Raw genomic sequence first — 72,089 nt, forward strand, 5'->3', positions numbered from 1 at the left:
ATTATATTGCAATATAGTTTAAATACACAGAGTAATACAAATATAAATATACATTTGACCTGTAGAATAATACATATACACCGTCAGTAGAACAAGATAAAAATGATATAATGTAGCACTGAAACTTGTTGACATGTTGTGAGTGACTTTATTACTGACTCAAAAGGCAAATGTCAGAGTCAAACATACAAATAGTGGATAAGGAGGATGAGGAGAGAAATGGAGGGGAGAATGAAAAATAAGTATTTGTTAGAGGTGATAAATGGAGTAGATATAGGTGATGAGAAATAAAGAGTAAAAACAAGATTAAGAGTAAGGGGAAATAATAGTAAAAGTAAGAGAAATAAAACAAGGAAAAGGGGAAAACAAGGAGACGATGTGATGCACCATGAGGTTACTGCAGTGGGTACTCTGGGTCCAGTAGTTACAGATATTAGACCTTATTTCACTCCAAGTTTAGATTGCCAAAACATGCAAGTGGTTTCTTTGGTTGTGTTGGATGGAGCTCAGGAATCTTACCAAAGAGGAAGTATTTCAGTTATCTGTTCCTGCAAAAGCCGTCACCATGGGTGTCTCTGTCCTAGAGTGGGGGTGCTATTACAATTAACAGACTGTTCATTGTGTCAGGATCTTCTCCATATCCACCCTACATATACATATGCTGGAGATGAGAGCTGTTTTCTTTACCCTCTTAGACTTTAAGACTATCTTCCATATGACAAGATTGACATCTGCTTTGACAACATTGCTGTGGTTATATCAATAAACTAGCTAGTACACGGACTTACTCCTTGTGTCAAGAAGCCATAAGGGTACAGAAATCAGTTTTCTGGTGGCAAATCACATTCCAGGGGTGGACAGTTCTTTAATGGACAGGGTCAGCCTTTATTCGCTGATGCCTCATGAGAGACCCCTCACTCCCTAAGTGGCCCTGAAGTTTCTGAATATGTGACAAGCTTGGTTGTGATCATTTTGCATCCCTGATCAATACCAAGTGCAAAAGCTTCTTCTCCTTCTCCTACTGTTTAAGGAAATGACCCAGGGATGCTCAGGTCAAGAGATGGTTCCCTGAATTCTTTTATACTTTCCCTCATTTTCTCTGATGACGAGATTCATCCAGAAAGCCAAGTCACATAAGACCAAAATCATTTTCATAGCCGTTTAATGGACTTGATACATTTGCTTCCTGCTGCTGCTACTTCATCGTCTGGTGAAAACGCTGAGACTGCATGCTTCCAAAATGCTGCTATCTCATCTGCCAGGCAAACAACACTCAGACATCTCCACATGACTTCTGCAGCTCCTAGTAACCAATAAACCCTCTTTCTTCTCTCAGATGTTTCAAATTATTTTTGCATCTCAGAAAATGAGTGCTCAAAAGACACAAAGAGACAAATGAACTTGCCATTCTATGTAAGTCACAGCTGACGGGCATGGTCCTTAGCCCCTGTCTTTTCTATCTTGAATGATCTTTCTGAGATTTTTCATTACAGGCTGAATTCTCCCTTCTTCAAAGCACTAGCAGCCATTTCTAATTTCAGTGTTGGCATGAACTCTTCTTTACTGGCATCCCTTAAGGTATTCAAAGCCTTCTTAAAGGGCACTTTTGTTATTAGACCTCCTTCATGGTACCGAGAGCTGACAGGGGGTTCATACTTTATGCTGGAGAAGTTGACTTTACTCCACTTTGAACCTGCAGCTTCAGCTGATTTGAAATGCATTTCTTAGAGAAACTTATTTTTTATGCGAGACACTTCTGGATAATTTCAGAAGTGCATGTATTTTCTGTCAGTACCCTGTATATGTTATTTCATAAGGACAGGGTCATTTTCTGTGTTAAACCCTCCTTTATAGGGACTGACTTGAATAGTTAGTTCATCTTCCATTGTTCTTCCTATAGTATACTAATCAGAAAGAACAATGGAAGATGAACTAACTATTCATGTTAATATATGCCTCCTTTACAGCTTTGTATATACAATAACAGTAACAATGCTAACACTGAACATGAACATCAGCAGTTCTGAATGCCTAAAGTAACAATGGCTAGCTATAAATATATAAAAAATAGGCATACATATAGTTATTGGAAGACAGACAGTAAATGTAAACACATGATCATACTTAGTTACTCTGGGAAATCTGAAAAAAGAAAAGCAAAGAAAATACTAAAGTATACTTCCCTCCACTCATCAACTCACATGTCTACTTGTTGCCATCCTTAGGTACCAATCTCAACAAAAGTGGAAAGAAGCTTAGTATATACATTAGGTCTGACATTTCTTAGAGAGATTTGGTATTTAATTTTATTACCTGCCACAGAGTTGGTTCTCAGTTCTTAGTTTCATAGTTTCATAGTAGTGTACTAGGCTATCTGCCCTGGGGCACTTACAAGCCTAGCCAACAATGATGTGGCTTACGCCACCCCGTATTATACAGTTGCACCTCTCTAGTAGTGACACATGTGGGACCCCATTATTTAGTAAACTATACCTCTGTCTAGTAGTGACACTGAGGTGACTCCCGGGGTAAACTTACGATCTCCCATCCATGCATCGAGATTTTTCTTGAACAGTGCCAATGAAGGGCTCTGTCTCACATGAACTGGGATTTTGTTCCAGAGTATGGGTAACCTCTGTGTTATGAATCTATCCCTCCAGCATGTTTTATTCATATTTGTGCAGAGGTTGAAATCTTTAGCTCGCGTGGTTCTGGTGGATCTGGATTTTTGAGATGGAGCATGTCCATCAGTTCTTGGTTGGACATGGCCCTATATGTTAGGCACAAATCACCTCTGAGCAGGCGGTATGCTACTGAATAGAGCTGGAGTTTCTTTAATCTAGCTGGATAAGGCACATGTTTGAGACCCATGATCCTCTTGGTGAGGTACTTCTGGGGTCTTTCCAGTTGTTGCATGTGCGGGTGAGATACATCCCAAATGGAGCATTATATTCAATCATGGGCCTGACAAGGGAGGAATATAGAGGTACAATGACCTCCTTTGATCTGGATGAGAATCCCTTCATGATGAGATGGGCAAGGTAGAATGTCTTTCTGACCACTTTGGCAACATGGTTGTCAAAGGAGAGGTCACTATCGACTTGAGTCCCCAGGTCTCTGATTACTTCTTCCGTACTCAGTGGGTTATTGTCTATGTGATAATTTGTGGGTACTTTGTTTTTCCCAAAGGGATGACTATACATTTTTTGGCGTTAAGTTTGAGGCCATGATTCCGGCACCAGTTGTCCGTTTCAGTGAGACCTTTCTGTAGGATGTGTGTGTCAGCAGGTGAATCGACTATGGCACCCAGTTTGCAGTCATCTGCAAACTTTGTCAGCCATAATCCTCCCATATTTGCTTTCACATCCGAGAAGTAAATGCTGAATAAGAGTGGTCCCAAGACTGAGCCCTGTGGGACACCACTCGTGACTGGTTTTGAATCTGACATGGCTCCAGCAATTTTGACCTTATGGGTTCTGTTTTTTAGCCAGTTTGCTACCCATCTTGTGACATATGGATTTACATTTAGGCTGCTGAGCTTGTCTATGATGCCAGAGTGTGGTATCGTGTCAAAGGCTTTAGCCAAGTCCAAGTAGGCAGTGTGGACAGCCTTGCCCTCGTCGATGGCACTAGTGACTGTCTCGAAGAAGTCAACCAAGTTTAAGAGGCAGGATCTGCCTTTTACAAAACCGAACTGGGTGGGATCAAGGGTCTGCAGATCTCCAATATCGCCATTTATGAGTTCCATGATGATTCTTTCCATAGCCTTGCAGACCAGGCTGGTCAGACTTATGGGGCGGTAGTTACCAGGGTCAGTAGAATTTCCCTTTGTGGAGTGGGACCACTGTTGCTGTGCGCCAGTGTTCAGGTACATATCCTGTAGTGAGGCTAAGACTGAATAGCGTTTTTAGGTGCGGGTTGAGTTCATCTTGAAGTTCACGTAACACGCAACCGGGGATACCATCGGGTCCCATAGATGCTGTGTTTTTTGCTTTGTTGAGTGCTGATTTCACCTGTATGTCTGAGATGACAGGTAGGTTACATTCAGCAGGGATAATTACTACATCTTTAGGGTGTGAGGGAGGGGAGAAATTTGCACTGAACCTATCTGCCAGAATATTGGCAATGTCGGTAGGGTCAGTGAATTTTTTGTCGTTGTGTACCAACTCAGAGCATATCTGAGAATTTCCTCCCAAGGTTCTGACATAATTGAAGAAGGCCTTGTGATTGTCTTTGGTATCCTTGGCAATCTTTCTCTCAAAGTTGGCTTTAGATGTTTTATGAGAGAACGTAGTTTTTACTTGTGCTGATCAGGAAGCCTTTCCCTTGTGGGATTTGGCTTTGTCCTGCAGTAGCTTCCTTCTTTTGTTGTACAGTTTGTTTATAGCTGGGGTCCACCAAACCGGGCGTTTTCCTTGGTGGAGAGGGTCTTGGTTTTAGTTGGGATTGCTTGATCCATGCATTCTTGGAGATGTCCGTAGAAGGCTGTTGTGTAGGATTCAGCATTTTGGGATGTGGTTTCCATTAACCCAGTAGGCTTAAAGGATATCATTTCTGACTTAAGGAGTGTAAAGTCAGCTTTTGAAAAATTTTTCACTGTAGTCTTTTGTTCTGGGGTGGGGTGGGATATGTACATCCAACGTGATCAGTTTATGGTCAGATCTTACTAGTGAGGGGTTTATATCCGGTGCGGAGCATTTGGACCCCATGTTTGTGATAATCAGGTCAAGTATATTATCTCTCCTCGTAGGAGAAGTGACCAGTTGCTCCATAGCATTTGAGTTAATGAATTCCAGGAATCTTTGGGCTAGGGTGTTAGGGCTAGAATAGTGGGCCCAGTCTATGTTGGGGTAGTTGAAGTCACCCAATATGATGGTGTTTGGTGTGACATTCATATCCTCCAGTGTTTTCAGGAATGCTTGATGGGATTCCTGGGATTGGGAGGGTGTTCTATAACATGCGACCAGTTGTATGGCAGTTTTGCCTATGGTGAGTAAAACTTGTATGGTTTCTGATGCTTCATGGGTAGCCACCAATCGAGAGGTGTAGGTGTCCTTTATGAAAATGGACACTCCCTCCCTTTGTGGTTCGGCCTGGAACTTGAGGCCGAAAAGCATGATATGAGGTATAGCCTGGTAGCGCTGGAGTGCTCTCAGGAGCCTTGAACCAGGTTTCAGTTACTGCACAGACATCGATGTTCTCCATACTGAGAAGTGCTTCGAGTGCCTGCATCTTGAGATTTAGACTTCTGGCGTTGAGCAGCATTACCCTTAATTTTTTCCATTTTTGTTTTTACGGAGGTTGATTTGTCTTTTGAGCATTGCCTAAAAAGGCACTATGGGGTGGCAAGAGCCTTGGCCAGTATCCGGAAGCCCAGTGGTGACAGGTGCAAGCCATCCCTTGAAGCAACGCGGCTTGTCCAGCATGTCATCCCAGGCTGACAGACATTGGATCCCCTAGAATGACACCAGTGATTAAGCCAATTGTTAAAACTGATCATTTTGTCTTTGTACTGAGGCATCATTCTTGGTGAAGGCAGGATGCTGCTCAGGGTCAGGGTCATACCAGTCTGGGCTACATAATCGGAGAGCTCCTCAATGTCTCTTTTCATGTAGTCCAGGGAGGTGCGATCTCAGGTCATTCACACCAGCATGGACAATGACTGCATCATACTTGTACTTGCTTTGGAGTGACCTGAGTGCGTGTGTAATGTGGCGGATCCTAGCTCCCGATAGGCAGCTCACCGTTACCCTCTCCTTATTCAGCCTGGTAAGTGGAGCGTCGGTGTGTCTGACTATAGAGTCACCTATTACTAATGTCTCTGGCATAGTGTTTTGCCTTAGGGGCTGTGATTGTGTGACACACCTGTTGTTTGAGGTATGTGTTGTAGGTGTTACGTTTTGTGGGGTGTATTTCTGGGTGTCTGCTTTGGAGGCCTCTGTTGTTTTGGTAAGTTTTTCATAAGAGCCTCCGAGTATGTCTTTGTGTTCTTATGTGTTTGGTTTGTAGTGGTGGTGGTTTTATGTGTGACCGGTTTTGCTTGGTGTGGGTACCTTCTCCTCCTGTCTGGTCTTGCCAGTCCTGAGTTGAGAGAGTTCAGCCTCCAGTCTGGCTATATAGTTGCATCTCTCACAAGTATTTGTGTTAGTAGGAAGGAGGAGAGGGTTGTCTGTGTACATGAGACAATTGTAACATTGTCTTAAGATTCCCAGGTTAACCAGCTGAACAAGAGGGGATGCTAGTGGTCTACCACTCGACATACTAGAATATTATAAGGAGTGCTGTGCCTTTAAGGGAAGTGGGTATTCACAGGGGGTAGTGGATGGCTGTAGTGCTTACTTTAGTATAAGATTGCTTACTTTATTATAAGAGTGCTTGCTAAGACTAGAAGTCCCAAAAACAAGTGCTAATATATACAGCTAAATAGACTGAGTAGAGCTTTCTAAGTGAAAAATTGAAGAGCAGACTTGGCGGACCCAGAAATAGTTTAAACCTGTATAACCGCTGCTGCGCTATGCGCCCAACCGCGCAAAAATGCCATGAGGCGGATTTTTATACAGGGAACATGAAAAGAGCTAGAAATGGTCCAAAGCAACCAATAATTTACAGCTCAAGTGCTGAGGTCACTTCCCCCAGGGACAGATAGTCCGCTCAAGGCTCCCCACTCCCACTGGTGAGCTCAGAAACTGCCCATAATTGGCGGGGGCTTAACGAATATTGTACAATTAAACCCATTCTCATGAAGAATCATATTAAGGGTAAGCCTTAATATAGCTTAACATACTTTCAAGTTAATTATTTTAAAACATTTTTAAAATAATTTTGAATTACTTATAAAATAATTTCATCATTAGGAAATGGAACATATATAATGTGCATTTCTTATACAGTTAATAATAATAAGTTTAAAATAACAAATTGAGTAATGTATAGATATTCAGGAGAAACTAAAAGACTGATAATTATAGGGGTATAAGTCATTCCATTAGATATGTACATATGCTTAGTAACGAATAATGTTCATTCAACTAAAACAGTGTGCATATAATTAGGGTGGTGTTTGATATAGATATACATGTACATTGAGGAGAAACAATAACAGATTTTTACACATTGCATCATTATATATTACATATTATATTATACACATACAATTATTTGTATACACCTTTTTAATGTTTTTAACACATTCTATATTAGATTAGCAGTATATTATTCAGTATTTATCATTTGTAATGCATTTCTTATGTTTGTGTCATTATTAATTTTTTATTATTTTTTATTTTTATTTATCATCATTATTATCATTATTACATTTCATCAATTTTCATGTGATAATTTGTGTCATTTTTCACTAATTCATTTATTCATATTTTAGTTATATGTTATATATATAGTGAATTTTTAAGAACTGCATGAGTTTATAGCTTATTTGTCTATCCATGGCTGTTTATATATTTTAATTCTTTCTTTTTGATATAAGTAACACACTTAATTATTAATAATTAAACAATTGGGTAGATTTGTATATATAAGGGAAGCAGCAATTAGTTTAATTATTCTGATGAAGTTCGTCTTGGCGGACGAAACCCGGGTAAATCATTGGATTGTGTTGCTGCATTGACGTTGTGTTGGCTGTATCTGTTTTGTACCTGTTTTACAAGAATAAACATCCATTATTGCTGTAAGAACCTGGAGGAAATTCTTCAGCGTGGAATTATTGGTGAAAAGTAACAACAGTGGACATTTATATACAAGGAGGTACGTGCATTAGCTGTGGTTTACCCTGACCGTGGAACCTCTTGGTCGTTTATTACTAGTTTGTGCTCACATTTGGTTTTCTGAGCTCAGAAACTTCCTTCTATCCAAGTAAGGCAATGGCCAACACAGGAACTACACACAGCCCAGAATACAGCAAAGCCTGTATACTGGTCCAAACTAGTCGAGCAAAGGCGGGAAAACAAGGAGTATTTTTTTTTGTTTTTTGTTTTTTCAGGAAAGCACACAGAAATGCAATTAAGCAAACAGTAAAATCGATTTACACAGGCTAGCACACTTTAGTGGGCAGCCTCAGCAGTTAAATTAACAAAAAAACAGTATTAATCGACCAGAGTCGACCAAAATGCTACTTTTAAGTGCAGATACTTCAGAAATCAGCAGATAGACACAAAAACAGTTATAGCTAGTTAAATGAAAGCCAGAGAGGACAATGCAGATAAAAAAGCCAAAAAATACTTGTTGGAGGAATTGTCTGCTTCCATGTTTTGAGTAGCAGAGTTAGTCCATAGTACGATAATACATTCCCCCTTGGGGACAACATCCCTTTACTAGAAAACATCCTCTACTGGCTTACACAACACACACCTAATGAGACTACTCTCATGGGAAACATAAACATCAATTGGCTATTCCTGTCCTCCAGCAATCCTAGTGCACATATTAGTCTTCATGGCTTCACCCTGTTAATCTCCACCCCTACTCACAGGAGCAAACCCACTAACACTTCTTCCCTCCTTGACTGGATACTTGTCTCTAATCCTCAAAAATATCACTGCCACATAACCTTTCCTGACTCACTAAGTGATCACTGTCCTGTCAAGGTTCTCAGATTCTCTCCATACTTCATTCAATCCCATAGGGACATAGAGTGTCGCAAGCTAACCAGCTTTCACCCAGACCTCTTAAACAACCATCTCTCATTTGCAAAATTGGTCATTCCTTAAATATTCAACTCTAGATGAAGCTGTCCTGCAATTCAACTTGATATTCCTTGATATTCTCAACTCCCTTGCCCCCCTTTGCACAGTCACAGTTAAATCGTTCATATCCCCCTGGCTTTCCCAAGCCACCCGCACCCTAATGCAGCAAAGTGATAAAGCTAGGAAGGTCTGGTCTAAAGCAAAACTCCCTTCCCATCTCCAGCACTATAAAGAACTATGCAACTTCACAAAGACACACATCATTAGTGATAAAACAAACATCTACAACAATCCTCCATCCTCACTCTCAACCAACCCAAAGAAATCCATCAACCAAATCCTGCACCCAGGTAACCCTTCTGCCCCAATCCTTGCCCCAACAACTCTTCTCAAGAAACAGCATCTAACTTTAACACTACTTCATTGAAACCATCAGCGAACTGTCTGCCCAATCCAACTCTACTACCAATGTTAATAATACCTCTGACCCACCTATATCCCACTATTCCACCCAGGCCTTCTCACTTAAAACTGTCTTAACCTGCTACATCAAATCATTGTTCAGAAAACTAAAACCCTGCTCTCCCTCGGTGAATAATCTCCCACCATTCTTTTGGATCACAGTAAACTCAATTGCCTATTCCATCTCCATTCTAATCAACCATTCCATAGCCAAATCCAAAGCCCCCTCAATCTGGAAAAAATTCTACACAATAGCCATTTATAAGGGAAGCAACTCCACAGAACTTACCAACTTCAGGCCTATCGCTATTTTACCTCCTTTTTCCAAAATCTTAAAGAAATGCACCTACAAACAATTCTTTCTCTACCTTATTCAGAATAACTTGTTCATGCTCACTCAACACAGCTTTTGCCCAAAACACAGCACCTCCACTGCCCTTCTATCCTTCCTGAATACTATTTCACTAGTCCGTAACAGTAACATACTCATCTCTTCCCTATTCCTTGACTTATCTAAAGCTTTTGACACTGTATCCCACCTTCTCCTGCTTGCTAAACTCTTAGAACTCAACCTCTCTACATCTACAATTTTCTGGTTTACTAGCTACCTTTCAGATCGACTTCAGTCTGTCAAATGGCTCTCTACTACATCTCCTTACTTCCCCATCAAGATGGGAGTACATCAGGGATCTATTCTTGGCCCTCTTCTATTTAACATATTTACCAACCAATTACACACATCCTGCCCACTATTGTCTCTTCTGCAATATGCAGATGACTCCACAGTCATCATCATTGCCGACTCCCCTCTCCGACCTAAATACTCTCACTCAAGAATCCTTCTTGTCAATTGAAAACTGGCTCACCAATAATCACTTGAGTCTAAACCCCCAAAAAGCTAAACTCCTGCTTTTCATCCCCAAAACTATGAACCATCTTAAAATTTCCTTGTCTATATCACCACAACCAACAATATACTAATCTCTGTTGAGTCTCACACTAAGCTGCTAGAAGTTATCATAGACGACTAACTTAAATTTGATCTGCATGTCTCCAACATTAAGAAAACCCACCGAAAATTAGGACTTCTGTATCACAACAAAAATTTTCTAACCACCAAATCCAAAATCTCCCTATCCCATGCTTACCTACTTCCAAGCCTACTGTATGGGTCTCAAATTCTCACCAATGTTCATACCTCCCTCCTACTGAAACTCGAATCAACATATAACAAAACTGCCAAATTTGCCACAGGTCAACCCCACAACTCCCAGCACTGTCTTGCCCTCAAAAGACTTAACTGGCTAGAATTCCGTCACCAACTATTCCTAACCCAACTTCAAATCATGCATACCTTACTCTACCAGCCCACCTCCTGCCCAGATATTGCTTATATCATCTCCATGTGTACCCCAAGGTCTTTCCATAGCTCTGACCAGAACCTCCTCCAGCTGTACAACCCCAAAAACAAAATGGGGCAACAACTGTACAGCTACTTTCCTGCTCTAGCTTGGAACAAACGTCCTTTAAAACTCAAGAATATTATCTACCCACAAAAATTCAAGGTTGCTATCAAAAACTATCTGAACAGTTCTTGGATCTGTCACTGTAACCACTCTCTAAAATTGCCTCCTTAGTCCCATACCCTCCTTTGGAGCTAACTCAATTACTAGCCTCCTAGTGTGTTCCTTACCACTCATAACCGTCTCACACCCAAACCCTCTTTTTCTCTCTTGTCTACTCCCAAGCTAAATCTCAACTCCTCACCACTTCACAACCAACTAGTAATTTCCACCCACCTCCTCCCTAAGTTCCTATGTAACTACCCCCTATTCCTTCAGTCCTGTCTCTGTCACAGCTCCTCTCCCACTCTTACCCCATCCCACACCTACAGGGGTTGTGCCACTCGATTTCAGTTGTATATGAAATCAGTCATGTAAATATTCTGTATACCTACTAGAGTGTTCTTTCTGCATGTCTGTAATTTACTGCATAACAGAGTAGATCTTTTTTAGATTATTCTTTTTGTGCCATTGTACTTTTCTGATTTTCTGCATCTTTGTACTTACTTTACTACTTGTTTGTAATCACTTGTGGAGTTTTTTTCCCTGCGAATCTTCTGAAAAAGGGTTTGCCACCCAGTTGGACTAACTCGTTCTACAAATGTCAAATAAAATAAATAAATAAAAATAATGACACTTAACTCTGAGGTTCTGATGTAGTTCAGGCATATAAATGCTAAATAAGTAAGAGTTTGTACATTTTTTAAATCATGTGATATCTATCTGGTGAGCTGCAAATTCCTTCTGGAAGTTTTAGCTCTTGTCCCTTTCCATCTTCAATTGGATCAAATTTGTGTCAAAGAATATTTATTTAATTTCTATTAACTGGGTATGTTCCTACTGAGCTTAGACCTCCTTTACAGGGCATCCTGAGGAGAAGTACTCCACAAAACAAACTTAGAAACTGCTTTAAAGTACCTTATCCCCTTTAAAAGGGGAAAGAAACTGAAGTATTTGCAGAAAGCTCATTTGGTCACAAGGAGAATGTATAGTATATATGCACAGACAACATTTGGAGGCCTGGGTCAAACCCAAGACCTTGAAACTGAGATGTAGCAACATGAACTACGGTGTTTTGTTACTTGGAGTCTGTCATCTCAAGGGTATTTGTAGTTCTTAAGAGCTCTGAAACTGCAGCTGGATGACCTTGCAGAATGTCCTCTCACTTCTGCAAGGATCATTCCTCCAAGCAGCCCTGACCTTCCCTTAAAGCAAAAGTGGTGGTTTCCCTAGTTTCCATTATGGAAATCACACCAACACTGTGTGCCCTTGAGTGTTTACAACCCTGCCACTCTCCCTGGGAAGTGCAAATGGGGCACAACCTGTCATTCCTCTCCATCTTTGCCTGTCTCTTCCAGCGCCAAGGCTGATAAATGAATCCCCATCTCCTGGACCACAGTCAATTTTTCATTCCTTTGTGCCACAGAGCCAGGCTTTATTGCTGCATATAGATATTTAAGGAAAGAATTTCATACCTCAAACTGACGTCATCGTGGAGTAGAAGACTTCTGGGATTATGTGAAGAATGGGAAACCTAACTTTTAAAATAGGACCTTTCTATGGAGTGTACTACATCTCTTTCTTTCCAGCAAAAATAGTTTGACTGATGATTCCTAAAGAGAAAGATAACTGCATGAATATACTGCAAATTTTTATTTCAGGTCATAAACAGTATGGCTAGCTTGGTATACATTATGTAATACAGCATCAGGGAATATGTATGGCACAATTGTTATAACATATTCAAAGAAGCTGTGAGATGTGAACTTAAAGGAAAATAAAGACCATGCATCCCCCTGGATGTGGATCGCTTCTGTACCTTGTATGATTACTCATGCTATCCTGCTGTTATCAAATATCAACAATATTTTATGAATTTCCAAGTTTAAGCATGTTGATAATATGAAATATATTGTCTTCTACTTCATTTTAAAATATTTTATTGAAATTTTATATACAGAAACAAACACATTCACATAATAAACAAACAACTTTTCACCCAAGTGTCTACATCAGTTCTTACTATGTATATCACTAAGATTCTGTAAACAGCTAAATAGTATAAACTGATCATAAATTAATATTTCTCCCTTAATAAGTTCAGTTTTATCCAGTAATTATTTTTTTTATCTCTTGATGTAAATGTTTTTTTACAATACTTAAGAATACTTTTGTTGTACTAGAAGTGTTTTTTAGGTTCTGCTGGTGACTATTGATGATTTCATGACGTTATCAACATAAATTGTTTTTTTTTAGCAGCTTTATGTTAGATTTCCAGAAAATGTAAAAATTACAAAGCATTTTAGTGAAACTGAATGTGTCAGATTTCCAGAAAATGTAAAAATTACAAAGTATTTTAGTGAAATTGAATGTATCATTGTATCCTTGGCAATATTTAGTTTGGGACTCAGACTTAATAGATTATAGGATTATCAATGTACAGTTCCAGAACTGATTTCACAGTTACCATGTTGCAGTTTCATATTTGCTCTAGAAAATAATATTTCACAATAGAATCTTGTAATCACAAATAGTTCATTACGTGAGGCTCCACAGATGGAATCCTAAAAATATGTGCCAAAATTTAAGTCATGCGGAAATATTTACAACTCATAACTTTAGCAGTTGCCAGGAATTTTAGACTATAGTTTCTGAATGTTTGCATAGTTTCTGAATGCTCATATTTGCCACATACATCGAGGTATATGAAATTACTAGTTATTAGATATATGTTACATTAATGTAGATGTTGCTATTAAGATTAGTGTCTTATGTGACCTTGTATTCTAAGTCAGACTGAAGTAAAGTTCCTTGGTGCACACATTTTTGTCTGCTGTCTCTTGCTCACTCATCTTATGTTATTCTTATGTTATGTAAATTGCAAACCATGATTTATGTAGGTAATTTAACAAATTACGCAGTTATGACCAGTTTGGTTTATTTACTGTTATAATCATCCATATATCTTTTACTACACATTGTGTATATTGATGATTTTACTGATTATGTTTTCATTTGTACAGAAGTGTCTTCTAGAGTGCAAACAGTGGTCTTCTCTCCTGAGTACTAGCAGGGTTTTTCCATTGCTACATAATGTGTTCTTACCTGTATGCATATTTTGTGTATGTTGCCTAGTTGTTATTTTAGGTCTTGGATCTGATAGAAGCTAATGCTGTGGATATGCGGTATTCTCTGACATATGTTACTGAGTTTAGAATATTGGTTTGAGCTCTGATTGTTATTCTGAGCTGGTTATATTATTTACTGTTTTTGCCTCCATGTCTGCCAACCACCAAGCCTCCCTGACAGGCACACCAATTTGTTTCATTTACCCAGAGATTTCTCCCAGTATCAGGGCAACAGCTGACCAGGGGGCATTATTCTGGCAGACATAAGCATACACTGTGCCTTTGTTGACATCCTCACAGTGAAGATGTATGTTGTAGCTTATGACAATCTTCTTCATGTTGGAAATAGGATATCTGCATAACCATGGAGGCTTACAATGTTTTTCCCATGTGGCTGCATTTTCCCACCATCCACTATGAGGGGTGCTACTCATCAGTGGTTTGATGAGCATAATGTCCAACCCCAGGCCATGTATTTGCATACCCACCTGTCCTTCCTTCAAGTGGACCAATGAAGCACACAACCAGCTCCATCCAACCCTTTCCCTGAGGATAAGCATAACCCATGCTCCCATGCTAGAGCTGCTAATTGAACTCAAATTGTCTTGTCCATAGTCAGGGCGTTATCCCTCTACTCCACCTTTGCTGGTTTGAGCTGTGTCACTCGTCTATTTAGGATGAAGTACATGAACACTGTGGGTTCCATTCAAGCAGCTTTATTATATACAGACATAAACATATATACAAACTAGTTGTCTCATGCATAGATGTTCACACTCTGGCTGTACTCACAAAATGGCACTGAAGATAGCATGTACCTGCTATTTATATATGTACCTTCAGGTCTTAGAAATGCTTCTTAAAGGTACAACACATATGTTATTCTACATCCTCCCTCTTTGAGAAATACCACTGAAAGCATTTACTGACATGCTATAAGTGCAAAGTAATTTTCCATTATGCAATTATACAAAACTCTCTCTTTCTCTCTCTCTTGCTCTCTCTCTCTCTCTCTCTCTGTATATATATATATATATATATAGTTTCACTTCATAATCTCAAAATGCTGAAATCTCGAATTTCAGCATTTTGAAACCATGAAGCCGAAACCATCACAACACAGACACTTACAAAGCTGAAACCAAAACACCGAACACACAGCACACACCATACCACACACAAACCACAACACCCACACCACAAAACAAATAAACACACAAAACACCACACAAGCACATGCCATCGACTGAGCCCTCCACACCCCCCTACTTATATATACCAACTCCGAGATCGCAAATAATGAAAAAAAAAATCACACCTTGGCATTATACACTCGCGCACACCTACACACATACACACACACACACACACACACACACACACACACACACACACACACACACACACACACACACACACACACACACACACACACACATCACACATACACAAACATCAATACATCCAACACTCACACTCACACTTACACCTCCCTACCGTTACCCACGCATACAATGTACAAAAACATACATATACACTCACTCACCTTCAATTCCAGACACCATCCCAGCCAAACACTTCACGTACCATACTGGAAATGCATAAGCATGGATTCAAGATATTCAAATTCGTACTTATGCACTTTCAGTATTCTGAATTTTCGCCTTTATGGTCTCAGAATACTGAAATTCGAGATTTCAGTATTTCGAGATTATAAAGGGGAACCACATACATGTATATATATATATATATATATATATATATATATATATATATATATATATATATATATGGGTTCTGTGCAGATGTTTGAAGTTTCACTTCTTCGAACCCAATTCACTGAGTCCACTTGTTCGAAGTAGTGAAACTTTGAACATTGACTTCGGCAGTCACACTACAGCGCAGAATGGGAATATTCCCTTTTCCCCTCTGTAGTGCGATCTTGGAGTTGGTATATTTAAGTAGGGGGGACTGCAGGGAGGCTTGCCTCCCTGCAAAACCATGTTTTAGTGTTTTGTTTTTTTTTTTGGGTCGCCCAGGGAACTTGACTTCAGCGAAAGTGCACTTTCGTTGAAGTGAGCTTTCACTGAAGTGTGGCTCTCCTGCTTTATTTTGAAGAAGTGTTCTTTCGATGTAAAGCAGTAGACCCACACACACACATACACACACACAGACAGACACACACACACACACACACACACACACACACACACACACACATATATATATATATATATATATATATATATATATATATATACACACACATACATACATATGTACCGGAAATTCATAAGCATGGATCCAAGATATTCGAATTTGTGCTTATGCACTTTCGGTATTCTGAATTTTTGCCCTTATGGTCTCAGAATACTGAAATTTGACATTTCAGTATTTCAAGATTATAAAGGGGAACCACATATATATATATATATATATATATATATATATATATATATATATATATATATATAGATATATATATATATATCTATCTATATGGGTTTTGTGCAGATGTTTGAAGTTTCACTTCTTCGAACCCACTTAACCAAGTCCACTTGGTCGAAGTAGTGAAACTTCGAACGTTGACTTCAGCAGTCACACTACAACACAGAATGGGAATAGTCCCTTTCCCCCACTGTAGTGCAATCTCGGAGTTGGTATATTTAAGTAGGGGGGTGTGGGGGGTGCAGGGGGGAAGTGCACTTTCTTTGAAGTGAGCTTTCACTGAAGTGTGGGTCTCCTGCTTTATTTTGAAGAAGTGTTCTTTTTATGTAAAGCAGTAGACCCACACACACACACACACACACACATATATATATATATATATATATATATATATATACACACACACACATACATGCAGAACTACATTCAAGTCACTGAGTATCTCACACTGGGCTTGGAAATGTGAGCAAATCATGTGACATATAAACTGAAATTGGATTTAGCAGCTGGGATTGTCTCTGCCAAATGTTCAGCCTTAGGGACGTTATGAACATTATCAGAAACTGTAGTGGGAATCAAAACACGTTCTGGAACAGGAACATTGTCTGATTCACTCTGAGATTTAGAGTCTATATCATAGAAACATTGCTATGATAATGGTTCTGATACAGGAAGTAGATTTATCCTGTACTCCGCACCCTTGGATTTTACTAGATAGGATCTCGATTCTTCACTTATATTTGTTACTTGACCAGTCTGGTCAAAGCCTTTCACTGTTTGTATCCTCACTGTCTCTCCTTCTTTCAATGGACGAAGAAATCTGCTCGATTTGCCATTGCTGGACTTTTGGAAAGAACGCTTTCTAAATAATTGGGCTTTGGTTGCTTTGTTGTTTTTAGCTTTAAGCCTCAATAAACTGGAACTGATAGACAATGTTGTTCTGGTTTGCCTAGACAGAAGTCTCTAAGCAGGTGAGCCAAGTATATTGTCACGGGGTATGTTTCTGAGATTGAGTAAATGCAAAAAGACATCGGTATTGTCACGTTTTGACTTCTCAAGTAATTTCTTTGCACTCTGTACTGCACGTTCAGCTAGTCCATTTGACTGTGGATATTCTGGACTACTAGTAACATGTACAAAGTCCCATTCTCTTGCAAATTTCTGAAATAGCTGACTAGTAAATTGGGTACCATTGTCAGAGATAAGCTTTTGTGGAATTCCATGGACTGAGAAATGATGTTTCAGCTTGGTAATAACAGTAGTGGATGTTAGGTTAGTTAGTAGATTGATCTCAAACCAGTTCGAATAAGAGTCTATCAGTACTAAGTAATGTTGATTGTTCCACTCGAATATGTCAGCGGCTACTGTTTTTCAAGGTAGTTCAGGAGCTTGACTTAGATGAAGTGGTTCATTTTGCAAATGCAGTTTAGTACTATTGCATATTGAACAAGAGGAAAGTACTCTATCAATGTCTTTTGCTAGAGAAGTCCAAAATACTAGTCCTCTCACCCTTCTTTTGGTAACTTTGGAACCTGGGTGACCACAATGCAAAATCTGGATGTATTCTTGTTATAAGGAAGCAGGAACAACAATTTTAGGACCTTTGAAATAATGCCATCTTCCATCAACATCTCATCTCTGTAAGCAAAGTAGGGTTGCACTTCAGGTGGTACACTAGATTGCTTTGATGGCCATCCAGCATCGATATAGTGGTTGAGCTTTTGCAAAATTGGATCAGTCTTTGTGTGATCTCTTAGCTCATCAAATTTTATGGTAGAAAAACTATGCACTTCCATGACATCAAAGTTAAAATTTTCTGCGTCAAGCTGTTCTGTTGTATTTCTAGGTGAGCTGGATAATGTATCAGCCAAATAAAGAAGTTTGCCTTTTGTATAGACTATTTTGAAGCTGTACTTTTGCAACTTATGTATCATTCTTTGCAATCTTGCTGGACTTGAATGCATAGGCTTCTTTAAAATAGTAACCAGAGGTTGATGATCAGTTTCAATCTGTATATCTCAACCATAGATATAATCATGAAACTTGGAACATGTAAACACTACAGCCAAAAGTTCTTTCTCAATCTGAACATATTGCATTTCAGTTTGGGTAAGTGTTCTAGATGCATAAGCTACTTGTCTACCCTCTTGAAGAATAACTGTGCCAAGACCAAATTTTGAAGCATTGCAGGAAAGAGTTAATGATTTGTTGACATCATAGTATCTTAATGTAGGTGGAGTAGCAGTTTTTCTGCTTAAGGTCTTCAAATGCTTTCTGGTGATATTCTAACCATGACCATGTAAAATTCTTACATGTTACCTCTCTCAAAGGCACTGTCAACTCACTGAAGTCTGGTATAAACTTGCCTAAATAGTTCACCATACCAAGAAAACGTTGTAGAGCGTGTACATTATCTGGTACTGGCATCTCAAGAATGGCTGCTTGCTTGGACGGGTCTGCTCTCAAACCAATGCTAGTAAATAACTAACTTCTGGTAGTCTGAATGTGCACTTTAGAGGGTTAAACTTTAAGTTCACTTCACGTTCTCTGTCTAGAACTCTCTTAAAATTTCTGTCATGCTCTGCTTCACCATTGCCTCTGACTAACAAATCATCTACTATTATGGTACAAAGATAACCTGAAAAAATTTGCTCCATTGCACACTGAAAGACTTCACTTGCAGAATTTATTCCAAATGGCATCCTAAGAAATCTGTATCTTCCAAATGGAGCACTGAATGTAGTCAGTAATGAAGATGTGTGATCAAGCATCACTTGCCAAAATGAACTTTTTGCATCTAAGACAGAAAAAACAGTGGCATTTGGTATTAGAGCTGCGATTTCTTCAACTGTACACATGGGATGATGCAGTCTTTTTAATGCTTTGTTCAAATCTCTTGGGTCAATGCATATTTTGATTTAGTCTGAGACTTTTTTGTGAGTTGCTGCCATGGACAACACCCATTCGGTAGGTTCTGTAACTGGACAAATTACACCTTGCTGCATCATTTTGTCCAACTGAGCTTTGACTTTATGCTGCATAGCTATCGGAACTTTTCTTGCAGGTCTGACTACTAGACTTCATGGAATACACAACTGGAAGTTTGCCCAACTTGTCATCCAAAACATCAGCATACTCTGAAAAATAGTGAAGCTAGAACTGGGATGTGCTTATTTGATGAACTTCTTTTGTAAAAGAAAGCAGATTCATTCTCAAACTGTCTCTGAGACCCAATAATGACTGTACAGGTCTTTGAACTACATAGAATAATAAGGTATAACAGTTCTTGGTCACATAAAATGAAAGCAGTACTGAGCCTTCAGTTTGAATTTCTTCACCTCCATAAGCAACAAGTTTCGCACAGCTGGTCACATTTGGTTGTTCGCCAGCTTTCACATTAGCAAATGTGTCTGCTGACATAACATTACACTTTGAACCAGTGTCTACTTTGAGCTAGGTAGATTTACCATTGATCTGGACAGTACAAAATACTTCATTCTTTGCCAATAAATCTACTCATTAATCTTTTCTCCAATCACTGATATGCCATCTACACAGAAAGCAGACTGTTGCAGTTCAACTTGATCAATTTGCTTTTTTAAATGACCCTTCTTTATAAAAGTATGAGGTTTACTTGATTTACCAAATTTTTGAAAATTGTTCCATTTCTTACATTTATGGCATTGTTGACCAAATGCTAAGCACCTTTCTCTTTTAGACTCATGGTTGGCACCACAACTGCAATGGTTAACAATAAAACTTAACTTGGATTTTGCTGATTCACCCTTGCATGGCACTGAGCATGCTCCTTTAACTGAACTAGTCTTAGAACTTGCTGGAAGATTGCGGGGTTTCCTTGCCACACCTACAGAGGCTACAGCTGCCATGTGCTTAAGCCTGTTTCTGCCTGCCACATGTTGCATGATGTCTACATTTGCTGTGGAGCCTGTTGAAACCATGCTCTTATCACTTGCAAGCATATTTGTGTGCCTTTCTGTAACTTCATGGATTTGACAAATCTCAATAGCTTTGTTTAGCGTTTAATCACTGTCACGAAGCAAAATCTTTCTCACAGCAGCATTATTAATACCATACATGAGCCTGCCCTTTATTAACTCATCTTTCAAGTCTCTAAACCTACATATTTTAGCTTTATTTCTCGGGTCAGTAATATAAGCTGAAAAGATGTCTCCTTGCTTTTGATCACTTGTGTAAAACAAATGCCTCTGTAATGTAACATTGGTTTGGGGGTTGCACATTTCTCTATATTTACGTTTCAAACACTTGGGGTCTTCCCCTGATTCAGCTACACAATATGACAATTTTCCCCATCGCCTTCCTACACTTCTGGTGCATATACAAATGAGCGCTCTCTATCTATGGCCTCTGACCCTGACAGACTTAGCAAACTGAATGCCCTGGTGCATGCATCTTTATCAGAATAAGCTGCTTGTATGAATATATTGTACTCTTGCTCAAATATTCTCCAATTCTCTGCAATATTCTGATCAAATACAAGTGGTAGCAGTTTACAGAAACCTTCTGCCATATTAATACATCTTAGTGAAGACTTTTGCCAGTATGCACGAACACACACACATGTACATGTGCCTGAAATTTATGCCAGTACTTGTAACTATGCCCAATACATAACAAGCCTCAGTATAACTGAACTTTGTGAAATATGTTTCCCGGGTACTGTAATAGTCTTGAAATCACCCCTTATTAGTGTAAGAAATATTTCAAAATAACTGCACTGTGCGAATAAACTGGGCGGAAGAAGCCCAGAGTAAGAAACATTTTGAAGTAATTGCACTTTGAGAATAAACAGTACACAGCACATTGAAATTTCTCCACAATGGCAATACTTTGTTAAACTACTCTGTCTAGCACAAGAAACACTTTGTAATAGTAGCACTCTGTGAATAGACACACCCAGCACTAGAAACTTTTCAAAATGGCTGTATTTGACTGCACTTTATGAAATAGTGGGACTTTGCACACAACAAACTCTTCGGAATAAATGCACAGCAATAAACACACATTGTAAGCACTTTTACACACTTTGAGATACTTCGAATAACTCTAGTTAATACTATTCAGATCTCCAATCAATGCAAAGTAGTAATTTATGCCAAAACTCAGTAATTTGCCAAAAAACATGCAGTCGCCTTGCTTTATTTATACTCAATGTGCCCCTTTTTGCCCTTTGTTATATTTATTTTGCTCATTTAATCTCTTTTCATGCCCATTATATTTTCTTGTGCTTGTTTTAACCCTAAACATACTTGTTTTACTTTAAACATGCTCGTCTTGCAATTCTAAGGTAATTCTGAACCCTTTATGTGCTTTTCTGATGCTCATTTTATCAAATATCTTAATTTCAAACATTTCCTTTAATTAATAAACTTTTTATGCTTCTCATTTACTTAATAAACATTTTTGTGCTATTCATTTGCTTAGTAATGCATTTTGTCCCCTTGAAATGCTCTGTTTTATCTTTTTTATAAAATAAATCATTTGTGCAAATTTTCATTACCTTTAGTTCATTTCTGGCCCTTTTTTGCATTCGGTTCACTTAGTTTGCCTTCACTGTTAACTCTGTACCTCGTGGCTCTGAAAAGCAGTCTCTAAAATCCCAGTTCTGACACTATGTCACTCGTCTAGTCAGGATGAAGTAGACAAACATTGTGGTTTCTGTTCAAGCAGCTTTATTATACACAAACATAAACATATATACAAACTAGTTGTCTCATGCATAGATGTTCACACTCTGGCTGTACTCACAAAATGGTACTGAAGATAACACGTGCCTGCTATTTATATATGCACGTTCAGGTCTTAGAAATGCTTCTTAAAGGTACAACACATAAGTTATTCTACAATCTTCTTGTGAACAAATAATATAGTTGTGTATTAGTCATATGACTTGTAATAAATCCATTTTCACTGAATTTTGTGCTACTCTGCTAGTTTTCCCAGGACTTCCTGCTGTAGTAGTGAATTTTGTGGCCAACCTTTATGGGGCTGACCCACTTACAAGGTTGCTAGACCAACTGCTTTTGTTTTGCTAATATTTGTGTCAGTAGAACTGAACTGCGAACACTGACTAAAGAGTTATTTACATGTTGTGATTTGTCCATGACTTCTAGGCTCTTATTGGTGAATTGTGTTTGTTTATAAACAACACCAGTGTTTTGATGTAATTTAGTTAAGATATTGTTTCATCCACTTAGTGCTGCTGTATTTGGTAGCATGTTATTATCTGGTTCATAGTTATGGTAGCTTGTCTTTGTTGTCTTTGTTGAGATTTATTAAAGTTCAAAAATAAATAACAAAGAGTTTTACCTTTTAGTCTGGAGTCAAGAATAATGCTTCAGGATGTGCAAAGTACTTATTTATTCCATAAACAGCATTGGGAGACTACCTACTAAAATTTTTAGATCCATCTCAAAGAACAGAGGAAAATACCTCATTTATATATATTTTTTTCTTATCAGTTTTATGCATGCAGAACTTTGCCATAACATAGCTTTTAACAAATAATAAAACTGTTAAATATTTTATGTCCTCGTGATCCTCGCTTAGAGCTTCATGTAAACATTTGACAATATACCTTTTACAACATATACCACCTGTGCTTAAGATTTATTGGCTTGTAACTTTTTAACATTTGGTACCAATACACACGATCTCACAGACATACTTGCAAAGACTCATCTCCCAGCCTGAGAAGGCCAGAGCATATAGTTGATTAATCTGGTTTCCACACATACCTGATACTTTTAAAAATAACATTCCTTAACTCCTTCAGCACTTCCTTGCAAGCTATAGGCCCCCCTCTATGACCCAGGAAACCCATACCATGTATTTAAACTTATTAGAAACACTAACCATCCAACCCAATGTCATATTCATGGGTGACTTTAATTACCCCGCTATTAACTGGGAATCCTATATGACACCAAATGTTCAGGTACAGAGATTCCTGGATTTTGTAAACACAAACTCCCTGGACCAGATAATGAATACACCAACCAGGAGTGCAACCATACTGGATCTGGTCCTCACTGATATGGGAGAGTGCTGTACACCCCCTACTGTAATGTCTTCCCTGGTAAGGTCAGACCACAAAATGGTCTCCTTTGAAGTAAAAATAAAGCCTGGACCCCAGCTAAACCTGGAATATTCAGGAACTACTCTAAGGCTAACCTCCTGCTATCCTAAGTGATAACCTGTCAAAATTTCAAAACCCCAGAAACCCTAAGAACACTGCTGAATATGCGGAACTATTCACAGAAACCCTGTACAGGCATGTTAATACCTCATAGAGGCAGCTGTACCAACCAGGAAGAAGTACAGAACTAACTCAAAAAACAAGCCACCCTGGTGGAATCACAAAATCAATAGGCTGTATAACATAAAGAAGAAAATCATAGCAAATTAGGAGGTGCAACACCCAGCAGGTTAAAAGCACTCTCACCAAACTAAACAAACAACTCAGAGAACAAATAAAGTCTACCAAAGCCAAATTTCAGATAAGTTTGGCCTCCCAGGCCAAGGACAACCACAAGGCATTCTTTAGCTATGTCCGCAACCTCAAAGGCAATACACAATTGTGTGCCAGAGCTCATTGTAAATAGAGCCACCTATAATGAGTCAGAAGATATAGCAAACCTGCTGGCTGATAAAGTCAGCTCCAACTTTACCCCTCTCTCCCCCTCAACCTTCCCTCTGGAAATACCATCAAATATAAGTCCCCCTGCTATCACTAGGGAACAGGTCATTAATGCTGTCTCTAAGACCAAGAACACTGCATCAATGGGCCCAGACAATATCCCAGGATGCCTTCTAAATAGCATTAGACATGACCTATCAGGGCCTCAGGAATTACTATTTAACTGCAGCCTTCAAACAGGATTCGAGCCTCATGAATGGAGAACAGCAATAGTCATCCATCTGCTCAAAGGTGGGCCATCTACAGACCCTGGAAACTACAGACCAATAAGTCTCACTAGTCTAATATGTAAAGCCATGTAAAGAATTATCATGGAAATGATCAATAGAGATATAGCAAACTTCCAGCACTGGACCCAACCCAGTTTGGTTTCGTCAAGGGCAGATCATGCCTACTCAACCTGGTGGACTTCTTTGAGAAGGTAACCAAAGCGATGGATGAAGGAAAAATGGTTCAAACTGCCTACCTTGACCCAACCAAGGCATTTGACACAATACGCCACTTTGGCATTGTTGACAAACTCAAGAGGTTAGATATAAACTTGTATGTTACCCAGTGGATAGCCAACTGGTTCACAGACAGGACCCAGGAAGTTAGAATTGGGGATTCCACCTCTACGAAGTGGAGTCCCTCAGGGATCAGTCCTTGGACCGCTCCTTTTTGGCATTTACTTCTCTGAAGTCAAGGCCAATGTCAGTGGCCTCTGGTTGACTACATTTGCAGATGATTGCAAATTAGAGCCATGGACTAAAACTAAATGCCAATAAATGCATAATAGTATTCTTTGGGAAGTCATCCACCCATGGTAACTATCATATTGACAACACACCCCTTAGAGTTGACCCAGTAGTCAGGGACTTATGGACACACATAGATAGTAATCTAGCCTTTGACCGTCACGTGTCTACAGTAGTGAGGAAACCATTCTATGTTGCACAATTTATAAACAAATGTATGGCATCTAAGTCCAAGGAAGTCATTGTTCACATTTATTCGGCATTCATCAGACCTGTCATTGAGTACAATGACTCTTTGGTATGTACCTAACCAGGCATATCCAACAACTGGAATGTCCACTTAGGTTCCTCACTAAAAGAATACAGGGTGTAAGTAAAATGTCCTCTGCTGACCGCCTCAAGGCCCTATCCCTGTATTGTCTCCTGCAGGCTTTTGATGGGAGATCTATACCTGGCATACAGGGCACTGTCAGACCCCACTCTGATGGACCTTTTGCATATCCGCAAAACAAACAGCACCAGAATTAGCCGTTCTAAAAACTTAAACCTCGCCTGTGATATAAATAAGGCCTGCTGGAGAGACAGGTATGTATCCCAGAGACTACCCAGTCTATCGAACAGGCTTCCCATCCATGTGAAGCAGAGTTCCTCCCTAACCCAATTCAAGTGCAACTTGGACAACTGAATGGGGAACAGGACATTCATCCCTGGTTTGGCACCTATGTCTCTAATGGACACAGGCAACCTGTAAATGGATCAGCTCCCAGTCCGCTGTTTGTAAATGTTTCATCTCCCAAAACCCTGCTTACACTTATCAAGGGTCAGAACTTGTCAGAGATTTGGGATGCATGGCTAGGCTCAAAAAGGCCCTTGTGGTCATTAGCCTAGTAAACACATATGAACCTATGAACCTATGTACTTATTTTGCCTTCAACTATCTGTCAGTACAGAGAGGATACAATTGTAAGACACTTGAACATAAAGCTACAACTTATGTAAAACTATCTTGCATAATAAATTAAGCATAATGAAAGTACTGCTGCTTATTTTTGCTAGATCCTTATTATTTACAAATTCATCTGAATTTTTGGTATTGTTTGCTAGCTGTTTATTCTCTGAAGGTTTGGTCTGTGTTACCCAGTAGTTGATTATTTAGTATCCCAGCAGTTCCTGGTCTTCTGCTAGGACTTTTATTATTGTTAGATATTTTTTTGGTTTGTTTAACTGCATTTACATGAAAGCATGCACTTTTCTGTTCTGGGTTTTCATATGATAGTGACCTGCTTTTTGCCTTTTATCTATTTGTTTCCTGGCATCTGAACCTTGGGATGACTTTGAGGTGGAGGAGGCTGAGGATAGCTAGCAGACATTGGGCTAGGGCAAGTAGAAGCTCAGTTTTCACTTGACTAGACCTGGGATTCCAAGTCAGGACAGGATAGCTCAGTGTATTCTAGTGTCAGCTCCACTGAAGTCGAAAAACAATCTATATTAGGCAGTACATAAAGCATTTGAACTGTTCAAACTTGGGTGGGGTTTGTTGTTCCATGCCAGATCAATAAATAAAGCCTGTAATTATCTTGGATGTGCTTTCAGATTGCAATTTGGCTTTTATCATTGACACATGGTAGAATGAGAGCTTTGGCCCACATCTTGAGACCTCTGTCCCTCAAGGGCCCCATGTTGTTCATCATCATAGGCAGGATAGAAATAAGAATTCTGCAGATGGGGGTAACCACTTTCTATATGAGTAGGGGTGTCATGTCAACTGTCGTCAACTTTCTTCATAAAATTCCTCTGTCCTATCTTCTTTGATGGTCATGCCTGACTGTCACGGGTCTTCTGTCACACAATTCTTCCATCTCTTTGATGGACACCCTTGTTTTCTCTTGTCTTTCTTTCTATTTCTCCCAAATCTTCTACACCTTCCTCTTTCCTACACGTGTCTGTACCACTGTAATCTGTTCTCTTTGACCTTATCTGCAATTGGAGCTGCACTGGCTTCTACTCCGATGTCCTAATTTCTTCCTCGCCTACATCCCACCACCCATCTCAAGCACTTCATATCTATCACCTCTAGTTTCCTCAACTGTTCTGCTTTCACTGCCCAGGTTTCTGTACCATACAGTAGCATTGGCACATCACAGTTTTGCACGCCTTACTTTTTAGCTTCTTTGCCATTCTGCTGTCAAACACTACCCCTGACACTCTGTGCCTGTTGGCTGCAGCCCCTCTGATTCTAGCTTTGTCCTCCTCATTTCAGGCTTCCCTTCTCCTCAAACACCCCCTCCCAGATACTTGAAGCTGCTATCCTGTTCCACTATTTAACTTTTGTCTCAATTTTCAGTTTGCCTTGTCTGTACTCAGTTTCATCCCATGTGCCTTTAGTTTTGCATTTCATTCGCCTATCATTTCTTGGAGTTCTTGTTCAGAGTCTGCTTGTTATACATTCAGCAGTTTTGTTGATCTGTTCTCTTCAACCTGTTTGTTAATGTAGTCAATCACCAGTATGAAAAGCAGCGGGCTCAGGGCTGAACCCTGATGTACATTCACTCTCACTGGGAATCCCTCTGTGAGTCCAAATACTGTTTGCATTTGTGTCATCGGGTTCTTCTACATACTCTGCACTAACTCAACCAGTGTTTCTGGGACTTCATATCATTGCAGGACTGTCCAAATCAGCTTTCTTGAGACCTTGTCATATGCTTTTGCCAAGTCTAGAAATGCCCAGTTGGACTCTTTCCTCAATTCTAGCTTCTTGTCAACTATCATTGTCTCATTGTAAACATCAGGTTGACTGTGCTGCATCCTGATCTAATTCTGAACTGCTCACCTCCCATCTTATTTTCTACTACTCTGCATTTTCATTTATAAGTCACCGTCTCCAGCACTTTCATGCAGTGTGATGGGATTGTGTTACCTCTCCAATGCCCATAGTTGTGAATGCTCCCTTTATTTTTGTACACTACCATTAGAATGCTTGCTCTGCACTCATCTGGCATACACCTTTCTTTCCATACTGCTATGAATACCCACTGGGGCCATTTCTCTCTTAAAGGAGTACAACATGTTATTCTAATGTATTCCTCAACTTCACGGCCGTTTCCCTCCCTATTTACATTGTCCTCTGTAAAGCAACAACAATAAAGCATTTACAATTTTTATAATTCCCCGTAACAGAAGCCGACCTTCTCATACTGTGATGGTTTTACTTACAAAATGATTCTCTCACGTTTGAATAAAGCTTGCTGGAGTCGCCCAATTACTGACATCATCGAGACCAGGCAGTGCAGGTACTTTTTTTTTTTTTTAATCAGTTCCCTCCCCCAAAATGACATCACCACAGCCGTCATCTGATTCTAACTAAAATAATAAGACCCACCCATTCTGTGATGTCATGGCCCCCTTGTCCTTCCCCCAGCCTGAGTGCTCAAATACAAGTGCAGGAGGTAGGGTACTTCTTTTTAGCATTGTGTTTCCAGTATGCTGTATTTCCCTATTGGAACCTTGTGTGAGTCCCTTTCTGCATCAGCTTCCCTCGTGGATTTATACTGGTGAGTATGACATTTTTTGTAGAAATACATTGTTTGACAGCAAAGTATCAGTATCTCTTTAATGTGGCATCTTCATTTCTCCTGGCTTTTCGGTCGCTGTGCTGCATAAGTTCACACGTGCATCCAAAAATGTTTAAACATTGCCTGTTTGGGTCCTGCTGACCAAACAACTGTTGTGGATACATGTATGCACTTGGTATTGAACTGTGGCGCTTTAGTACTGTACTTTTTTATATTTATTTGCCTTTGCTGCAGCATTCCAGCTGTTCCGCGTGGTGTTGGTTGCCAGTGGCAATTATTACTATAAAGCTGTCTTCTTTCCAAAGTTATTTTCTCTAGGTTCATAGGTTCATAGGTTCGTACTAGGCTATCTGCCCTAGGGCATTTATAAGCCTAGCCAGAGTGTATGTGGCTTACACCACCCCTTAGGATGAGAATACTATGCCCTTTTAGGGTTTAGTTTACTATGCCTCTGTCTAGCAGTGACACAGAGATGACCCCCGGGGTAAACCTACGATCTCCCATCCACTCGTCGAGATTTCTCTTGAATAGAGTTAGTGAGGGGCTCTGCCTAACATGGACTGGGATTCTGTTCCAGAGTGTAGGGAGCCTCTGGGTTATGAATCTGTCCCTCCAGCACGTTCTATTTATTTCTGTGTTGAGGTTTAAGTCACTTGTTCTCGTGGCTCTGATGGATTTGGATTTTCTGAGGTGGAGCATGTCCATTAATTCAGGATTGGACATGGCCTTGTACGTCAGGCACAGATCACCTCTGAGTAGGCGGTATGCGACTGAATAGAGCTGGAGTTTTTTCAGTCGGGCAGCATATGACATATGTTTAAGACCGTTTATCCTCTTGGTGAGGAACTTTTGGGGTCTTTCCAACTGCTGCAGGTGTCGGGTGAGATACATCCCAAATGGGGCATTGTACTCAATCATTGGCCTGATAAGAGAAGAGTACAGGGGCACAATGACCCCTCTTGATCTAGATGTGAAACCCTTCATGATGTTTCCTAAAGAGCAGTACCACTGACTACCTTAAAGATTTTCTGTTCAATATGGGTAGTGGTTGTGCCGTCTTGTAATCTGTTCAGTGAGAAGGTGTAATGAGAAAACTTGCTGTCTGTTGTCTGATGCATTAGACCCACTTCAATCTGCAAATTGGCACTGTTTTATTCCTTTAATGCCCTGTACTTTTTTTTTTATGTAATTTCCTTTCCTGTGGCGTTCCTTTGCCAGCTGTTCCATGTGGTCTTGGTTGCCAATAGCAACCGTTTTTCTTTATGGCCCTGTGATGTCTGAAGTTTTGTGTGTGCATGACTGTGCAATTACGAACTTCCAAGCCATTATTTTACACTCGCTTAGCTGTTTACTTTTTTTTTCTTATTTTATACTCGCTAAACAGCTTAGCGAGTGTAAAGTAATGGCTTGTTAGATCGTAATTGCACGCTCACACCGACAAACACTCAATTATGTTGCTGTGCTTCTCCCATAGGTTATTTGCCACCTACGAATTTTTTTTATCTAAAATATGTCTCTCTACAGACATAAGGGTAGTGGGTTTGATTCTTGTGTTGTTTGGGCAGTGATTGCAAGTGCGTGGGGAGAGAATGAAGTGTGTGTGTGTATGAATGTAGGAGTGCCTGCATGTGTGTATGACAGAGCGAACAGTAAGGGAATGCATGGAGAGTGTGTGTATGAATGTAAAAGTGCCTGCATGTGTGTGAGAGAACGAACAGTAAAGCAATGCATGGAGAGTGTGTGTATGAATGTAAAAGTGCCTGCGTGTGTGTATGAGAGAGCGATCGGTAAAGGAATGCATGGAGAGTGTGTGTATGACTTTTGAAGTGCCTGCATGTGTGAGAGAGCGAACAGTAAAGGAATACATGGAGAGTGTGTGTATGACTTTTGAAGTGCCTGCGTGTGTGTGAGAGGGCGATCAGTAAAGTAAGAAACTCCTGTTCATAAAAAATAAAACGCACCATATTAACACTTTTTATTTACATGTTGTTGTTTGTCTTTTGGCTTTTTCCTGGTAAGGGGTCGCCACAGCGGAACTCAGGTCCGCTAATGATTGGCAGTAGATTTTTATGAAACGCCGAGGTGCCAGCTCGACGCCCAACCTTCAACGAAGGCACGCCCATTTACGCACGCATGTCTTTCGAACGCTACCCAACCACGGGGAGGACATGCAAACTCCACACAAAAGGCACTCCCAAGCCAAGCCGAGAATCGAACGGGAGAACCTCTTGCTGTGAGGTAACAACGCTACTGCCGTACCACCGCGGCAAACTAGCACTTTTTAAATTACTAATCTTAAAACCCTTAGAAAGGCAGTTATCATTTAAAGAGTTACCCATACAAGGGATTGTAATTTATCATGCCTGGGAAACATCTTACTACTTTTGCGTTTCAGTATGGTGACATGTTGTATATTGCCTTAACTTTATTTAGATTTGGTGACCCTTCCTTCCTTTAACATATATTACCATAAAACTCGAGAAATTATGTATTAAATTTGCATTTCTGTTTAATACCAAAATTATTTGCATATTTGTAAAACTTGGCTTATAGAATCATTGTTTCTGTGTTTTGCCACAGGCTGCATTGTCAAAGAAAATGTTAACATTCAGAATGCCTGGGATAAAATATATTATACATCTGAAAATTTCTGCAACCGATCTTACAACCCAAGTTAAACTCCTGTATCTTCTAAGACATTTGTGATTAAAAATGTATTTGTTATTCTGTTCTTAGGATTCACCTCCATTTGGTAGTAACCTGCCTTCACATCCATTTTGCTAAAAACAGTAGCACCATTCAACATAATGACAATGTCATCCAAAGTGCTTTACCTCAGGATTGCTTTATTTACCATACATATATCAATGCTACAGTCATAGTGCAGGTGTGTTTTGGCATAGGCATGGTATGCAATGGCTAGCCATTCACTCCAACATCAAGAACTGACTAGCCATTGTCACAATAGCACAGGCATCTGGCATCCCACAGCAGTTCTATTAATTTAGTTTTGAATGCTTCCAGATTGCTTTGCTCCCTAGCTACTCCTGGGAGATTATACCAGCCTGCTGAATCCAGCTTTGAGAATGCATGTTTTCCTGTGGTTGTCTTGAAACATTGTCTGATAAGTATTAAGCCATCTCCCCGATTGTCTCTCAGATAAGAGTTTGGTTAATATGTTGTTTGGATTTTAGAGGTAGACAAAGTCCCATTTTAATAATTTCTATATCTTTGAACCAAGTAGAAAGGTTGTTCTTTCATTGATGGGTAGCTACTTGAAGCATTGGAGGAAATAGCAAAGATACATATTTGGTTCTGCAAGTAATTCAAATCTACAGATCTTTGCAAAAGTAACAGTACAAGTGTTATTTGTGGTAGAGTGAAGAGCTATTAAAGTGAGCCCATGCTCAGTTTTTGGGATAAGTATGTTTATAGCTTTGGTTGTGCACATGCTGGAGGTGAGAAGGTATGAGAGCTTGTAGCATAAATTTAGTTATTTAAGGTTCCGCTAATATTATCTGTATGGCTTGTTAATAAGAGAGTATGGTCCAATGTGATCCTGGATATTTTTTGCTCTGTTACTACAGGCAGCATATTGCCTGATGTGTCAGTTATTGTCAGGTGCAGAGTTTTAGCAATCTATTATAGGGTGCCAAAGAACATTACATTTGATTTTCTCTGACTAATAATCAGCATATTATCATGTGTGCATTGGCAGATCCTTGCAAAACTTATTCTGAGTTTTTGCATAGGGTGTTAGTGTTTTTACTTGATTTTAACAGCAGATGATAATCAGCATTCATTCCTATAGTGAGCTGTGATTTCTTGTGCCACAGATGATGACCTGTAGCTTGCTCAGAAATGGTAAGGGGCACTCTCCAGTTATTTGCATGTGGGTAAATGCCTGGGTGTCATCCGGTTTGAAAAATATTGAAGAATACTTGCTGCTAATCAAGACTGAGACACATTTCCACCTTGTGTCCCATTCTCTTGTGCCTCATGGTCTACATGTGTGCAAGGCAATTTAGCCTTGCACTGACAGAGTACATTCTGTGGCTTTAAACCATGTCTGTGTAATGTCACAAATCCAATGTTTCTGTATTCTCTACAGAGCTTGTAGGTTGTGCAGTTTCTTCTGAATTCCTTCTGATTGTATTTCCATTGCCATTATTTTTGTCGCTGTCTTGATGTGAAATCTGTTTTCAATGTGTAATTGTTTTGTTTAGCATATGGTCATCAGTGATTGTGCTACAGCACTTGAAAGCAGTGGTAGCAGCACATCGGTGAGTATATTTGCTTTTTATGCATATGGCTGTGGGTTCTACTACCGCAACCTTTAGATGGATAGGAAACCGTAAGTTGTACTCTAATGTTGGGTGCTGTAGTCGTGACTGTCTTAGTTTCTTTGGTTTGCCATCCATTCCCTATTGCAATGTTATTTTTTTACTGTAATCTAGGCAATGTATTTGTCAAAGGCTGTAGGCACACAATCTGTAGATGAAACACTGAATTGGACATTGCAATGGATAATTCAGATCTGCCTTATGCAAGATATGCAAGGCAGCAGTTAAGGGACTACAGTACAAGGTCAGACCATTGAGATGGCACCATTTTGAGCTTTTACCCCGGGATGCCGCTGAAAACGTTCATAGTGTGCCCAGTCAAACTAACCAGGTAAACAACCGGATAACAAAATATTTACTGCAACTTGCCAAGAAAGAGCAAACCTCTACAGGTAGCCAGTAAAGTGAATCAAACCAAACAGCCAGAGAATCATGGAAATTTGTTTATACAGGAAAAAATCTTAATTACATCTGGTAACAGGTCATGTTACATTTCAATATGTTCATTTTATTCAGTAGTAGTGTAGTAACACCAATGTTTGGAAACACAGAAATTTGGTATGCATACTTGTACATTCTGCATGGCAAATGATGCTTAGGTGGTGTATCGCTTGCATACTTCTCTGTTGTATTTGCACCAGATACTGCTAGTGTGCAGTGCGGGAATAGAAAGATTAAAACATTACCCTGGTATCAGAGGTGGCAGTGCAACATATTCATAGTGGCTTAACATGAGAGTAGCTCTAAGCAAGCACCATGTGAAACCTGAACAAGCACCTAGAATTATTCAGTGCAGCTTCCACACCTTAAGTCTGAAAATGAATTCACATACTCACATGAACAGGAGTAGCTGCATATTGATGGCTAAAGGTGTATGGGCATGTTGGGTGGTTACTACACTGAAAAACTGGTATGTAATGGTGGAGATATTTGGAAGGCATGAGCAAACACACCAGTATATTAAAGCCATAGCACCAGTTGAACTGGAGGCTGGCAAATAGATTTAGTAAGGGATTTTGTCCATGCACAAATATTTCAGCAGTGATTCTTTGCAGTGGCATCCATTATCTGATTCAAGGTAAGTTAACATTGATGTCCTTTATTTAAAATAAATAAATAAATAAATAAATAAATAAATAAAAAATTTACTTTGTTATAAGTGACTTCTGGACACAAGAAAAAGGAAGGGGAAAATATAGCAATGTGGTTTGTATGTACAAAGACAAATCCAGGGACACTGCAAAAGGTTTTTTTTGCAAACCAACCAGTGGAGTAAAAACATATGAAGGCAAACACTGCATACCAACACACTTTGCACACGTAAATCTCAATTTTTAACAAGGTGGAAGCATGAAGTGATACCTTAACACTTAAATTAATAAAGATCTAAACTGGTTAATAGTATAAATGTTTTATTCTTTAGCTCCTTGGTGCAAGACCTTACTGGATGTGAATGCAGTCAAGTAAGGCCATGGCTATAGTGCAGCAAAAAATGTCCCCTCTGACAAAGGAAATGCTAGAGCAAAGATTAAATTACATGAGTCAAGCACCCTGCTGAGATCTGCCAATCAATGGAATTACCAGGTCAAATTACCCTCAGGACTTTGACAGCTAGAGAAGCTAAGTGTTATGGGGAGGGGAGAAGTAAATGGACTGGAATTCATTGTCTCACAAATTAGTGCCATTTAAACTAAATTAGAAAAAAGGCAGCAGTAGACAGCACTTTGAGTGTGTTCTGTGGCATTTGCACTGTTTCTGTTTTAAGTAGTCATTCAGCAGCAGGGAATGTTACTTACACTGTTCTATTTTACTCAGTACTTTGTACGCATGCAACATCTATGAAATGACAGGAACTTTAGGCAAACGGAGGCCTGCATGATGTAACATTTCTGAGGCAAACAATGATTTCTGGGATACTGGATGGCAGCCTGATTTATCCAAACCACATCAATATGCCAGCCTCCAGGTGGTCAGAGTCTGGAATTACATATAAAAATATTTAAAATCCTGTAAATAATCCCAGAGTGCTGTTAAAGTGTAGGAAACATCATGTCATGATGTTTTAAACATGTATTTTGAGTCTGTGGGTGCGGTACTCCTTTAACTCAACCAACATCTTGATCATATGTACTATAACCTCAGCTGAGCCTGCTGCTTTCCCCAGTATCCTTGGTGCTGTTCTTACTTCTTCTAGGATTGGCTCTTCTTCTTTCATTGTAGGCTGTGGAGCAGTATATATTCCTTGGAGTTTTTTTCATTCAGAAACTGCTGGAAGTATGCCTTCCATCTGCCTTTGATGTCCACTAGACTGATGAGCAGATTGTTGCTAGTATCCCTTAGGAATGATGCCTGATGATAATATTCTAGCTTTCTGTCATTGTTTGCACCCTGATAGATCTTTCTGTGCCATTTGTTGTGTTACTTTCCAGAAGATGGTAGAGTTTTTCCTGATGCCTTGTTCTTTGCCATTTTGATTGATCTCTTAACTCTTTGTTAGCCAACCAGTATTCCTTCTTAGCCTTGTCTGCCTTTTCAGTCTCTCTCTTTTCTTCCTGCACTATACCAGTTTTGTGATAACTTCCTGGACTTCTGCATTCCACCACCATATGTAGCTTATTTCCATACCTAGCTCAGCTGCATATCTGTTCTATAATCATGCTGTTTTGAGATACTGACATTCATTTTTGGCTGCACCCATTTCCTCTTCTTTTTGAAGTAGCAGAGCCCTGAGTAATTCCTAGAACCTCGTGCTTTTGCTCAGTCAGTTTTCAGCTCTTCAGCCTAGTCTATGTGTTGATCTTTGAGCCTTCTCTGACCACTTCTTGCTGCTAATTGCGACAACAACTGGTTTATGCTGAGGGTTGTTAGTTTCACTGGGGGGAGGGGATGACTTTGTAATCTCCAATTCTGTCCTAGTGCCCTTTTCATATTAGGAGGTATCTACCTCAGTTGCCTGTTCTTTGTTCTTGTATGGGATATTGTGACTGTTTCTTTTGGTGAATCATGTCTTGGCTACCATAAAGTAATTTTCTAGAGAGAAGTATATAATGACCTCTCCTTCTTTATTCCTGTTGACCCAATCCTGTGGACCCAGGAGGTGTTCATATCCTCTTCTGTCTCCCCAGTATGAGCATTCAAGTTCCCCGTTATCAAAAATGGCTCATATTATACCCATTTATCTATGAGGTCCTGCAGCTGCTGCCTGAATGCCCTCTTTTTCTCACCATCACAGCCTGCTGTGAAGCAAAGACTGAGACCATGAAGACCACTGTAGCTTTATGCTGGATTCTGATTGCCATGAGTCTGTCACCGATTCTGATGATGTCATTCACTGTCTTCAGAAGACTCTTCCTTGCCACAGTTCCCAAACCATTTCTAGCCTGTCCTCTCCCTGAATAATAGATTCTAGATTCCAAGCCCAGTGACTCTGCTGCACTGACTTTTCTCCATGTCTCCTGAATACACAAGGTATCCAATCTCCTTCTTACTCTCATGCCATCCCCTTTCAAGCTGCATTCTGTCAGTGAACCTATAGTCAGTGCAGCAATAGCTCATTTATAGCCGGTTGATTGGTTTTACATTCAGCTTTTAATCAACAGTTATCTCAGGTAATACGGACTGGACACGTGGACACTGTCTTGCCAATAGCTTATTGACACATGGCTGTTGGACATTATGGTGGACAGATACTGGCTAAACAGGGATTATAGACCACCTACTACCATTTGCATGAGTCCTGGTATAGTTTGGAATAGGCCAGGTCTCAACCCACTTAGCACCAATAAATACCCATGCCCATTTTTGGTGATACTAGTCAACCTGACCCAATCACCAAGAGGCAATTATATACTACTGACTAGCTAGCCCTGACACAGTGCACAGTCTGTGGTCTGTGTTCTCCTATCTAGTGGATACTGAGCACCACAATCTATGTCCAAAATGGTCGGTTTACATGAATTTCCCCCTGGTAGGCACTGCCTTGATTATGTGCTGCTTCACATGACTCCACTCATTTTTGGGTGCACTCTGTTGACATGTCTCATAAGTTCCACTGGGAAGGCTGGTTTGGAACTCAGTACCTTGCATCCTTGAGGTGGAAACAACAAGCATGTTTTCAGAGGTGAGAGGAACATTACACAGACATGGTGTCAACATGTAAACTGCACAATAACAGCAACAAAAAAACGAACAACAAAATGGACAAATGAGCAGTTCATCCCATCTCCTAAACAAGGAAAAAGACTGGGAAACACAGCTGGTAATGCAAAAGCAGAGTGAAATCACTGATACACATTTCTGAAGGCTACAAACCAATGTACATTTAACAATAAAATGCATTTTCAGGAAAAACCGAGCTCCTCTCTGTCCTGTGCCTTGCCAATAGACACTTATTGCAAATTAACAAAGGAAAATATCATACAGATATTATGGGAAAAAATGAATCTGCAAGAAAGTTAGTCACCTGATAACACAAAGCCATCAAAATGATAATAAGATGTCGTTATTCCTGAACACTTCTTAAAAAAATAATAAAAGTAAAAGCTGAAACATTGTCAGTGAGGCATTAAATGCTAGAATTATGTTATTCTGTTTAAAAATAAACATTGATATTTTGATTACAGTGTCATAGGTTCAAAGATTCATCACAATAACACTGAAATAATACTGAAATCTGCACTGTAGGCTTTGTTATTACTCATCTAGATTTGCTATTTGATTACATATTGGCAGAAAGACTATTTTTAAATTAAAAAATTATAGAGTTGCTAAAAGTATAATGAATTACAGACCTAATAATTGTGTCAAGGTATAAACATGAGTTACATTAATATTCTATGTTTTAATCATTGTGGGTAACATAGTATTAACCAACACTTTATATCACATTACCAGATTATGATTAATTAACTATAAAACTGCTTCTAGTAATGTTATCTCCCTGTCAAAAAAAAAAAAAAAAGGCAAAGGGCTCCCTCTGCTGGTAAAAGAAACACATGGAACAAGAAGCAAATGGGAGTCTTGTATTGATTTATTTGCAGTTTGTTAAACAGGTAAGTAGACAGGTCAAGCTACCCTTTTCAGCCATGACCCAGGCTCAGAGAAGAGTAGATTAGCAGAAATAAGTGCAATGCTGTGTTTGGATGCATAAGATGATTTATTATAGAAAATACATAAGCAGAGCAATTAAAACAGTGCTGAATATACAAGCATGGGTAGAAATATTTACAATATATATGACAGAAAATTCAAGTTCAAGTGAACAGTTGATTAGGAATGTTACAGCAGTGATTATATGTTCACGGTAAAGAGATACAGAACAAATTCCAGTGCATGGTATTATCTGTTCATATAAAGAGGAAGTATTCAATGGTTAGTAGCTGTGATAGGATGCCAGAACCTTTGTATTGTTTCTCCAAGTGTGCTAATTGCATGCTCAGAATTTCACTTCCCCTTGAGCCAAGCACAAAGTCCATAGAGCTGATAGCCACACTTGTGTTCAAGGCCAGCCAGCTTTTATTAACACTAAAATATTAACAATAAAACAAGTACCAGAAAGCAATATGGAAATTGTTGTACTACATTGAAAATACTTACATATCATGTCCGGTGACAGTGGTTGCACTTACATCTTTTACTTACATATTGTGAATGGATTCTAGTAGGTGCAGATAATAGATCCTTCTCATTGATATTCTTTATATGTATACATTTTATTCTTTTATTTTTAAGAAGGAGTTACAATTATTCTAAAAGCTCTACAGAGCATCTTTCTATTTTTGGAATTTGGAAGATAAATTCCAATGAATTTTAGTCTGCATAGCTACAGCTCCCATGTTAATACGTTTATTTTAGGAATTCAGTAAGGACTACTGTGGGGCGGCCACAGTGGTGCAGCAGTTAGTATTTCCGCCTCACAGCAAGAGGTTCTCCGGTTCGATCCTTGGCTGGGGTGCCTTCTATGCAGAGTCTGCATGTCCTTCCTGTGGTCACGTGGGTTTCCTCCAGGTGCTCCGGTTTCCTCCCACATCTCAAAGACATGCTGTAGGTGGATTGGACACACTAAATTGGCATGAGTGCGTGCATGTGTGTGCCTTCTGTGGAAGGTTGGGCGCTGGGCTGGCAACTCAACACCATAAAACTCCACTGCCAATCATGAGCAGACAGTGATCTGCTGTGGCAACCCCCAACCGGGAAAAGCCAGAAGAAGTAAGGACTACTGTGACTCGGGGAGTGTAGGATTTTCATGGCTCCGTCAATGATATGTATATGCCAGACAGGGCATAAATGGCTAAACAATTGATTGCACGCACTGTCAGCAGTGTAAAATCTAAATCAGTTTTCATGCCGAACATTAAATTCCCATTATTCATTGAGCCCATACATATGCACTGATATATGATTTTGTGAGGATTTTTCTGTCAAGCAGTTTATTGCAGGTCTTCATGTGTTTGGCAGATGAGGAGAGTAGTGCTGTACATCATGCATATATTTATAAAATGAAAAGTAGGTTCAGATCTGAATTTGTTGGGGGGAGAAAAATCCATGGTATCCTTCAAAGTCTCAGAAAATCCAGTATGCAATCTATGCCAGGTCAAAAACAAACAAAGAAGAAACTTTGGAGTGTGAAGGGTGTGAAGTTCACTCCTTGAAATATGTTATGCACCTAGTTCACAAATAAAAATCGAACTGTAAAATATGTACTACAAAATAATAAAATAGAAAACAGTAGGTAGTCCACAGTTTAGTTAAAAACAGAATATCCTTTATTGAAAACACACAACCAAGCAGTCCTAGTTGAATATAATGATTATTCAGCATTCAGCACTGTAGTGTTCCTGTGCAAATCTTTCTGTCAAGCAATCTGCAGATGGTTAGTATAAGATGTTTCATACATTTCTATGTCAGACATCAATAACATTCTTCTATTATAGTTTGCTCACTTATTGTCTGTAGTGTTAACTCAGATCTTGCAGACACATTCTTTAAAATGCATTATTTGCAAGGAAATTGTTTGCCAAAAAAAAAGACACTTTTCATCCATACCTCTTCAGATTTTTGCAGAATGTCCAGATTTTTGCTTCTTATTTTTGGTCTATTCCTCATAAAATTTTTGGTTTTCTGGCAAATCACTGAGATGATCTGTGGACAGAAGTCACTAAATAATGACATACATTTGTGTTTCAGACTTCAAATCCTTCAGAAAATGTATGTTAACACAAACTCTTTTACACTAGCAAGTAAGAGTAAGTGTATAACAGCTATATTTAAAATCTATCCCTATTTTTGGACCTTTGTTCCCCCCATTTTGTCAGGCTTTGTCAAGATTTCTTGCACTAAGAGGTTGAGAGGTATGTTTTCATCGCATATCAATAATTACAAAAATTCTTCAATGAAACAGACCAACATGCCCAATGTAAAAGTGCTGCTGAGCTGTAGATTATAAACTGGCACATGCATTCATACATTCATTCAATTATTCATTCTATGGCTATCTGTTTTATTCATTTAGGAATCAAAGACGTTAGCTTTTAGATGGGATGCCAGTTTATCACTAATGTAGTTAATGCAAATTCTATGATTCTCTTTTTCTTTCTGTGTCTGCCTACTCACCCTCTCTCTTTGTGTCACACACATGCAAACACATTGACAAGAACATCTGCAACCAGTTTGGAAGGTAGCCAGATAGTTTATAATACTTTATTGTGACGTGGGAAGAAATGGGAGCACATAGCAAAAACCAAAGTGGAGAAAGGGAAGATATATAGAATCCACATGGGATGCACTCAGCTGAGATCCAAAATGGAGAATCCAGAAATCTGAGGTAGCAGTGCTAACCCCTGTATCACTATGCCAGTCACAAACTCATACAAATTCTAATAAATTCCAACTATTCTGGCAATGGTGATAACTTTTAATTTTTTTGTTTGTTTTTTTTTTTTTAGACATGAATACTATCTGATAATATGCAAATGTTTTTCATCTTTATTATTCCGATGTAGACCATTATCTGTTTGTTCCAGGATAAGTGACAATAACATAGTGTTCAATTAGCCTTGTAGCCCATATAAAAATCTTTGACAGATGGTCATTTCATGTGTATGAGACTTGTTAATGTGGTAAGGCTTATGTGTTCTGATGAACTTCTGGGCTCTACCATATAAAATCATGTATTCCTAGTAGATTCAACCATGGTGAAGAGGCCTGACGTACAGAGGTGTGCTCAGGATTTTTGAAATTGTGTATTAAAGTGCACGCCAAAGTATAGCATCTACCAAAATATAGCCCCTGCATGTGTAATTCCCTCTCCCACCCTGCGCAGTTTATGTTTCTGTGGATCATACCACTTCATTGCTGCTAATTCTGTCCTGCGCAGTTTATGTTTCTGGGGATCATACCACATCATTGCTGCTAATTCTGTTAGATAAGTTACTCTGGTGTGTGCTTTGCTATGTTGTTACTAAAATGCCCACCCAGATGAAGTGCTGTCCAGTTGAGCTATGGATGAAAGATTATATTTGACTTAGATGCACTGTGAAGGAGGACGCTGCCCATGTTGTGCTGCCTGTGCAGCTGTGACACTTCTGTATCATTCACAACACTGATGACTGATCTATTGCCTGCATATCAATGGATTTGACAATCCATGCTTCCAGACGTATCATTAGTCACTGCCTTTTACTTCCTTTTGTTACATTTTCCTTTCCATTGTCAACATATACATGTACAGCTTAGGTAAACTGTCTTACATTATATGATACCTGTTTGCCCTTGGCATATGCAGTCTTCCCCTGCATATAACTTGCTTAACATTTCTGTTCAATTTGTTTTGTACCTATCATTATCCTGTTGGTTATTATCTATACTGTCAGCTGTCTCTTGGGTGAGGTATGGTTTCATCACCATATTAAGCATACATCATGCCATCAAAATGCTGCAAAAAAACCTCTGCATATGTCCAGGCATTGGACTCTTGACTTTGTATGAATATTTTTTTCCAACATCTTTATTAAATTTCCACATGTGACAAAGGCAATCTTACATTTATATAAATGAAAAACATACAAAATGAAATCACTTTAGTTGTAAACAGTTTACATCCCAGACACCACTGAAACAACTGTAGTTGTAAACATTACTAATCACTTGTAAACATTCTAGTCATTGGCAGTTAAGTATTATATAGCACATTCAAATCCTGCCGTTTAAACCTCATTCCTGCTCTGCATATACTTTTATCACAATTCCCATTTTTCTATGTAGTTTGCTCCTTCCTTTTTCTAAAGATCCCAATTCCAGTTGTTTTATCTCTGTTACTGTATTCACTACTTCTAGTAAAGTTGGTCTAGACTTTGATTTCCATTTTCTAGTAATTGCTTTTTTGGTAGCCACCATAATTAGACTCAGCAAGGCTGTACTATGTCTAGGCAATTCCGATTCTGTAGCATAACTCAAAAAAATCATCTCCCCAGTCAGTCTAATTCGCCCACCCTGCATCTCTGACAGAGCAGCGTGCAGGGAATCCCAAAAGTCTGCTAGCTCATCACACCTCCAAAAAATATGTTCCCAGCTACCTCTTTCTTGCCCATCACACCTCCAGCATTTGCTATCCACCTGAAGAAAAATTCTTTGAGTCTACTTGGTGTATAAAAATACCTATGTAAACATTTCCAGACAAAGATCCTAAATCTTCTAGACTTTGTTGCATATTCGGGAGATATACATATATCCCCCATTGTCTCTTTGTGAATTGCTTATCCAATCTCTCTTCCCAATCATTTCTAAGCTCCTCTGATTGATTCTTGTAATTATCATGCAGTATTTATATGCTTTACTAATTATTCCTTTTTTAATGGCAGCTTCTGTTCTACATTATTAAAAACTATACCAGTGCTGGTCTTTCATTTAGGAGCCCCCTATTTCTTTCCCTTTGCCTATACTCTGACATTAATCCTTGATAGGGAAGGTAATCTCTACCCTGCAGTCCAAATAAATTCTTGGCCTCTTTCCATTCTATTACCTTTCCCTTTTTAGTTATTTGTTCCCAATACCTTGGTTCCTTTGCCAGTTTTCTCCAATAATTTCCACCCACCTCTTGCCTATTATTTGTATCCCTGACCACAGTCATCCCTATCAGCAAAATCTCTTTTCTCCATTCTCGTGCTGGTTTGGTTCTTAGAATACTCCCTGGTATTTTATGAATATAATACTCTTGTATGATTTTGGTTGTTCTCCTTAAGAGTCTGCATCCAAAATCCCAATCTCTTCTTATTTCTTGAGCTTCCTCCCTGCATCATCATCCGTTTCCACCTTGAATTATAGTGTTCTGCCTGTGCTATGTATAAGAGCCTTAACTATGTTGCTCTAAAATACCCCCTCAAATTAGACCAATAGTCCACCTTGTTCTATTGGTAGAATCAGCTTATCCCATTTGATCCTTGCTGTCTTCCCTTCCCAGATAAAATCCTTCAACTCTTTTTTAATTGCTGTCCACAATGGGTATGGGATGTTTTGACCCCAGACAGTTCGACCCCAGACAGTTTGACCCCACTGCAATGGCAAAGCAAGAAAAAATAAGCCACAGATATTTTGACATAAAGAAAAAATGTTATATACTGCTCATGCATCCACATAGTTACTGAGAAAATGTCAAAGACTGCCTCAAAAAAAAAAAAAAAAAAAAGAAAAAAGTAAGTCATGAGGATATATAACTGTTTAAAACATCTGCATTTGAAATACATGTAATAAAATGTCAAAGATTGTCTCAAAAAAAAAAAAAAAAAAAAAAACAAGAAAAAAGAAGTCATGAGGATATATAACTGCTTTGTGAAATACAACCACGATCAGTCAATACAATTTTGGAGATGTGACAAAAGAATGTCCTATAACTGTAAAATTAATAAAAAAATGATTTCATTTAATTTTAAAGAAATTATTTATAGTAAATAATAGATTAGTTAACATATCAACATAATGTAAAAAAATATATTTAATTGATGGTAAACATGTTATAAAGTATGTTATAAAGTAACTAATTATAATATGTTAAAACATAACACTAGTTATTATATGTTAAAGATTTAAATGTTATATTTATACTAACCAATGTAATAATTAAATAAAATAAAAATATTAATAATAAATATATTTACAATGAAAAATTAACAGTGTTATTATTGAATAATTGATTAATTAATAACTTAATGGTAAAGTACTTAAAAGAATATATTTGGGGTCAAATAGTCCGGGGTCGAACTGTCCACTAAAAAATGACATATACAATACATACACATTTATACATAAAATTGTATAGAAATGCATTGGGGTCGAACCGTCTGGGGGCGAACAGTCCGGGGTCGAATAGTCCTGCTTCCTCCACAATTTCTCCTCTGGTTGATAAAATTATGCCTGATCTGTGTACAAGACTAAAGGGAATAAAAACATTTTAATGCCAGTTTATCACTATTAATTCTATGATTCTCTTTTTCTTTCTGCGTCTGCCTACTCACCCTCTCTCTTTGTGTCACACACATGCAAACACATTGACAAGAACATCTGCAACCAGTTTGGAAGGTAGCCAGATAGTTTATAATACTTTATTGTGATGTGGGAAGAAATGGGAGCACATAGCAAAAAACAAAGTGGAGAAAGGGAAGATATATAGAATCCACATGGGATGCACTCAGCTGAGATCCAAAATGGAGAATCCAGAAATCTGAGGTAGCAGTGCTAACCCCTGTATCACTATGCCAGTCACAAACTCATACAAATTCTAACAAATTACAACTATTCTGGCAATGGTGATAACTTTTAATTTTTTGTTTGTTTTTTTTTTTTAGACATGAATACTATCTGATAATATGCAGATGTTTTTCATCTTTATTATTCTGATGTAGACCATTATCTGTTTGTTCCAGGATAAGTGACAATAACATAGTGTTCAATTAGCCTTGTAGCCCATATAAAAATCTTTGACAGATGGTCATTTCATGTCTATGAGACTTGTTAATGTGGTAAGGCTTATGTGTTCTGCTGAACTTCTGGGCTCTACCATATAAAAACATGTATTCCTAGTAGATTCAACCATGGTGAAGAGGCCTGACGTACAGAGGTGTGCTCAGGATTTTTGAAATTGTGTATTAAAGTGCACGCCAAAGTATAGCATCTACCAAAATATAGCCCCTGCATGTGTAATTCCCTCTCCCACCCTGTGCAGTTTATGTTAAAGGAGGATCATACCACTTCATTGCTGCTAATTCTGTCCTGTGCAGTTTGTGGTTCTGGGGATCAAACCACTTCATTGCTGCTAATTCTGTTAGATAAGTTACTCTGGTGTGTGCTTTGCTATGAAGTGCTGTCCAGTTGAGCTATGGATGAAAGATTATATTTGACTTAGATGCACTGTGAAGGAGGACGCTGCCTGTGCAGCTGTGACACTTCTGTATCATTCACAACACTGATGACTGATTTATTGCCTGCATATCAATGGATTTGACAATCCATGTTTCCAGACGTATCATTAGTCACTGCCTTTTACTTCCTTTTGTTACATTTTCCTTTCCATTGTCAACATATACATGTACAGCTTAGGTAAACTGTCTTACATTATATGATACCTGTTTGCCCTTGGCATATGCAGTCTTCCCCTGCATATAACTTGCTTAACATTTCTGTTCAATTTGTATTGTACCTATCATTATCCTGTTAGTTATTATCTGTACTGTCAGCTGTCTCCTGGGTGAGCTATGGTTTCATCACCATATTAAGCATGCATCATACCATCAAAATGCTGCAAAAAACCTCTGCATATGTCCAGGCATTGCACTCTTGACTTTGTATGAATATTTTTTTCCAACATCTTTATTAAATTTCCACATGTGACAAAGGCAATCTTACATTTATATAAGTGAAAAACATACAAAATGAAATCACTTTAGTTGTAAACAGTTTACATTCCAGACACCACTGAAACAACTGTAGTTGTAAACATTACTAATCACTTGTAAACATTCTAGTCATTGGCAGTTAAGTATTATATAGCACATTCAAATCCTGCCGTTTAAACCTCATTCCTGCTCTGCATATACTTTTGCCATAATTCCCATTTTTCTATGTAGTTTGCTCCTTCCCCTTTCTAAAGATCCCAATTCCAGTTGTTTTATCTCTGTTACTGTATTCACTACTTCTAGTAAAGTTGGTCTAGACTTTGATTTCCATTTTCTAGTAATTGCTTTTTCGGCAGCCACCATAATTAGACTCAGCAAGGCTTTACTATGTCTAGGCAATTCCGATTCTGTAGCATAACTCAAAAAAATCATCTCCCCAGTCAGTCTAATTCACCCACCCTGCATCTCCGACAGAGCAGCGTGCAGGGAATCCCAAAAGTCTGCTAGCTCATCACACCTCCAAAAAATATGTTCCCAGCTACCTCTTTCTTGCCCATCACACCTCCAGCATTTGCTATCCACCCGAAGAAAAATTCTTTGAGTCTACTTGGTGTATAACAATACCTATGTGAACATTTCCAGGCAAAGATCCTAAATCTTCTAGACTTTGTTGCATATTCGGGAGATGTACATATATCCTCCATTGTCTCTTTGTGAATTGCTTATCCAATCTCTCTTCCCAATCCTTTCTAAGCTCCTCTGATTGATTCTTGTAATTATCTTGCAGTATTTATATGCTTTACTAATTATTCCTTTTTAATGGCAGCTTCTGTTCTACATTCTATTAAAAACTATACCAGTGCTGGTCTTTCATTTAGGAGCCCCCTATTTCTTTCCCTTTGCCTATACTCTGACATTAATCCTTGATAGGGAAGGCAATCTCTACCCTGCAGTCCAAATAAATTCTTGGCCTCTTTCCATTCTATTACCTTTCCCTTTTTAGTTATTTGTTCCCAATACCTTGGTTCCTTTGCCAGCTTTCTCCAATAATTTCCACCCACCTCTTGCCTATTATCTGTATCCCTGACCACAGTCATCCCTATCGGCAAAATCTCTTTTCTCAATTCTCGTGCTGGTTTGGTTCTTAGAATACTCCCTGCTATTTTCTGAATATAATACTCTTGTATGATTTTGGTTGTTCTCCTTAAGAGTCTGCATCCAAAATCCCAATCTCTCCTTATTTCTTGAGCTTCCTCCCTGCATCATCATCATCCCTTCCCACCTTGAATTATAGTGTTCTGCCTGTGCTATGTATAAGAGCCTTAACTATGTTGCTCTAAAATACCCCCTTCCTTTATAATATGACAGACAACGTAATACCCGCAAACCTTTTATTATCCACATCACCCACTTCATCAGTCTTCCAATACTTCTTTGAATGCACAGTTTCACCCTGCCACACTGCAGTATATTCGACATTTCTCTGATTGACTGTACTGTATTAATTACTATATTAACCTTTCTCCATCTCCATAATGAAGGACCACCCTGCCTGGAATCGCCAGGAAGCCATTTCTATTCTCATCTGTCTCATTTTCCTCCCTTCTCCTTTAACATATTTTCCTTTCCATTCAACTATAGTGTCCCCTTAACTACCCCATAGTCTTGTCTTTCTACCACATTATCCTTTTGCAGCTTCATGTTTCTACTTTTCATTTTATGTTTCCTTGCTACTTACCATGATACTTTCACACTTTTTTCACACTCATACACTACCAGCCTCCTTTCTTCCTACTCAGGCTGAACCCTCCTTCATATCTATTTCCTCAGACTTATTTAATGTCTATCCTGCTCACCTTTTCAAATACAAAACATCTAAGCATTCCATTCACGTTGACATAACCTGGAATAAATTCATATATTTCATAAAAAGACTAACTAATCCTAATCCTTTCTTTTCTAAAATCATTCTCTGTGGTGACATCTATCCCAGCCCCGGCCCCTCAGCCTCACCCATTCCACCGTCCTCTGCCCTTAACTTCTATATGATACCCACTAAATTTTTCCTTACTTCCATTAACATTCATAATATTCAAAACAAAGTTACAGATCTACAAGTATTGCTTCTTCAATACTCACCAGATATTGCTGTCATTACTGAAACATGGATAAAACTCCATATAAAAGATTCTGAAATTCTATCCCTGGCTAAAATTATCAATGTGACTGACTTACACAAAAAGGGGGAGGCGTTGCAATTGTATATAACAACTGTCTAAGTTTCTCACTCCTCAAAACTTACATATCAATCTTCCAAAATGCAGAACTTCTTATCTATCTTCTTCATGTTAATATGCATAAGAAGCTTAGTATAGTTGCCCTACATGGGTACGTATCACGTCACCTAAAACTCATTTCACCTAAACTCATTTCACCAAGACCAAATCACCTAAAGTTCATTTCACCTAAAACTCATTTCACTGACAAGCAGTACTTTAAGGCAAGTCAATGGTATATGTCCTTTTCCCCATTGTAGTGCGATCCTGGTGTTAGTATATATATTAAGGGAGGGTGTGGGGGGCATAGCCCCCTACCTAGTTGGCTTTTACCAAATAATGTAAAACAAAACCAGACACCATAAAACCAAAGTAAGTGGGGGGGGGTTTCGCACCCACACCCCCCCGAAGTATATATACTAACACCAGGATCACACTACAGTGGGGAAAAGGACATATACCTTTGACTAGCCTTATTGTACTACTTGTCAGTGAAATGAGTTTAGGTGAAATGAGTTTTAGGTGAAGAGATACATACCCGCCCTACACATATCACCAGGAAATAATATTAGCCTATTAGAAGAAATTTTTTGCTGGATAAATACAAATATTACTATTGAAACCATTATCTTAGGTGATGTTAACACTGACTAGTTATCTGTGATGTCTAACACCCCAACTACCAGTCTTAACTTGTATGGGTTCAAACAGCCAATCTCTTCCACTACCTGACTCAGCAAAGTGATTCATAAAAATTCTGTCCTTGACTGGATACTTGTCTCTGACCCCAGCTAGCTCAGGGGTACTGCTTGATTCCCTTAGTGACCATCACCATATATTCACCAATAGATAAGTTACCCACCAGCTAAAAAAAACATCAACACAGAATTACCTGAAAATTTTCTAACTTTCATCCTGATACACACAACAATCTACTAAAATCCGTCAACTGGTTTACACTCAAAACTCTACCCCTAGATGAAGCTGTCAACAAATTCAGCAAAATATTCATGAATACTTTAAATGCACTTGACCCTACTAGAAATAAAAGAGCAAAAAAATTTTCAACCCCCCCCCCCGACTGTCTCATTTTACAAGAATTTTCATGCAAAACATGAAAAAGCATGGAAACAATGGCACAAAGATAAAACACGTCAAACCTTACATCTTCACAAGAAGTTGCACAACCTCACCAGGAATCAAATTCACATAGACAAAAAAATATTACTCTGACCCACAAAATGATCATAAAAAAAAATCCAAAGAAATTCTGGAGCTCAATTAACAAAAATTTTCAACCTGGCTCTCCTTTATCACCAACCCCCTATCTGGACTTAACTCTCTCAAAAATAGCTACCAAGTTTAATGCTTTCTTCATCAACATCATTGCCTCTCCTACCTCCAGTTCTCCCCAACTATTTAATATACCTCAAAACCCTACTAGTCCTGACATCCATGCCCTCAATCTCCAACCTCTCTACACATCATATGTTAAACAGTTACTAAAGAAATGTAAACCCTGTTCTCCTTCTGCTGATTATCTCCCTGCTGAATACTTTCAGATCACTGTAGACTCTATAGCATACACAGTCTCAATTCTCATTGACAGATCTATTCAAGACTCCCATGTCCTTGCCCTGTGGAAAAAAAACAATCTTCATTATTCTCCTCCATAACAATGGTAACTTCTCTGAAATCTCTTACTTTAGGCTAATTGCCATCTTGTCCCCCATCTCTAAGATCATGGAAAAGTATCTTCTTCAGTACCTCTTTGCAAAATGATTTCCTAACCCCAACTCACAATATTTCTGACCAGGCCATAGAACAACTACAACTCTCCTCATTTTTCTGACACCATTAATAGGGGTAGAGACCAAGTAAAGTTTATTTCTTCTGTTTTTCTAGATCTCTCAAAAGTCTTAGACACAGTGTCACATGAGAAACTTCTGGCTCAAGCACTTTGTCTGGTCCTTTCCAAACCAACACTTCTATGGTTTTCTAACTACCTATCTGAAATATATCAATCTGTCAAATGTCTTTCTTCTTCATAGGTTCATAGGTTCGTAGCTTAGTACTAAGCTAACTGCCCCCTGAGCTTAGATTTTAGCTCCTAGCCAATTATCTCTAGGGGATCTCACCTGCACCTTGTGTTTTGTAGGCAAAACACCTAAACATTAGGCCACCCTCCCTCCTTTTCTGCTAGTTAAAACAGCTGTTCCTCAAGACTGAATTCTCGGTCCACTGCTCTTTAACACTTTCATCAATAACCTATATACCTCCTCTCAGCAAGCTTGCCTTATTCAGTATGCAGATGACTCAGCTTGCATCTGCTAATCTGACAGCTCATTACAACTACAATCCATGGCAAAAAATACCTTCAGCACAGTCAAACTGTGGATAAATCAAAACCAACGTTTACTTAATCCCAAAAAAGACTAAACTACTGCTGTTTTTTTCTGAAGTCCATTGCCAATGCTATAAGTAACTTCCACATTACCTATTTAAACAATACAGCTGTTGAAGTGATTCATCCATCCTCAGACCCTTTTTCCCATTTTTGCACATGGGGTCAGGGTGTCACTTCAGCAGTGACAATCAACTCGAGCCAAGATTTACACCACCATGTAGCTAGCCATTCTGCAATAGTTCATTCATACCACTCACTCACCTATGGCCAATTTAGAGTGTCCAATCCACCTACTGCATGTCTCTGAAATGTGGGAGAAAACTGGGGCACCTGGAAGAAACCCACGTGACTGCAGGGAGGACATGCAGACTCCACACAGAAGGCACCCCAGCCAAGAATCGAACCGGAGAACCTCTTGCTGTGAGGCAACAATGCTAACCGCTGCACCGCTGCAGGTGTTGAAGTAATTACCCATACCAACTTGCTAGGGTTACCAGAGATGACAATTTAAAGTTTGAGCTTTGCATACAAAACTGTACAAAAACAACTCCTCAAAAGCTAGTTGTACTATATAGAGCAAAAAATGTCCATGCCCTTCTAGTGGAATCACCCTAGCTAATACCCTCTGTTCTCTATGGCTCACCTGTTTTGACTAACATACAGATCTCTCTTAAATCACATCTGGAGCAATGTTATTATATGATAGCTAAATTTGCAGCTAACCTGCCACATAAAACTCATCACTGATCTGCATTACATGCTGTCACCTAGTTAGAATGCCCACGTCAATTTGCCCATACAGAACTTCTTCTAACCAATAAAATATTGTACAATCCCTCAGTTTGCTCTTCTGTCTCCTCAGTACTTCATCACTATTTCCTAAATTGCCCTGTATACTCTCAAGATGAAAACCTGCTTGAAATCTATAAACCAAAAAAACAAACAAAAAACAAAAAAAGTATGGGCCAAAGTCTATACTTACACTCATATCCAAACCATGGAACTCTATCCAAAATTCAATCAGAACTATATCTAGCCTTCATGTATTTAAGTCCTTTCTCAAAGAATTTATCACTAACGTATGGCTATGCTCATGCACCTCTCCTGTATGATCTATATTAATGAATAATTTACATTCTTACTAACCTAACCTCTCATAGTACTATCTGTCTGTACCTTTCAACACCTGCCCTCTCCCCACTTTTATAGTGGACTTATATCGTTTTATTTTTATTTCCTAGTATAGTAGACTATACTCCTAGTACTTTTGCATATACTGATTGTTACATTTAATCATCTTTTTTATTTATTTTTATTTTTACATCACATGCTTTATTGTATCTTATGTATTCCAACATCAAACTGTATGTATATATGCTTTTTTTTAATTATATTTGTACTAGTATTTTAGTTGTTATTTAACTCTCTGGAACTTTTTCCCCGGGTCTCCACCGAAAATGGGTATCTATTACCCAGTTGTAAATTCCTGGTAAACAAATATCAGTAAATAAATAAATCAAACAAATTAAGATGCCAAAGATCAGGACATGATATTTAATGCTGGGATTACTGCATTCAACATATTGTATTTCAAGAGACTGTCCAAATAAAAGCTTGTTTTGTATTATAGGACTATTATTTTATGTCTCCAGTATATGTTTCAAGATAACAAAATATAACTGATTACCATTTTCCTGAGTTTGTATCCTAGCCCTAATCCAGTTTACTTAAAAAAGAACCTTCTGTAAGAGACTGAGACAAAAGCCTTGTTGAAGCCCAAATATAACACATCAGCTGGCACCCACTGATCACGTAGGTTCATAGGGTACTATTGATCTGTGAAGATCTTAAGAAGGCTAACACTGCGTTCCCATGGGAATTATTAGCCCTTATATTTTGCAATATTGTCAAAACAAAAAAGTAACTGGAACCACAAGCAAGGATAAAACAACAGTTTTTTTAACTATAAAGTCTACAACTTATTTGAAAAGTTGATTTTGCAAAAAGTATGAGATATTCATGCTAAAAGTTTAAAATTCACAGCATACTTAAAGAGTTACATTGCAAATGCAAAGAACACTTTCACCTAGACAGGCTTCTTCAGGCAAAAATCTGAACAACTCATTGTGTTTAGCTTATATAATCAAGATGTAGTCACATGATCAAATCACAAGTTAAACTGTAGTCACATGATAAGATTAAAATAAAATATAAAATTATGTGAAAGATGTTTATAAGTAACAATGAACAGTTAGAAATAAAAAGTAAAAATAAGTGATAATACTACTTATGAAATTTTGATTTTTAAAACATATAATATGGAGACAAATACAAGAAGTTTTATTGTATTTGATTATGCAACTACTTCAAGTGGGGCTTGATGGTAACCATGTCATTCAAGCCAGAGGATATATGTGGCTTAAATCTAAAAATCCATTGCAGTTCTACCCTCTCTGTATGTAATTTTAAGTCATCCCCTCTGAGTGGTGCACTTATAACTTGCAAAACAGCAAATTTAAAGGTATGAGTTAGATCTGTATTAAGAGTATGTTTATATAAGGCATTTGTTTCAACACTACCCTTGATGTCTGACATGTGTTGACCTATTCCCTCTTTTAGTTTTCTATTTGTTTTGCCTATGTAATATGCTTCATACTTGGTGCAATTTGCTATGTATATTAATTGTTGTGTGTTACAGTTGCCAAATGCTCTTAATTCAAAAGCAGTGTCTTTGATTGGATATCTAGCAAACTTGTCAGTATTAATATAGTTGCAGAAAGTACATTCGTTACATTTGTGCATTCCTTGCTTGCTAATGCAAAAATAAGATGTATCTTTGGTTGCTCTTTATAGCAAAGAATGTTCTTTAAGTTACTAGCTCTTCTATTACTAACATTTGATGAATCAGATACAATGTTCCTTAGCTCAGGAATCTCAGATAAAATAGACCAGTATTTTTAATAATGGTCTTTATGGCTGGTGTACTTCTATCCTGCGTAAGAGTATATCTTTGATATGATTACGACTAGTGGATGATCTTGCACCTCTGTTAGTGGTTAGCAGGGATGTGTATTCTGTGGTTCTCTTGTTTACAATATCTTGCTTAATTGTCTTATTTTTTTGTTGACTATAACCTATCTGTATGAATTCTAAAGTAGTCATTTCAAGTTGCTGTTCCATTAATGTTTCATTTGTATTTAGTTGAGCTATCCTGACAATTGATTTTTAACAATGTATGGAGAGATATGTGGTGGATGTAAACTGGTTCTATGCAGATCTGTGTTTTTCCTGGATGGTTTTCTAAACATGGTAGTGTCTATATCACCAGTATGAGCTTTATTTAAGGTTATATCAGGGAAATTCATTGTATGAAAGAATACTTCATATTTAAACCTTAAAAATTCAGTAGTTGTAGAGATGTGTGACTCAAATTTCCTGAATTCTTCTAATGTACCTTCCCATAATAAAAAGTCATCCACAAACCTTTTGTAAAATTTTGCTTTTCTGAGAACGGGATTATCTTTACTGATTAGGTGTTGTTTCTCCCACTGGTACATTACAATGTTGGCATAGGTGTTGGCGATTGGGGTACCCATAGCCACACTTCTTGCCTGCTTATAAAATGTCTTTTGATATAAAAAGTTGTTATTGGCTAAACACAATGAGTTGTTCAGATTTTTGCCTGAACAAGCTTATCTAGGTGAAAGTGTTTTCTGTACTTGCAAGGTTAATCTTTAAGTACACTGTGGATTTGAAACTTTTGGAATAAACATTTCTTACTTTTTACAAAACCAACTTTTCAAGTAAGTTGTGGACTTCATACTTTCTGAACAAGCATCTCTTGTTTTGTCCCTGCTTGTGGTTCCAGTTGCTTTTTTGTTTTACCAGTTTTGCCTTATTAGTAAATGACTTGTCACTGCACTAATACTATTGCTTTACTTTTCTTATATTTTGAAATATGAATCTCCAAAGATGGGCTGCACACATATATGTTTGTTACTTAAATATTTTGCCTGCCCATGAGGGCCACTAAAGCTAACCAAGTGTGAATTTGTAGTTACCCAGTCATTTGTCCAAGATACATTTGAATAGAGTAAGAGAAGTTCTCTTCTTTATGTGGCAAGAAAGACATTTCCATATAAGTAATATTCTCTGTGATGCATATCTATGCCTCCACCATTGTTAATCTTGCACAGGAGACTGAGGTCCCTTGAGTGGGTGTTTCTGATATTTCTTGGACTTCTCAATGTGTAATAGATCTAATAGAAAAGGATCTGTTGAGTCTCTATACATGTGGCAGAGGCCATTTTTCAACAGTTTGTATGATACTGAAAAGAGAGACAAGGCTTTGAGATAGTCTACATTTTTTATGACTTATATCCTTGATTTTTAATGAGGCAGCATTGTTATCCTTCCAGCTCACAAGTTCATTGGTTCATAAGTGTATACTTGACATAGTACTCACAAACATGGAGGAGCGTTGTACCCCCCCCAAGCATAATGCCATCATTGGTAAGATCAGATCATAAATAGGTCTCATTTGAAATAAATGTGATGGTAGAACCCCCATCAAACTGTAAAACCATAACAAGGCAAAATTACTTTCTATTAAGTGACAGCATAGGTACTTTTAAAGCTCCCCCAGTCCTGAAAACATGGAGTCCCTGTACAACCACTCAAACAATTGCATAAAAATGGCTGTAATTGCCTGAACTAAACTCAGACTTAGCTGGAAAAACAAGCTACCCTGGTGAACCTCTGACATAAATTAACTATACAACAGAAGGAAGAAATTCCTGTCTAGAAGTAAGTGGGGGTGCACAACATAGAAAAATAAATCCCTCATTAGCTTCAACAGGCAAATCAGGGAACTAGTCAAGTCTTCAAAAGCTAAATACAGGACTAAAATATCCTCCCAAGCAAATGATAACCGCAAAGCATTTTTAGTTATGTCTGAAATCTTAAGGGAAACACTTAGCAATGTGCTGAGTTGGCTGTAGATGGCATTACCTATACTCAGCCAGAAGAAATAGCAAACCTATTGGATGATAAATTTAGCTCATATTTCACCCCATCATCACCGCCGGTCACTCCCTGTGAAATATCCCCTACCATTACTTTGTCTGTTATCACAAAAGAGCGGGTCATCACTGTGCTCTCTAATGCTAGAAACATGGCATCAATTGGCCCTGACAGAATCCAAGGGTGCCTATTAAATAGCTTGAAACATAACTTAGCAGACCAACTTGGATCTCTGTTTAACCATAGTCTCTCGACAGGTTTTGTCCCAGCAGAGTGGAGGTCAGTAACAGTCATTCCTCTACACAAGGGGGGGCATCAACTGACCCAGGAAACTACGGACCCATAAGCCTGACTAGCCTCATATGCAAGGCAATGGAAAGAATAATCATGGACCTGATTAACAATGACATAGGAAATCTCCAGACTCTAGATCCAGCCCAGTTCAGCTTCATCAAGGCCAGGTCCTGACTGCTCAATATGGTGGACTTCTTTGAGAAGGTCACCAAGATCATGGAAGAGGGTAATACAGTGCCTACCTTGAACTGGCCAAGGCATTTGACACAGTATTCCACTCAGTTGTTATAGATAAACTCAAAAATTGGGAATAAACCTCTATGCCACCAGATGGATAGCCAAATGGCTCATGGATAGGACACATGTTGTTAGAGTGGAGGGGGGGGGGTCCACATCCAGCCATTGGTCAGTCATCAGTGGAGTACCATAGGGCTCAGTGCTGGGCCCCCTTCGTTTTGGGATACACTTCTCAGATGTCAAGGAAAATGTAGATGGCCTTTGGCTGACCAAGTTTGCTTATGGCTGCAAGTTGGAGGCAATATTAACTCCTCAAATGATGTTGATATCCTACAGAAAGGTCAGATGCAGACTAATGATTGGTGTCACAGTCATGGCTTCAAACTAAATGCAAAGAAATGCATATTAATACCCTTTGGGAAATCAGATACCCCTGAAAATTACAACATTGATAATAGTCCCCTAACAGTGGACCCATTGGTGAGAGATCTGGGTACTCAGATAAATAGTAATTTGAGCTTTGACCACCGTGTGTCCACTGTGGTGAGGAAATCCTTCTATGTGGTACAGCTTATAAGTAAGGACATGACATCCAGATATAAGGATTTCATAGCACCACTGTACTCAGCCCTCAGCAGGCCAATAATTGAGTACAATGCACCCTTTGGCATTCACCTCACCAGGCAGCTGCAACAGTTAGTGTGTCCACTGTTGTTTCTCACCAAACAAATACAAGGTGTAGCCAACACGCCATATGTGGACCGATTAAGAGCCCAATCACTGTATTCAGTTTCCTACTGATTACTGAGAGGGTGATCTGTGTCTGACCTGAAATGTTACATATTCGCAAAACTAACTGCATAAAGACTACCTGCTCCAAAGATCTAAACCTGATCTCTGACAAATAGATCATGCTGGAAAGACAGATATGTGTCCCAGAGATTGCTCCTCCTCTGGAATAGGCTTCCTTTTCACATGAAGCAGACCCTTTCTCTGACCATTTTCAAATGCAATCTGGACCAGTGGATAGGAAATTGCAAATTCACTGCTGGAGTGGTGCCCATGCTTCTTATGGACAGAGGCAGTCTGTAAAAATAGTCAAAACTCTGCTTGCTGACCCTTGTTATCTTTCCCATAGGGATAGAAAATTTGGTAAAATCTGGGTAGAACTAGCTAGGCTTTTAAATGGTCTTGAGCCCTGGGGCATTTATAAGCCTAGCCATGAATCCCAAATGTGTCCCACAGATGTTTTTTTTTAGACTTAAAGGTTATTTTAAAGGGGTATATGTAAGCTAGTATATGATTCGAAGATTGCCTCTACTCATTAGAGGAGTAGGTGCTGGACCTGGGGTGAATTTCTGATTTCCCATCCAATGGTTGAGGTTATGATTGAATAAGATTAGTGAAGACCTCTGCTTCATATTGATGAGAAGCCTGTTCCAGAGGAGAGAACTTATCTGAAGCACACACCTGTCCCTCTAACATGTCCTATTTATGTCACAAGGAAGGTTCAAGTCCCTAGATTGAGTAATTCTGATGTTATTGGTTTTGTGGATGTGCAAAAGGTCCATCAGTGTGGGATCTAAGTATGCCTTGTATGCCAGGCACAGATCATCTCTCAACAGTCTGTAGAAAATGGAGTACAGACAGTTATTTTAGGTGATCTGCATAGAACATGTTTACACCCTGTATTCTGCTACATACCAAAGGGTGTTGCTGTTCTTAAAGATGGGTCTGATAAGGGCCAATTCCAGAGGAATGATGACCTCCTTGGACCTAGCTGCCATGCCCTTGCTTATAAGTTGAGCAACATAGAATGATTTGCTTACTACCTTAGACACATGTTGGTTGAAAGCCAGGTTACTATCCACATACATCCCCAATCCCTGACTACTGGGTCCACTTTTCAGGGTGTGTTATCAATAAGGTAGCTTCCTAGGGTGGCCAACTTCCTAATGGGTATTATTACACATTTCTTGGCATTGAGTTTTTAGCCATGGCTTTGGCATCAGTCATTTGTCTGTGTTCGTCTTTCCTGTAAGGGGTTAGTGTCTTGGCAGGATTCTATGATTGCCTCTAGTTTGCAGTCATCTGAAAACTTGGTCAACTAGAGGTCTTTGATACTGGCTTTGACTGTCCAGAAGTAAGTGCCAAAAAGGAGTGGGCCCGGCACAAAGCCCTGAGTGACTTTGCTAGAAACTAGCCTCTTTGTGGAGTAGTCTCCCCTATCTTAACTTCTTGGGCTCTATCTGAGAACCAGCTGGCTATCCAGTGTGTAACATAGGTATTAATGCCTAATTATATGAGTTTGTTTAAAATGCCTGCATGGGATTTTGTATCATATGCCTTAGCCAGGTAACAGTAGATAGTATGCATCATTTTGCCCACATCCATTGCCTTGGTGATCTTTACAAAGAAGTCCACCGGGTTGAGTTGGCATGATCTGCTTTTGATGAAGCCAAACTCGACTGGATCCAGTGTCAGAAGGTTTCCTATGTCATTATCAGTCATATCTATGATACTTCTTATCATAGGTTTGCATGGATGGACCACCCTTGTGCAGAGGGATGACCATTGCAGTCCTTCATTCATGTGGCACAAAGCTTGTCTGGAAGCTATGGTTAAATAGCAGCTCAAGAGATCTGGAGAGCTCATGCTTCAGGCTATTTAGGATGTATCCTAGTATAGTACTGAGGCCCATTGATGCAGTGTTCTTAGCCTTATAGAGTTAATTTAGGACCTGCTCCTTAGTGATAGTTGGGGGGATATGTTTGATGGTATTACCAAGGGGCAGCTAGGGAGGAGGGGGTAAAATTGGAGCTAAATTTGTCAGCCAGCAGATTTGCTATATCTTCCAGCTTTGGGTAAGTGACTCCATTAACAATCAATTCTGCATACTGTTGTGTACCACCTTTGAGGTGTCAGACATAGCTAAAGAAAGTCTTGTGGTTGTACTTGGCTTGGTAGGATACCTTTACCTCAAAATTGTGTTTGCTAGATTTAATTTGCTCTCTAGGTTGTGTGTTTATCCTGATGAGAGAATTTTTATTCTGCTGTGCATTGTACTTCCTAAGTTTAGCTATAACTTTTTTTCCCTTTTGTTATACATTCAGTTTATGCATGGATTTCACCAGAATGGTTTGTTTTTTGAGTTTGTTCTGGTCTTGTTTCTGGTAGGCACATCTCTCTCTCTCTCTGTATCTATTAACATGATTGTATAAGGTTTCTGTGCACAATTCTGCATAGGCAGCTGTGTTCACTGGGTTTGGAGGGGCTTGAAATTTTGTTAGGTAATTGGTTAATAATAGGTAGTTTGCCTTAGAGTAATTCCTGACTGTTAAGCATTTGCTGGAATCACAGCATTCATTTGCATTTCAGAGGAGACAACTTTATGGTCTGATCTAACCAGAGAGGACACTGTGGGGAGTACTGTGTGGAATACATTGAATCCCTGCACTGGTGGAGTGATCTCCTTGGCTTTAAACCATGCCTCAGTAACTGTGCAGATGTCTGCATTGTTCAAGGTGAGGAGAGATTGGTAGGAGTGGAGTTTCTTGTTTAGGCTCCTGCATTCAGCAGTAACTCATTCAGATTCCTTTGAATTGTTTTGCTGATTTGGAAGGTTTGTCAGTTTGGCATTGCCTAAAAGGGCACTTTGGGGAGGACAATGTTTTAGCCAATATTTGAAAGCATAGCGGAGAGAGGTACAGACCATCTTTGGCAAGGCAAAGTGCTCTATTGACCAGTGAAGAGAGGTACAGACCATCTTTGTCAAGGCAAAGTGCTCTGTTGACCAGCGGAGAGAGGTACAGACCATCTTTGGCAAGGCAAAGTGCTCTTTTGACCAGTGGAGAGGTACAGACCATCTTTGGCAAGGCAAAGTGCTCTGTTGACCATATTTTCTCAATATGACAAATATTTTACTCCATTTGAATGACACCATAAGCTAAGCCAATTGGTAAAGTAAATCATCTTCTGTTCATATAGTGCCATTATCCCTGGTGAAGGTAGAATGCTGTTCTATGCTAAGCTCATACCAGGCTGGGACACATGCTCTATGATATATTTCTTTTCATATAGTCCAGGGAGGTACATCTCAGGTCATTTACACCCACATGACCTATGACTAGCTTATATGGGTATTTGCAGCTCAATGACTTGAGCTTACGAGTGACTTGGCAGATTCTGACCCCTGGCAGGCAACTCACCATGATCTTCTCCTTGTTCAGCCTGTTGGGTGGAGCATTTGTATGCCTCACAATAGAGTCTCCCATTACTAAAATATTGGGTAGTGTGCTAGCTTGCCTTTGGACTTAAAAGCTGGGGCTCCATGGGGTGAGGCTGTATGTGTGGTGTTGGGTGGTGTTTTGATAGAGTGCTTTTCAGTTTGCTGAGGATAATTGATGTAGACAGGGTGTCTGGGAGGCATTTGAGGGTTAGGAGGATTATTTTTTAGTGCCTTAGCATATGTTGGTCTATGTGTTGGATGCATACTATATGTGGTGGGTGTAGCAACACAAGTAGTGTATGAGTTATTGACAAACTGATTGTTATTTTGAGTGCTTGCATACAAGTGTCTTGCCTCCAGTCACACTGTGTAATTACATACTGTATCGATTTTTCTGTTAGTTGATTGTCAGTAAACATGAGAGAATTTTTACATTATCTCAGTATGCCCATATCCACCAGACTGGTGAAGGAGAAATTTGGAAAGTGCATATCCATGATGTCAGGTCTTTCTAGGTGAACTACAAAGGTGTGGTAGAAGAGAGGTTAATGGTAGGCTAACTTGGGTGCTTTTGAGGCTACAAGCAAAAACTAGGTTATGTAGGTGTCAGTTTTTTGAGGCAGTGCTCCTCAGCACACAAACTAGTTGCTCTTTGCACCACTGAGTTACTAGATACAGTTTCAAAGGTAGTTCTATAGGGAAAATGTAATTTCTAAGTGCCTGGATCTATACAAGACACCGCTAAATGCTAATAGCCAAGTGGGCAATAAAACAACCTCACTTTAAGCCTTATGTTGTGTTTCCCATCTTGGACAGACCAGGCTACCCCCTACTATCACTGCATGAGTAATCTTGAGTCTTTTTAATGTAAAAATACACAAAGGCTAGCTAAAAGTGAAAAGCTAAAACAAATCAATTTAACAGCTAGCTAAGACAACACATTTATAGTGATTTTCAATCAGTTAATACAGCAGCAAGGACACTGGAAAATAAATGTATTTTACAGTCTTAAAATTGAGATAAATGCAATAAATAGTTCAAGAAAACAACAGGAATACACTTACATAACTCAGAGAGATGCAATTTTTCAAGTAAAAGTACTTATCTCAACCTGGAAAATGGAAAACATTGATATCTGTGCAGTAACTGAGACCTGGTTCAAGGCTCCAGACAGCACCCCTGCAATACCAAGCTACAACTCTTACCACACTTTTCAGCCACCAAACCAGGACCAAAACACTAAAGGTGGAGGAGTGTCCATATTCACCAAGGATATTCACACCACCAGGCTAGTTGCCCAACACAATCTGTCTGAAATTCTCCAGGTGCAACTAGCACTAGGTAAGACTGCAATCCGAATTGTAGCTTGCTACTGATCCCTCACCATGCCCCAAGATTCTCACTACACCTTTCTAAACATACTGGAAAATATTAAGATACAACCAAACACCCTAATACTGGGTGATTTCAACTACCCTGCCATTAACTGGAAAATGTATTCGTGTACCAACACCTTTTACCAACGGTTCTTGGGATTCATAAATTCCAATACCCTGGATCAGCTAATCCATAGTCCCATCAGGGGCTCCACTATTCTAGACCTGGTCATTATCAACATGGGAAATCGATGCACCACACCTATGGTCACCCCCTCGTTGGTCAGGTATGACCATAAGCTAATCACCCTTAACATCCACATCCCTCCCCCACCCCCCAGTAAGGAAACCTCCATAAAAACTTCTTCAAAGCCAACTTCATGCTACTCAAGTCAGAAGTGACAAACTTCATGACACCCATGCAGACGGGAACTGAAAGTTCAACTGCTGAATCCTACACTAAGGCACTGTATGAGCACATCCACTCATGCATGAATTGTGCCATCCCAAACAGAACCAAGATGCTCTCCTCCAAAAAAAGGACGCCAATCTGGTGGTCCCCTGCCATAAACAAACTTTACAACAAAAGGAAGAAACTGTTGCAGAAAAGAGGAAAATCCCAGGATGCAAAAAACTCTCTTACCAGCCTCAGTAAGAAGCTGAGATCCCTCATAAAATCCTCCAAAGCTAGTTACGAAAATAAAATTGCCAAAGATTCCAAATACAACCACAAGGCATTCTATAGGTATGTCAAGAATCTAAATGGCAATGCTCAGATCTGCTCTGAGCTACAACAGAATGGCATTAAATATACAGATCCCAAAGATATTGCCAATATCTTGGCAGATCGATTCAGTGCCAACTCTACCCCCCTCTCACCCCCTAAAGGGCCCATCTCAATACCGAAAAATTGCCAAATTTTGGTAATAATGGCCACACAGGTAAAAACCACACACTCCAAAGCTAAGAATACAGTATCCATGGGACCAGATGACATCCCGGGCTGTGTAGTACATGAAGTACAAAATTAACTGGCACCTCACCTAAGTGTCATGTTTAATTATAGCCTCACCTCAGGCTTCATGCCCACTGAGTGGTGCACAGCTGCAGTTATCCCACTCCACAAGAAGGGATCCACTTTGGATTCTGGGAACTACCACCTCATCAGTCTGACGAGCTTGATCTGCAAAGCCATGGAACCTATTATCATGGAACTTATAAACAAAGACATTGGCATCCTTCAAAACACTGGACCCCACCCACTTTGGGTTTGTGAAGGGCCAATCTTGTCTCCTGAACCTGATTGAGTTCTTTGAATTAGTCTCCAGAGCTGTAGATGAGGTTATGGTGGTCCACACATCCTATCTGGACCTCTCCAAGGCCTTCAACACCATCCCCCACTCTAGAATCATAGATATAGTTACTAAGCTGGGCATTAATCCCTACATCATTCGATGGGTTGCCAACTGGCTTACTGACAGAATCCACACTGTAAAAGTAGCTGACTCCAAATCCAGCTCCAGTTAAGTGACAAGTGGAGTACCTTAGGGTTCAGTCCTGAGACTGCTCTTGTTTGGCATCTACTTCTCTGAAGTACAGGCCAAAACCAAGGGATTCTGGCTAACAAAGTTCACAGATGACTGCAAACTGGGAGCCATTTTTGAATCACAAAATGATGTGGATATTCTACAAAAGGGCCTTACAGAAACAGATGCTTGGTGCCAGAGCCATGGGTTCAAGCTCAATGCCAAGAAATTTATAGTTATCCCCTTTGGGAAAACACATGCACCCGTGAATTACCACATAGGTGGCAGTACACTAAACACTGAAAGTGTGATAAGAGGCTTAGGGACACAGGTAGACAGTGGTCTAACCTTAGATAACCACATTGCCACAACAGTCAGGAAATCCTTCTATGTGGCACACCTCATCACTAAGGGCTTTTCATCCAGAAAAAAGGAGGTCATTGTCCCACTGTACTCATCCCTCATTAGACCCATTATAGAATACAACACCCCATTTGGTATGTACCTCTCAAGACATCTGCAACAACTGGAAAGGCTGCAGAAATACCTCACTAAAAGAATCACAGGCCTAAAGCAGATGCTGACCATCTAAAAAAACTCCAGCTATACTCTGTCGCATATCATCTACTCAGAGGGGATCTCTGCTTAACATACAAGGTCATGTCAAACCCAGAGCTGTTGGACATGCTAGACTTAAGGAAATCCCAATCTCATAGAGCAACATGCTCCAGGGATCTAAACCTTGTCATCACAATGAACAAAACATGCTGGAGGGATAGGTTCCTGACCCAGAGACTCCCCAGACTCTGGAATAGACTGCCAATAAATGTCAAGCCGAGTGGCTCTTTGGCCCTCTTCAAAATGAACCTTGATGATTTAATGGGAGATAGGAAATTCACCCTGGGGATCATGTCAGTCACCCTGCTAGACAGGGGTCCAGGAAAGTAAATATTGTGGGAAGAAATAGCCAGGGAATTGTTATGGCTAGGCTTGCATAGGCCGTAGGGCTGATAGCCTAGTACCAACCTATGAACCTATGGATGACAATAGATGCAAAAAAAACTCAGAGTATACAGACGAGGATGCCAAACATTGATGGCCTCTGTGGGAATGAGCCAAGAGCCATTCAAATGTGCCAGATTTATAGAGGTAATGTATTTAAGCAGGCAAATGATAAGTGGAATATAAGACTTTAGCAGGAAAACTGGAATGCAAACAGTTGTAGAAGCACAGAAGCACAAATTCTGCAGCAAACATTGCAATACTGCTACTATTGCAATCCCACTACAGTATAAAGGACCACACCAGGGCAAAGAATTACTAGTAATACTGTTTATGGAAAAATACAGTAATAAATGACTAAATGAGACCAAGATCTGTCAATAGTTCACAATTTTACAACTGTGAATGAAACTACAAGAATAAGGCCCCAGAGAGAATTAAAAATACAAACAGCTAGCATTTTCAAGTAATTCTTCTTATGGATATAGAAGTGCAGTAGAATGTAAAAATAATGCTCAGATTTTGCAGTAGTTCACAATTCTCCCAAAATTGCACATGAAGCTACAAGACTAAGGTCCCACAATAAACTAAAAATGCAAGCATAAGAAAATGCAAAAAAGTGCAAATAAGAATAATAGTATCACCTCACAGGTCACTATAAGCAAGAGAAAATATTTAAACGAAATTTTAATAAAATATTTTTTCTGTTTTTGATAAAAACTTATGATAACTGTTTAGACAGAAACACAGTGAAAGGAGCATTATACTCAATGATCAGTGTAATGAATGCCGAGTCCATTGGAAAAATTATACTGCTGAATTTGGATGCCATACTCTTCTACAATAAAGTTGTGCAATGAAAAAGAACTTCCTTACAATAGTGGATACTTGGTGATCAAAGGACAGTTCATTGTTAACATAGGCTTCCAGATGACTAATTACAAGATCAGTTTCCAGGGGGTGTTGTAGTTACAAAGGGGGTTATGCTTGCTGAAGGATACAATTATACATTTGTTGTCATTTTGTTTCAGTCCATGGTTTTGTTTGGGACAGGCCATCTTGTAAGATCATGGTGTCTTCTGGGAGTTTATGATGGCACCAAATTTGGAGTCATCTGCAAACTTGATCAACCTCAAACCGTTAACATTAGCATTCTCTTCTGAGAAGTAAATGTCAAAGAGAAGTGGCCCAAGGGGTGAATCCTAAGGCACTCCACCAATGACAGTTCTTTTGGTGGAGGTAGAACTACTCACCCTAACTTCCTGTGTTCTGTTTGTGAGCCAATTTGCTATCCAATGTGTTACATAGGGATTAACATTTAGGCTATCATAAAAATTTATGTTAATTAGTGACTCCTTTTAACTGTGAAGGAATTATCGTTCATGTCACAGAGGTTATTGTCCTTTATGAAGGACTCCAGCTTTAACTTCAGGATTTTCTTCATAACTGTGCCACTTGGTATCATAAGGCTGACCATGATCTAGATGCTTGGAGTAGTCATACGTTTTTACAAAGGTTATGGCTAAGAAGACCACCAAGATGCTCAGCCACATCACCTACTATTGGTGGAAGACTAATAATATCTCCATAAAGCCCAACATAAGTAGTTGAATTACATGATGATTAATCAGTCTAACATGGCATAGCTATTCAGAAATGTGTAAAGTAATCATGTACACTCAATGCTCCCTTTTGCCGTGAAATCGCAAACTTTTCGGAATGCAGACAAGATTTCACTTTGGGAAAAATGTTAAAGGTTGCTGCTGCCGTCATTAACCTGTATGTGCAACGGACTTTAATTCAAGGTGCTCTGTTGCTGCCAGACCTCAGCCAAGAAAGAGAAGGTGTTTAGACCCTGTTTGACATATCATGGACTGCATAACACAGAAATAGTAGAGCGATACCAGTGGACAGGGAAACACTAGAGGAAATATGCATATGCAACATCTGTCACCCTCAGCTGAGGACCCTGGGAAATCATATAGAACCCATCCCAGTGGAAGCAAATGTATGTCTAGCATTATGTATAGTAGCTACAAGTCCAGAAACCCACAGGAGATATAATAAGGGTGCACCAGACTTCAGCTTCTTGAATTTTACTTCAGTTTCTAAATGTAATACTACAACATGCAAGAGATCATATATTTTTCCCATATATCCCAGAGGACAGAGCAAAAGCTATCCAGGAATTATTATGCAAGAGCACACTTCCCTGAAGTTTTGGGGGCCATAGATTGAACATACATAGAAATAAAAGCTCCACCCAGTGAACAGGTACATTAACAGGAAAGGAAACCACACTATAAACTGTCAGGTTGTCTATAATGCTGGAGGGATCATCTGTAATGTCTGTGCAGGTAACCCAGGCAGTTTTCACAACTTATGCATATGGCACATCTCTGAGTTGTCCACAGGGTATGCTGGGTTGACTTTCCGCAAGGGCATCTTGTGTGGTGTGCAATTTATGCATTGGAACCTTGGCTGATAACACCCATGAGAAACCCACACAACCCCAGTAAGCAAGGATACAATAATGCCCATGCTCAAACTAGGAATATCATAAAATGTGTATTTGGCTTGCTCAAATTAAGGTTCCAGTGTCTAGACACATCAGGAGGAGCCCTGCAGTATGCCCCAGCCACCTCTGCCCAAATACAGTCTGTCCATGTTACACAATATAATTCTCAAGAAACAATTTCAACAAGGACAAATAGGGACAAGACTACAGGCAAGGCCAGCAGCTCCAGTAGATACAAATGAGTCTGAGGGAGAATCACCAGCTGCAGATAGTACTGGCAGATGTAGGTATGCACAACATACCATGTATAAGAGGCTAAGAGGCAAAGGATAGCACACACACACACACACACACACACACACACACACACACACACACACACACACACACACACACACACACACACACACACACACTACCTAAGGGAAAACCTAAGATCCTAACCACATGCAAATATTAAAACAGATGCCTCCAAAAATCCATAACCTTTACTGAACCAATGTAATGGTTGTGTTCTGTTAGCATCACACAGAGACAACCCTCATGAACACATCTTGTAGCTGCAGTATTAGCAGGGTAAGTGAGGAACCTGTCCAAGAAAAAGGGGTATATAATTGATTACTGTCAAACACAAATACTTACATGTCCCTAAGCTGAACTGAAACATGTCTCAGTACAGTAATGTCAGTAATAGTTTATGATTGTTTGCAATATACAGCTATGGGTTTCACCCAATACTGTGCATCAAGCATTTCTGATGATCACTGTATACAAACCAGTGAGAAGGTCAATGGTAGTATCATTTGTACAACTATAACAATAAGCAAATAATTAAATATCTACATTGACTGCATTGCTAATAACAGTAACAGGAATGCAAAGAGGGACAACGATTACATGATTAATCATAAAAGTGAGTAGGAAAGATTAATAAATGCATATTTTCAGCAATATAATTATATTATAACAAGCTTCTGAGCAAGCATACATTAGCTATCCACTCTGTACATCAGACATATATGCATTTTAAGTCAAAAATAAATGTGCAAAGGGCAGGGCACAATTATCATCACTTGCACAGGGTGGGTTTGTGGGGGGTACAGGAGGGAAAGCCTGACACCAAAGACATGTGAGTAACAGAAAATGTATTCATTAAGTATACAATTATTACCGTATTATTATTATACAACAAAATATTAGTTTAATATTGTATGATGAAATAGCTTAACTGTTGCAGTATCCCATCCGAGGGGAAGGTGGTCCACACAGCCTACCTGGACCTCGCAAAAGCCTTCGATACAATACCCCACTCAGGCATTATCGATAAGCTCACCAGCTTAAATATAAACCCCTATGTCACTAGATGGGTTGCAAACTGGCTCAAGGACAGAACCCACATGGTTAGAATTGCTGGAGCCATGTCAGACTCCAAATCAGTTACAAGTGGCGTCCCACAAGGCTCAGTCCTGGGACCTCTCTTGTTCGGTATATATTTCTCGGAGGTACAGGCCAACATGGAAGGACTGTGACTGACCAAGTTCGCAGATGACTGCAAACTGGGCGCCATAATCAACTCTCCAGCTGACACAAGCATCCTCCAAAAGGGCCTCATAGAAACAGACAACTGGTGCCAGAGCCATGGCCTCAAGCTAAACACCAAAACGTGTATAATCATCCCCTTTGGCAAAAACAAAGTGCCCACAAATTACCACATAGGTGGTAATCCATTAAGTACAGAAGAAGTAATTAGGGACCTGGGGACCCAAGTTGATAGCAATCTCTCATTTGACAACCACGTGGCCAAAGTGGTTAGAAAAAAACATTTTATATAGCCCACCTAATCATGAAGGGATTCACATCTAGATCAGGGGAGGTCATCGTGCCTCTTTACTCATCCCTCATCAGGCCCATATTTGAGTACAATGCCCCTTTTGGGATGTACCTTACCAGACACCTGCAGCAACTGGAAAGACCCCAAAAGTACCTCACCAAGAGGATCAAAGGGCTCAACCAGATGCCATATGCTGCCCGGTTAAAGAAACTCCAGCTCTACTCAGTGGCATACCGCCTGCTCAGAGGCGATCTGTGCCTGACGTATAAAGCCATGTCCAACCCGGAATTAATGGACATGCTGCACCTCAGAAAATCCAATTACCATCAAGCTACGCGCTCGAGAGACTTGAACCTCAGCACTGAAATAAATACTACATGCTGGAGAGACAGATTCATAACCCAGAGGCTCCCTTCACTCTGGAATAAAATTCCAGTCCAGGTTAGGCAGAGTCCCTCATTGACTCTCTTCAAGGGGAATCTTGATGAGTGGATGGGAGATCGTAGGTTTACCCCAGGTATCACTTCTGTGTCACTGTTAGACAGAGGCACAGTATACTAGCCTCAAAAAAGGGCATAGCAAAATTAATTTAAAATGGGTGGCGAAAGCCAAACACACTCTGGCTAGGCTTATAAATGCCCTAGGGCAGATAGCCTAGTATGAACCTATGAACCTATGAACCATCCATCCACACATCTTCTGGCAAATTACAAAGGACAACTTACAGAACTTAGTTCTGTTGTGTCTTTAGTGTGAAATGATAAAATGTCACATCTTGAGTATATATAATCTAGTTTTTATTCCTCCTAGTATATGGCTGTGTCAGATAGTGATACCAACCTCAAGTGTGTGTTGATCATGGCCTGGTTTGATGATTCAAATCCAGACAGTATGCTGTTTATGTAAATGTAGTGATGTTTAAGGAGCATATGTTCATTTTGCAAAGTTGAGGAAATGTCACAAACGTACATTTTAAATACTTGCTTCATAATGTTACCCTTTTTTCTTCATCCTTTGTATGTTGTTTGGCATTGCACACACTTGGTTGCACAAGTCCCTAGCAGTGAATGAGAGTTCACTTCCTAACATATAAAATGACAAATTTAATTTGGAATTCCATCAGTGGCACAATTGAGACTGGTGCTGGTGCACTTTCATCAGCTCTCTGGACACTACTGAGTGAAGAAATTTCACTGACTATCTTTGTGACACTAGTTGTAAATGAAGTAATGTGAGCTTAGAGAAAGAGGCCATATAATCCAGGGTTCAAATTCAGTTTACATGTATTTATTATGACTGGATTCAGAATAAATACTGACACCCAATGTTGATTTTGAAATGAACAGGCTAAAGTATGATAAATTATAAAAATCTTACCTGTAGTCCGTGTGAACCGATGTTAAAAACATTTTGTTGTTTTAAACTCACTTCTTCTCATTATTAATAACAATGTGTGCCGTGGATGTTGTAACATATGACATTTTGTAAAGTATGATAACACAAAAGGAGTAACATGACTAATATGGAAATGTGTCATCCATGTTGGAGAACTTGTCCATATGTCAGAGTTATTCATCATGACAGTAATACAATTTATTGTAAACTTTTATGTCATGAGTAATTTTATATACTGTGCCAAGAATGACCTCCTTTCATTATCTGTGTGTCCCCTTTCTGAACATTTGTCTGAAATCCTGATGATGTATAACCTGTAACCTAAATGCTGCTTGTGATATAGCAAGCAGATGTGAAAAGGATGAATGTGTCATGTTAATGCTGTACGTACTGTGTTCTTTTATTGATGTATCCCTTAAATGTGTTAGTTTTCAATATAAGCTTTTTTCTTTTTGAAATTCTGGAATGCTCAGCAGCACACAAACACAATTTATAGCCAAAGAAAACATTGAAAACAGTTAATTTGGGCTGCCTGTTGTGGCACAAATGAGCCTGGTACAGATGCATGGCTATCAGCACTCTGGATAGTACTGAGAGAACAAAAGGCAACTATCAGTTAACTTTCTTTGTGGCACAAGGTGTAAGTATGGTGAATTTAATGAAAGAAGGCAGGTAATGCAGATTCAAATCCAGTTTACAAATAACTTTACAGAGGGGGAACTGAATAAATATTGACATACAGTGTGGTATTTAAATGTGTTGTGGGAAATTCAACTGTTCTCAGTATTGCTAACAATATGTCAGCTGCTGTATGTACCTTTTCCCATTATTTGGCATTACGTAAAGTCCTGATAATGTGTGACAGAAATTAAAGTTCTGATGTGGCAAGGAGATGCGAGAAGGATGAGTATGCCAATGTAATGCACTTTTTACTCTGATCTTTGGCAGGCATATCCTTTGATTGTTTTAATTTTCCTTTAAATTATTTTAAAGTTTTTTGCTGCCTTTTGCATTTATGCACCACTTGGCAGCACATAAACATGTGCATGGTCAAATGAAAAAAAAATGAATTTGGGCTACCTTCAGTACTGCACATGAGCCTAGTGTTGGTGGGTGGCCATCAGCACTCTGGATTGTACTGAGTGATTAAAATGCACCTGTTTCTATTTTTCTCTTTGGCACAAGCAATAAGTACAGTCATCTTAGAGAAAGAAGACAGGTGATGCACAGGTCAAATCCAGTTTATAGATACTTTTACAGAGATGGTCAGAATGCCATTTGTCACAACATTTTGATTAGGAATATAACACTTAATATAAATGACTATCATAACTATGTTTATTGCAACAAATGTATCATTAATGCTTGCTACATAAGCTAGTATAATGTGTGTAAAGTATGTTAAACATGGCAATTATGATATTTAATTTAGAATGTGCTTGCGTAAGTAGGTTGTACACAGTAGTTTTGTTATAATTATTATGACTCAACACATTTGATAACTATGTGTTTAGGACAGTATGTTTTGTGACGGATATATGTAATATACTCGAGCATGTATTACTCAGGTCATACAACTCCATGTAACTGAAATGTACTTAAAACCACAAATCCTGACTTTTACATAAAAATGCAGTTCATAGGTTTATAGGTTCATAGGTTCATACTAGGCTATCTGCCCTAGGGCATTTATAAGCCTAGCCAGAATGTGTTTGGCTTTCGCCACCCATTTTAAATTTATTTTGCTATGCCCTTTTTCGAGGTTAGTATACTGTGCCTCTGTCTAACAATGACACAGAAATGATACCCGGGGTAAACCTACGATCTCCCATCCACTCATCAAGATTCCTCTTGGAAGCAGAGTGCCTCTTTGGACCTCGTCAAGAGGAACCTTGACAATTGGATGGGAGAAAGGAAATTCACCCCAGGGATCACGTCAGTCGCCCTGCTAGACAGGGGTCCAGGAAAGTAAATAATGTGGGAAGAAATAGCCAGGGAATTGTTATGGCTAGGCTTGTATAGGCCCTAGGGCTGATAGCCTAGTACCAACCTATGAACCTATGAGAGTCAATGAGGGACTCTGCCTAACCCGGACTGGGATTTTATTCCAGAGTGAAGGGAGCCTCTGGGTTATGAATCTGTCCCTCCAGCATGTCCTATTTATTTCAGTGCTGAGGTTCAAGTCTCTCGAGCGCGTAGCTCGATGGGATTGGGATTTTCTGAGGTGCAGCATGTCCATTAATTCCGGGTTGGACATGGCTTTATACGTCAGGCACAGATCGCCTCTGAACAGGCGGTATGCCACTGAGTAGAGCTGTAGTTTCTTTAACCAGGCAGCATATGGTATCTGTTTGAGCCCTTTGATCCTCTTGGTGAGGTACTTTTGGGGTCTTTCCAGTTGCTG

The sequence above is a fragment of the Protopterus annectens genome, chromosome 10.part0 (assembly GCF_019279795.1).
Source record: "Protopterus annectens isolate FY-2018-M chromosome 10.part0, PAN1.0, whole genome shotgun sequence".
In the NCBI taxonomy this organism is placed as follows: domain Eukaryota; kingdom Metazoa; phylum Chordata; order Ceratodontiformes; family Protopteridae; genus Protopterus; species Protopterus annectens.